Source organism: Scyliorhinus torazame, chromosome 10 (assembly GCF_047496885.1).
Source record: "Scyliorhinus torazame isolate Kashiwa2021f chromosome 10, sScyTor2.1, whole genome shotgun sequence".
In the NCBI taxonomy this organism is placed as follows: Eukaryota; Metazoa; Chordata; class Chondrichthyes; order Carcharhiniformes; family Scyliorhinidae; genus Scyliorhinus; species Scyliorhinus torazame.
This window is the reverse complement of record NC_092716.1, coordinates 234,690,564-234,762,652: the sequence shown is the minus strand read 5'-3', so window position 1 is coordinate 234,762,652 and position 72,089 is coordinate 234,690,564.

Sequence of the window (72,089 nt, the reverse complement as noted above, 5' to 3'; positions counted from 1 at the left end):
TGGCCCTGCTTGACGCCCGGGACGGCCCCAAAGGTGGAAAATCGGGGAAACCCCCGAACGCGGCATAGACAGTGGCCACCGGTGGCAGCTCCTCTCAATGAGGACGACCCACTCACAAATGCCACCGGGAGTCAACTTTGAAATTAAACTTAATGAACATTTAGAACTGCACTTAGGAGGGGTTATTGGGTTACGGGGATAAGGTGGAGGTGAGGGCTGGCTTCAGGGGATGTCCCGGAGGACTGGAGAATAGCCAATGTTGTTCCTCTGTTTAAGAAGGGTAGCAAGGATAATCCCGGGAACTACAGGCCGGTGAGCCTTACTTCAGTGGTAGGGAAATTACTGGAGAGAATTCTTAGAGACAGGATCTACTCCCATTTGGAAGCAAATGGACGTATTAGTGAGAGGCAGCACGGTTTTGTGAAGGGGAGGTCGTGTCTCACTAACTTGATAGAGTTTTTCGAGGAGGTCACTAAGATAATTGATGCAGGTAGGGCAGTAGATGTTGTCTATATGGACTTCAGTAAGGCCTTTGACAAGGTCCCTCATGGTAGACTAGTACAAAAGGTGAAGTCACACGGGATCAGGGGTGAACTGGCAAGGTGGATACAGAACTGGCTAGGACATAGAAGGCAGAGGGTAGCAATGGAGGGATGCTTTTCTAATTGGAGGGCTGTGACCAGTGGTGTTCCACAGGGATCAGTGCTGGGACCTTTGCTCTTTGTAGTATATATAAATGATTTGGAGGAAAATGTAACTGGTCTGATTAGTAAGTTTGCAGATGACACAAAGGTTGGTGGAATTGCGGATAGCGATGAGAACTGTCTGAGGATACAGCAGGATTTAGATTGTCTGGAGACTTGGGCGGAGAGATGGCAGATGGAGTTTAATCCGGACAAATGTGAGGTAATGCATTTTGGAAGGTCTAATGCAGGTAGGGAATATACAGTGAATGGTAGAACCCTCAAGAGTATTGAAAGTCAAAGAGATCTAGGAGTACAGGTCCACAGGTCATTGAAAGGGGCAACACAGGTGGAGAAGGTAGTCAAGAAGGCATACGGCATGCTTGCCTTCATTGGCCGGGGCATTGAGTATAAGAATTGGCAAGTCATGTTGCAGCTGTACAGAACCTTAGTTAGGCCACACTTGGAGTATAGTGTTCAATTCTGGTCGCCACACTACCAGAAGGATGTGGAGGCTTTAGAGAGGGTGCAGAAGAGATTTACCAGAATGTTGCCTGGTATGGAGGGCATAAGCTATGAGGAGCGATTGAATAAACTCGGTTTGTTTTCACTGGAACGAAGGAGGTTGAGGGGTGACCTGATAGAGGTATACAAAATTATGAGGGGCATAGACAGAGTGGATAGTCAGAGGCTTTTCCCCAGGGTAGACGGGTCAATTACTAGGGGGCATAGGTTTAAGGTGAGAGGGGCAAGGTTTAGAGTAGATGTACGAGGCAAGTTTTTTACGCAGAGGGTAGTGGGTACCTGGAACTCGCTACCGGAGGAGGTAGTGGAAGCAGGGACGATAGGGACATTTAAGGGGCATCTTGACAAATATATGAATAGGATGGGAATAGAAGGATACGGACCCAGGAAGTGTAGAAGATTGTAGTTTAGTCGGGCAGTATGGTCGGCACGGGCTTGGAGGGCCGAAGGGCCTGTTCCTGTGCTGTACATTTCTTTGTTCTTTGTTCTTTGAAGTGGGTCGGCGTAGACTCGATGGGCCGAATGGCCTCCTTCTGCACTGTATGTTTTATATTCTATGTTCTTACAGAGTACGCTGTATTAGCATATTCAAATTCTTAAACCTGTTGTTAAAAACCCACCACTATTCTTAGAATTCCCCCTATACCAAAAAGGGCCGACATTCTAAATGGTGAACAGGGATTCTCGCTCCCTGACTCCGATGCAGGCTTCGGTGGGTGCTATTCAGGTCAAACTATATTTTCAAGTTATCCCCCGGTATAACCTATACCTTCACCGAAGATTTCATCTACTTATCACTTAGTAGCATCGATCCTGGGTCCCGCATTGCTAAGTAAGTAAAGTAGAATTTGGAATAACCACTATTTCAGGTTAAATTAAGTTATTTTATTGTTATATTTTTTTCTTTTAAAAGCTGCAATCACTGTCTTTACAGAAAGGTTAAAAGATCTTGCTTCTGGATCCTTCTGGTTGGTTGAAGGGACCTTCAGGTCCAACTTGACAATCAATCTTCTTTAAAGTCTGCTCTTCTTTAGATGTATTCGCTGGTGAGCTCGGTTGCTATGTCCTATCTTTCCCATGTACCGAGCTGTGAAAGCTGGCTTTGCTGGCTGTCTCTGAGCTGACTCTGAGATGACTCTGCCTCCTCTTTAAATTCTGGTCTTCCTTAGATGTATTAGCTGTTTTAGCTCGGCTGCTATGTCCTATCTTTCCCATGACCGAGCTGACTGTAAGCTGACTTGCTTCTCTTGTTCCTTCTCTGTTTCTCTCTCTCTCCCTCTGGTTCTGGTAGTTCCTGCTCTGGTCTCTGGGTTTATATTCTATTTCTAACAGTTATTAACTTTTTATGACTTTATTGTAAAGTAACTTTTATTTCACTTTGATTGTAAAAAGTATCTTTGATCTAAACATTCTAATACAACTAAGTATTCATTTTGACATGACCTCACCTCTCAGGTCTCTGATTGCATTATTTCCTTTGTGATGTTCAAAGTTCCTTTGTGATATTCAAAAATGCTTTGGTTTCAATAGAGGTGTGAATTTTGGTTTATGCTTTGGTTTCAATAGAGGTGTGAATTTTGGTTTGGTTCCTGTCATTTCTATCGTTTTATTTTCTAATTGTGTCCTCAGCTCATAATTTTGACTTTGATTTTAGCTTCAAATTATGTTTCTCGTAGACTGATAGTCTCCAATTTTCTTTAATTTACTTGGTGTTAGCAGAATTTCACACCTAGAATTGTCACCAAATTCAACTGAGCCTCATCCTTTCCTTTAAAGCTGCTTACTAAGGTAGTTAATTTCAATGAAGGTGTGAGCCATTGTTTTTAGCTTCATACAAAAATCCTGTTTGTCTTGTTTGCTAAGCCTGCTTGGCTAAGGCTATCTGCATTTTATAATCCTGCTCTTTGCAGCCGCTGTTAACCCTTCGTGGGATCTTTCCCTGTATCCTCTCATGTTTCTCTCAGACCAGATATTGCCAGACTTCCATGTTTCAAATGACACATCTTTCCATATTATCAATTACAAACCCCAGAAGAGATAGGATTGAGGAAGGCCATTCCAAAATTGCCTATTGGACTGTTTCTCTGGAGGAAGATAATCATGAAGGTTCAGAAACATTGCATGTAATTTAACAATTCTAAACAGCCAGTTTCTGACTTATACACCAAATGATTGACATGTTCTGAGGGTGAGCCTGATTGCATATTTTAGCAAAACTGTATCTGCAGTCTAATATTGTCAGCCTCCTGCTACCTGCCTTCATCAATTTACCACAACGTGCCACTATCATGTCCACAATCCAATAGCAGTTCAGATGATTATTTTCATCCCTATTTCTTCAGTAGATTCATTTTCAGTGATTCATAAAAGCTGTGATTAAAAATCTAATTGAAGGTTTGGATTAGTTTGAAGCGTTAAAATTCCTTTTCAATTCAGCCGCCATTGTCTTCAGTTATGTTGATTATCACCCTCTAAAGGTGCAAAACCTTCCACTTAAGAGACATAAATGATTGACACCGCCTCCCACATTCCCATGTGAACACAACTTCCTGCCTGTGCGCAGCCGAAATCGCTGGAAATACTCAGGAGGTATGACAGCATCTGTGTGAGGAGGATTGATGAACCTTCAGGCTGCAGCCTTCTCCCTCTAACGAGAACAATCCCAACATCTCTATTGTATCCTGATAACTTATGTCCCTCATTCCTGGGACCATTCTTATCAATCCTTTCTGACATCCTTCCTTAAATGTGGTGTCCACAACTGGAAACAGTATTCCACTTGAGCCGAGATGGTGTTCTATGAAATGTCACCATAACTTCCTTAATTTTGTATTTGATACCTCGATACCTCGATATATAAAGCTGAGGGCCTTGTATTTTAATCACCTTCAATGATTTGTGTCATTATACCCCAGCTCTGGCAGCACGGTGGCGCAGTGGCTAGCACTGCTCCCTCACGGCACCGAGGTCCTAGGTTCGATCCTGGCTCTGGGTCACTGTCTGTGTGCTGTTTGCACATTCTCCCTGTGGGTTTCACCCCCACAACCCAAAAGATGTGCAGGGAAGGTGGATTGACCATGCTAAATTGGCCCTTAATTGGGGGAAAAAAATAATTGGGCACTCTAAAAAAAATTTTTTAATTATACCCCAGCTCCCTTGTCTGCACCCCAATTAGAATTGTATCTTTTCTTTCATATTGCCTGCCCTCATTCCTCCGTCCAAAAATGCAGCATTTCACACTTTTCTGCATTCGATTTCATCTGCCATGCTTCCATCCAACCCACCAATGTCTATGTCCTCTTCAAGCCTATCACTATCCTCCTCACAGTTCCCAATGGGTCCCAGTTTTGGGCCATCCAAAGATTTGGAGTTGCATGTAGGCCAGACCGGGTATGGACGGCAGATTTCCTTCCCTGAAGAACATTAGTGAACCAGATGGGCTTTTTACAATAATCAGCAATGCTTTCAAGGTCAATTGTACTCTTAATTCCAGATTTACTTTTTGCGATTTCAAATTTCAGCATCTGCCACAGTGAAATTCAAACCCAGGCCCCCAGAGCATTACCCTGGGTTTCTGATCCAGTGACCATTTCACTCCATCAGCTCCTCTTTATCAATCTTTAGCCCATGCAGAATATCAACAACCTCCACTTTCACTACAACTTCAGCCGCATCTTATTCCTCGGCAAAGGCAGATGCAAAGTTTTTATTTAGTACCTTTGGTGTGACCTCTGTCTCCATGCGTAAATCCCGTTTTTGAACCCTACTCAATCCCACCACTCTTGATGAATTGGATGGAATAGAGGGATACTGGCCCCAGAAATGTAAAAGGTTTGAGATTAGATAGGCAGCATGGTCAGCGCAGGCTTGGAGGGCCTGTTCCTGTGCTGTACTTGTCTTTGTTCTTTGTTGTTTGTTCCTCTAATTCCTCCTTTGCTATTTATCTACTTCTTGAAGACTGTTAGAGTCCTGTTTATGATAGCTGCTAGTCTCTGCTAATTCCCTCTTTGCCTCTTTCATTTCCATACTCACTTCCCTTCGGAAATTTCTTTCATACAGCTCGCTTCTCACTTGCATTATCAACCTGACATCTGGTATGCAACGCTTTTCTGCTTCATCTTATTCTATATCTCTGTCATCGTCATTGGCATGGTGTAGAAATCCAAGGAAATGACAATCTAAGTGGCTAATAGCGTTGCTTACACAGGACCCTTACCGTAGCTCCACAACCGCCCTCACTGATGCTTCACAGCTCCAGGGTTCCGGGTTCGATTCCTGCTTGGATCAATGTCCGTGTGGAGTTTGCACATTCTCCCCGTGTCTGCATGGGTTTCCTCCAGGTGCTCCGGTTTCCTCTCACAAGTCCCGAAAGACGTGCTTGTTAGGTGAATTGGACATTCTGAATTCTCCCTCTGTGTACCCGAACAGGCGCCGGAATGTGGCGACTAGGGAATTTTCACAGTAACTTCATTGCAGTGTTAATATAAACCTACTTGTAACAATAATAATGATTATTATTATTATAGAATTGGCTGAGCAAATAATTATCGTATCTCTGTTTCTCCGTAATGACCAATAGCGATCTGGGCCGGGATTCTGCCCTACCTGGCGGGGCGGGGGGTCCCGGCTGGATGGAGTGGCGCGAACCACTCCGGCGTCGGGCCGCCCCAAAGGTGCGGAGGGGCTAGGCCTGTGCCGGAGTGGTTGGCGGCCGGCGGGAAAGGCCTTTGGCGCCATGCCAGTCGGGGCCGAAGGGACTCCGCCAATTGGCGGAGTCCGCGCATGCGCGGGAGCATCAGCGGCTACTGACGTCATTCCCGCGCATGCGCAGGGGGGGGGTGTCACTTCCACACCGGCCATCGTGGAGGCTATGGCCGAGGCAGAAGGAAAAGAGTGCCCCCACAGCACAGGCTCGCCCGCGGATCGGTGGGCCCCGATCGCGGGCCAGGCCACCGTGAGGGCACCCACCAGGGCCAGATTGCCCCACGCCCCCCCCCCCCAGCTCCCTGGAGCCCGCACGCGCCGCTAGTCCTGCCAGTAAGTTAGGTGGTTTGATTCACGCCGGCGGGACTGGCATGACAGCAGCGGGACTTCGGCCCATCGTGGGCTGGAGAATCACCAGGGGGGGGGGAGCCCGCCAAATGGCGCGGCGCGATTCCTGCCCCCACCAAATTTTCGGTGTCGGAGAACTTGGCGGCCGGTGGGGGCGGGATTCACGCCGCACCCCGGCGATTCTTCGATCCGGCGGGGGCCGGAGAATTCCGCCCCTCATTTTTGTCATATTGAAGTAAGTGTTGCTGCCACTTAGACCACAAAAAGCACAGGAGACTAGGTAGCCATGTGATTCCATATGGCTTTCTATGATGTCTCTTCATCAGACGTGGTGAGCACAAAATCAAACTAAAGACAGTTCCCACATTCAGCTCATAAAGCACTTTCAAATGTTTCTGAGAGAATCCATATTGGGCTAAATGTTTTCTCTTGTCCATATAAATCAACAACCAGAAATGTATTTAAAATCTATGGGAAATAATGTGGGCGAGATTTGAATTATACATCCGAGGATAATGATGAAAGCATACCCTCAATAAAGTGATCCATCTGGAAGAATGAGAAAGTGACGTTATCTGTATGCACAGTTTTGCTTTGTCCAGTTTGGATATCTTTGGAAAATTTAGAATGGTAATTAAACATTCGCTCTGACTGGAGAATTGAAAATGAACTTTTATTGGTGGTTGGGATGTCAACCCTTACAAACAACTGGCCATGTTTCATGGAGATTGATATCGCAGTCAATCAGGAAAGTATTTCTAGTTAAAATCTAAGCCTTGTTAAGCAAGTAGATTTTATTGAACAAGAACCTCGCGTTAAATCAGCGAAAAGGTGGCCCAGTGGATATAACAATTAAAATAGTTTATAACATGAAAGTCAACTTGGTGATACATAAAATATTTACAAGCGGGAGTGATTTCCCTGTTTTCTCTTGAAAATATACATATTTAGTGTGGAGCCAGGTGGGGTATTTTTCAACTACTCCTAAATGCCAATTTCCCAAAAGGATTAATTACGGAATGGGGCCCAGTTGGACCTGCGTGGGACGTCTACTTCTGCCACTTCTGACTTGGAATGATACAGCTATGGACTGTAATCGATTCTCCAGAAAGCTGGGGTGTATTTTTGCGACAGGAAGATTGGGGAGCACACATGTGTAACTTAACGACGGTTGTTGCCAATGTCATTCTTGAAGTGAATTCCAGGTTTAAGTTTCCGAGTTACATAGAAATGTTATGGAACCAAGAGAAATAGCATGGTGCTTCCATGTTAACTCAACTACTCACTGTAAAAGCCAACTGCATCAGTTACGTCACCTCCCCCAATTCTACAAAAGCCCGTCTAGATGGCAACGTTGATGGAGGAGGGCACAGCTTGGAGTCCAAAGGTTGAGTATATATTTGCTGCAGGAATTTAAAATTAATCATTTTCACTGAATCAATTCATCCATATTCCTGCATTCAGTGGACCACCTTTGGGAATGGAAGTCAGATTGATAGATATGTTTCTGTTGGCAAATAGCAAAGACTAGGAAATGAAACAATGCAGATAAAATACATTGAAGATCAGCTTCTACCAACAATATATTTATAGAAAGGACAGGATATTATAGTGTTGAGCATTCCATTTGGCTTCGGAAATTAAAACTTTCATCAGTGGCAAATGAGACGTGTTCGATCGCTTTACTTTCTGCGAGACAACCACAATCTTTGTTTTGTTATTTTCTCATGGACACAATAACTAATAACTTTCTAAATTCAAATCTTCACGACATCCTTTCAATTGCTCCTTGCAAGTTCTGTATTTATTTCATAAATTTGTCAAAACAAAAGAGAAATATTAACTTTCCAAAATTAACCTGTGTTATAAACGCTGGAACTTTTTATTCACATCCGAGATGCGACAGGTCCTGCTGTTCACACACACACACACACACACATTATTGGTCACAATCTTAAATCGGAACATTAAAAATCTACAAGTATAATTGAGAAAATAGAGTGCTTGCAGTGCCCATTTACCATCTTGACTATATTTATAGAAAAATAATAATCTTCACCATATTAAAAGTATTATTACAAAGACTACGGCCACGATTCAGTGGACTGAAGTTAAAGTCTGTTGAACGGCGCGTTAAACAGGGTGTTCCTCAGCGGATGCAGCACCAAGAAACACCCTACAATCCAACGGCACTTTGCCGTTTGTTTTGGCCTCGGGGAGTTTCTCCCTGCCTAGGCCGCACTTAGAGGGATTTCCTGCTGGTGAAGCCCCACCCCCAAAGCTCAACCCCTGGCAGTACCAATCTGGCACCTGGCACCCTGGCGATGGCCCTGGCACCCTGGCACTGTCACTTGGCCACACAGGCAGTGCTCAGGTGGCACTGCCAGGGCTCCTGGGTGGCATTGCCTATGTGCCAAGCTGGCAGTGCCAAGGTGCCCAAGTGCCGGGGGAGTGCCAGGGTGCCACTCTGCCTTGTCCCCGATGCCCAGTGGTCTCCAAAGATGTGGGGGACCCTGCCAGGTGCCGTTACGACTGGTCCACATTCGTGTGGACCAGTACTAAATGACGCAATGGTGAGGTCTCCCAGGTCGGTGAGTCCTGGACGCCGGGTGAATCTGGCAATTTGACTCATTTAAATATCCAGATCGCACTGGGTGGAGCGAGTCAGGTGACGCGCACAAAGTTCCGTGCCTGCCGCATAGCGCGATTTTCAGCTCGCACACGATTTACCCATTGCACCCGGATCCACATCAAGTGCAAAGGGGTCATTGCATCCCGCCCGAGAATAACTTTCACGCTTTTTTCATTTTTATTTTCACAATTTAAGGGCAATTTAGCGTGGCCAATCCAGCTGCTCTGCACATCTTTGCACATTCTCCACGCAGACACGGGGAGAATGTGCCAACTTCACACAGACAGTGACCCAGGGCCGGGATCGAACCCGGATCCTCGGCGCCGCTAACCACTGTGCCGCTGTGCCGCCCCAACTTTCACTCTTATCATCTCTACTGAATATATTTGCTGCTTTCATGGTAGGAATGTTAACCTGTCAGATAGATAGATGGCTGGTTAAAGAACAGAAAGCAGCAGTTGTCTCATTTTAGTGTTGGATCAAATGTAGCCTGTGTCATTGACTGGCTGTCACCATATCTGGGGGTGGGGGGGGCGGTGGGGGGGGAGGGATGAGCAAGTGCATGTAAGGCAGGAAACCTGCCCTTTTTAAAGACAGTCTGTCCCACTTAAAGGGAAACTGCAGTGAATTACAGGTGGCTATTGCTGCATACTATTGCTGCAATACTAAACAAGGAAAGTCAAATACCAGAGCAATGTGGGTTTCCAGGGTTACAGGTCCAGCACTGGTAGCCTTATTGAGCAGGTGGACAGGAGGAAAGACCTAATGGTTCTGCAGGGGTGGGGAAAGATGCTCTCAAGGACTGTACACAACAGGATTCGGAGCAGGGGGCCTTGGAGGTGAATTCCCTGGTGCTTGACATTGAGGACCTGGCAACAAAATGTTTACTGTCCTTATCTGAGTGGTCATGGTGAGTGACTGGATGTTGATATGAGCGGGACTGACTTGGTCAACCATTGAAGCAGCTATATCAATGCACATGTTGCGGTTGGCTACCTCGCCGGTTCATTGGTTTTGGGGGCATGATTCTCTCTTTGGGTGTTTCAGGCCAGGTGCTTGGGTTCAAATCTGGGTGCGACCTTGAAGGTCCTTTCCTATGGTGGGGTGGCACGGTGGTACAGTGGTTAGCACTGCTGCCTCACAGCGCCCAGGCACCCAGGTTTGATTCTGAATTTGGGCGACTCTCTGTATGAAGTTTATCCATTCTCCCCGTCTCTGCGTGGGTTTCCTCCGGATGCCCCAGTTTCCTCCCACTGTCCAAAGATGTGTTACTCTTTTGGAGGGTTGGTGCAGACACGATGGGCCGAATGGCCTCCTTCTGCATTGATGTTATGACCCCATGAACCAAAAATAGAAACAGATCGTCAACCAAGTTCTGAGCCAATTAGAGTGCAATTGTAAGGATTTAGACTTTCGTTACAAATCAACGGTATGGTCAGTGAGGTGGAGAAAATGGACTTTCTTTGAACTAAAAAGTAACTGGATAAATCAAGTGATGGATGAAAAGTAATTCAAATAAGAAGAGAAAATGAAGACGTTGAGGGAATGAATTTAAAGCGATTACAAGGGGCAATAATCATCATTGTGCAGGTATGATAATATTATATCAGAACAATATTATTCCTGTAACTAAAACATTTATTTGTCTCTGTAGATGGAAAAGATAGTAGCCTGCAGTTCAGTTTTGAACTCCCCACAGCATTTCTGTAAATTGAGAAATTCCTCAATGCTTTCTTTGGAAGCTTATTTGCTCAGAAGAGAACCTGGACACAACCACCCAGCAATTTCACCATCATTTCTCATCCTTGCAGTAGCTCAGTTTCTCTGCAATGATTATTTGTGGACGTAGCCTTTAATAATTCAGGGCAGCTCTTCGAAAATGCCATCAACCTGAATACTGGCAATTTTCTCAGCACTTTACATTCCCTCGGAGGAGTCAATGGAACTGTGCTCTGCAAAGGACAACTGGGTTTATGTGTTGCTGCTGTTTATTGCACATGCAGATGGCTCTGTGTTTACTTCACCAGCTGGGCTAGTTTTCCCGCAGCTGTGATCCGTATGATAAAATTGCTGGCCTCGGTCTGGTGGGCTGGTACTAATTTCAAGGCCTGTGCTTCGGCTGCCTCCCAACAAAATGTTTTGTGTTTCAAATGTTCTGTTTCGCTTCTCTGACGGGCTATAGGTTGGCAACACATAACAGGAGGTGATACTCAGGAACATACTTGAAGTGAGTGATTTCGTGTTGGGAAAATGTTAGAGTCCATTATTGAGGATGTAATAGCAGATGTAATAGCAAAGAGCGTACAGATGGATATAGGCAAGTTAAGTAACTGGGCAAAAACTTGGCAGATGGAATACAATGCAAGAACATGGGAAGTTATGCACTTTGGTAGGAAGAATAAATGATCTGAACATGATTTAACTGGAGAAAGAATGCAGAAAGCTGCAGCACAGGAGGATTTGGGGATCATTGTGCATAAATCACAAAAAGCTAGTATGCAAGTTCTGCAAATAGAATGGTGGCCTTTATCTCAAAGGGAATGGAGTATAAAAATAGGGAAATCTTGCTAAGACTGTACAAGGCACTAGTTAGACCACTTCTGTAATACTGTGAACTGCTTTGGGTCATTTTATCAAAGGAAAAATATATTGGCGTTGGAGGCAGTCTAGAGAAGGTTCACCACTCTGATCCCGGGTTTGGGGGATTTTCCTATGAGGAGAGATTGAGTAGGTTGGGCCTGTACTCATTGAAGTTGAGAAGAATGAGAGATGACCTTATTGAGACATCTAGGATTTTCAGGGGACTTGACAGGGTAGATACTGAGAGATTGTTTCCCCTTGTGGGAGAGTCTGGGATCAGAGGGCATATCTCAGAGTAAGGGGTCACTCATTTGAGACAGAGATGAGGAGGAATTTCTCCTCTCAGAGGATGGTGAATCTGTGGAAACCTTTACCACAAAGAGCTGCAGAGGTTGAGTCGTTAAGTGTGTTCAAGGCTGAGAGAGACAGATTTTTAATCAGCAAAGGACTCATGGGTTATGGGGTAATGGCAGGAAAATGGAGTTGAGAATTATCACATCAGATCAGCCATCATCTTATTGAATGGCAGAGCAGACTCGATGGGCCAAATGGCCTACTTCTGCTCCTACATCTTATAGTGATTTTTATAAACCGTATGTGACTCCATTGTCTGAGTCTACGACTGAGTTGGCATTTGATAAGGAGTGGAAATAAATGAGCTGCCGCCGGGTTAAAATCCTGGAACTCCCTTCTTAACAGCACTGTGGGTGTACCTACACCACATGACCACAATGGTTCAAGAAGCCGGCTCATCACCACATTCTCAAGGGCAATTAAGGATGAGTAATAAATGCTGGATTAGCCAGCGAGGCCCACATCCCATGAAAAGGAAATGGCACTTACACACGTCCTCCGTTAACTATTTACAAAAACCCAGTGACCAGATTTGGACCACCCTGACAAACAATTTCTAAAGCTCGTCTTGAAGCACGACCGCATTTCTCTTAATAACTGGGGGTTGGGGGAGGGGTGGGGGGGGGGGGCGGCTTGCTACCAATGGCTCAGAAGGGCAGCAACTTGTCCACCAAGGTTTTGATCCCCCGCCTCCCCTTAATGATGAGACAGAGCAGGAAAGAAGGAACGAAAAGGAAGCAAAGCCTGCACTCCTGACCCCACTACCTCATGGGACCTCATGCCCCATCCGCTCAAAGATCAGTGCATCAAGGATTGGCTTGTTCCGTCACAAGGAGACCCAGGCAGAAACTGCAGCCCCTGCAAACGTCATCCTGAAATCAAAGGACAGCTGACGATGATGTTTATAAATTGTAGCTCCAATAGATATTCATGGAGGCAGGTCCTATCATGTTTATACATACAAATTAATTATGACCGGTTGCTTGGACATTGATAGTTGTGCCATTGGCACCGCCATGTTTCTGGGTTTCTCAGCTACTGTTGGTCACTTCTGTTTGTAATGTGGTGCTCTCTTGAGAACTGGATTGCTGGTCTGTGTGCAATTAAAACATGGACGGCTGACTCATCCCAGTGTAATCTCTAAAACCTAACTGGAATGATCCCATATCACAAAAGCTAACAGCTGTTACCTTCATGTTTATACCAGTGTGCCATTCTGCACAAGTCAATCACAATCTGCCCCTGAATGGAGATCTCCCTGGGCCACTGCCTTTCAGCAGGAGCAAGGCAATTGGTTTTTAGCCAGTAAACTCTGATGGCAAGACATGTCTTCCCAATTGCCATTGTTCTGGTTGTATATCTGTACTTCTGAGAACATATTGATACTGATGTGGCTGAAATCAAACCAAGGGGGTGTTTGGCGTATGTGCTATCTGTGATCAACCCCAGAACTTGTTTTGAAAATGGTAAGATCCTTTCTCTCTCACTGTGTTCCTTAATGATTGATTAGTTTAATTTGTTCTCAACGATTCTGTCAGTAACCATTACCACTGGGTCATTAACAATATGTGAAAAATGCAAAACTGACAGTAAATCTGTCAGTGCAATTTACTGGTACCCAAAGGCATTAAATCGTTCCAAGTACGAATCACATTAAGAATACCTGCCCCTGCCATGGTTAGAACTGCACCTCTCAGCATTAAATATTTAATAGATTACCAGGAGCTCCATAATATCCCTGCTTGGCAGGCTGGGCAGATACTGGCATACCACGCATACCATGTTGCGTTCCCAGAAATTTGGAGCCATCAGGGGAATAACCTTCTGCCTCACTGATTAGTCATTCAGGGCTTTGTCCTGAAAAGTTTAGTCTGTTGTCTTGCATCCCTGTGCTTGGATTTTTAGCTAGTGGAGTCTGCAAAATCTTGAACATCAGAAACTGTTTCCTGGCTTACAGCTTCTGATGGGCAAAATATCCCTGTTTTCGTTGAGCTATTTGACTAGTGTTTTTGTTTAATGCCGTTGGATTTACCAGGAAAGCAATGGCTGGTGGAAAGATTGAAAAATAAAGAGTGTGGAGTTCTACAACCCCCCCCCCTCACGATGGGGTGGGGTGGCGGGTGGGGGTGGCAGGGCTGGGAAAATAGTATGAGCCATTCAAAGGCCCATTAACAGTGGCATGTCCGGAAGATCCTGCCAATGGGAGGAGCTGTGAAATTCCACCCATAGGAATAAGAAAAGGCATGTCTGCTCAGGAATCCTTCAGCGATATCTCCATATGCACCTACCAGACTCTCACTGGATCAAGTTACTGTCATTGTGCCCTCTTGGTGTAGTGTCAAGGGCTGTATTTCAGCAGGACCTCCCCAGTAGACTGAGAACCCCTGCACAGGGTGCTCTGTATATAGCTCATTGGTTAATAAACCCTCTGGTGGTCTCCAATTATTGCACTTCCTACATTGGCGACGAGTAAAAAGACCAGCAACTTAAATTGCACCGGTCAAGTCCAATTGAACCCAGTGTGAAAACTGAGCAAAGTAATCATGCCTTTCTTCAGAAAATTGGAAGCTTTCAACCCTGCGACGGAGGACTGGGTACAGTATGGGCGCGTTTGCAATTTATGTTCCGGGCTAATGAAATAGAGGGGGGAGGATAGGAAAAAGGTTATTTTGCTAACTGCATGTGGGACCCAGACGTGAAATTTGATCTGGAGTTTAACGGCCCCGGATGGTCCTGATACAAAGATATTTCCAGAGCTCATTGAGAGAGCAAAGGGCCATCACCATCCAAAGCCTTCAGTAATATTACAAACGTACAAATGTAACTCCACCGGGAGAAGGCCAGGAGAGACCATTGCGGCACTCATGGCAAGATTAAGAGAAATCTCGGAGCATTGCAATTTTGGGTTAACGGTGAATGATATGTTAAGGGACCAATTGGTATGTGTTGTAAACCATGCAGCTACACAAAACAAATTATTAGCTTAATCAGAGTTAATCTTTAAGAAGGCACCGGAAATGGCGTGAGCGATAGAGAGCGACAAGAAAGACACCCAGGAGCAAAGTGCACAGAGCGATGAGGTCCACTAGTTAGAATGGGAAACTGCGAGCAGCAGTGGCGCCAGGAGTAAAGGCATTGGTTTAAGTACACAGAATAACACAGAAGCTGGGAGAGCCATAAGATATAGAAGATTTAAACAACAGCCTAGTAATAATAGTGTTATCGGTGCAGGGGAAGTCACTACCCAAAGACATGTAGATTTAGAGAAGCAGAGAGTGTCTCCTGTGGGAAAAGAAGGACATGTGAGGCGCTGGTGTAAAAACAAGCATGGCTGCCCAGTACCAGCAGAGTAAACAATCCAGCCCCAGTGCACATTATGGAGGATTTCCCAGTGGATGACTGGAATGTTTATGTCCCTAAGCATTGTGAGAGCGGGAAGGTAGCCCCCACCCCCCATCACAGTGGCATTGTTAGTGAATGGCCAGCCACTGGAGATGGAAGTGGATATAGGGTGTCAGCTACTGTCATTAGTGAACAGACCTACTGGTATATCTAAGAAGGGGTTGGACAGCCCTGCAGCGAGACTGGGCACATATACCAGAGAGGTCATAAAAATAGTCAGGGTGACCATGACTGCAGTGTGCTATAGGCATCACTCTGTATGGTTACCGTTGATAGTGATGTCAGGCCAAGGATAGGGTTTACTGGAGCGTAACAGGCTCCAAGAGATCAAGTTGAATTGGCTGGAAATGTTTGAAATAAAGGAGGGGGGCCTGCACAAATTCATAAAAGAACCAAGATGTGTCTCAGGAGGAATTGGGAAAGATCAGAGGATTGCAAGCAAAAATCCATGTGGACACCAAGATTTTTTAGAGCAAGATCTGTGCCCCACGTATTAGAAGCAAAGGCAGAAAGTGAATTAACTTGAAGATTTTAGGCCTGTACAATTTGCAGAGTGGCAAGCACTCATTGTGCCAGTCGTCACATCAGACAAGACCTTTCGCGTTTGCAAGCTGTCGGGTAAATCAGGCCGCGAATCTAGACAGGTACCCCATCCCCAAAATAGACGGTCTTTACACCAAGTTGGCGAGGGATTTGGACATGTACCATGCTGGACATGAGCCACACTTGGCAACAGTTAGAAGTGGATGAGACATGAAGAGGATTTGTCAGCATAAGTAATTACAATGGGTTATACCAATGTACACGTGTGCCATTTGGAGTTTCATCGGCTCGGACCATCTTCCAGTGAACTATGGAGAGTTTGCTGCAGGGTTTGCCCAGGGTTTTCATTTATTCGGACAATCTTTTAAAAATAGGATCCACTGAAAGGGACATCTGGCCAATTTGGAAACGTTTTAAAGAGAATTCAAGAGCTGGGAATAGCGCTTAAAAAGAGAGAACTGCACCTTCCATGCAAACAAGGTGGCTTATCTTGGTTATCGGGTGGATGCTCAGGGGTTCCGCCCCATAGAGGGCAAAGTGAGAGCAACTAAGGAGGCACCGGCCCCGAAGAACATCTCAGAACTCAGATCTTTCCTGGGAATGGTTAACTATTATAGGTGATTCCTCCTGAATATTTTCTCAAAGTGTCAGTCTCTGACTGAAATCTGGTGTGTAGCTTTCCAGCTGCATAATCCAGTTTCCACCTGCATAGTCCAGTTTTCACACCAAATTATGAGCCTCTCTGAGTAGAAAAATGAATGGACATGGTTTTCGCCGTCATTCTGGCAGGGCAGGGCCTGTTAGAGCCAGCAAGGCCGGTTCCACTGAGATCAGATGGGGTCCTGATCAGAACGAAAGATCAACCCCCACTCCCAACCATGGAGGCATTGCCGGTGTAGCACCACCACCCCCCCCCCCACTCCATCACTGCCCACTCCCCACTCCCTGCCTGCAAGAACCCTCCTCAAGGGTCTTGCCACTCCCCCCCCCCCCCCCCCACCCCCACCACACAGAACGGGAACACCCCCCACCATGTGGCTCGACAGAGTATCTGCCCATGGCACTGCCCCGTCACTGCACTTCGCACAGGTTGGCACTGCCAGATTGGCACAGTGCCAGCCTGTGCCAGAGACAGATGGGAGTGCCAGGGAAGTGCCCTGAGAAGGTCTCTCTCTTCCCCTGGGGGCTATACTTACCTTTGCACCCCCGGGAGAATCCCTCGACTGATTCATGTCTTCAAGTAGCTTTTGTAAACTTTGACGTCACATCGGCAAGATTTGCATATTCTGTGAGGGGCGGGTCATGTGGTGGGAGGCGGTCTGGGTAATTACATTTGGGAAATGCGATCTCTCCGGGCAGAATCGCGTTTCCCGATTCTCTCTAGATGTTCCGTCCGTATCAACGATCCAACGGATCACTGACGCGGCCTCTGAATCGCCCCCCTTATCTTGCCTGATATAGGAGTTTCTGTGAAAAACTACGGATTACCTTCTCTCAACTCAATTCAAACTGCTTTTTATTCTCCTGCGGCCACTCTATTACGAGGCAACAGCCCAGTTTTTAATACCTTGTGTTTACATTCGGGTGGTAAATCTACAATGCAAGCAAAACCTAAAATGAAACAGAAGTTATTAATTCTTTCTCAACACACAGATACAGATGCACAAATTAAGGCTACTTAAAGACATATTTTATTTGGAATATCCACAACAAGATTTATAAATTACTTATTTCCTAACATCATTTATTCTCCGTGTTCTTCACAGTCAGTGTACATCCTTATTGAATGGCAATGTTGGCAAGAGTCGGGGAATCCTGGAGAAAAAACAGATGATGCAAATCATTTGAATGACTCATTGTATTTCTTGCAATAATCTTCAATCTTTAATTTGGAAGCAGTGGAATTTCAGCTTTCAGAAGCTGTGGAAGTTTATACACTCCGCAGTAAGTTAATTTCTTTCACAGAGACACCATCCACTCGGCCCTGGGTGAAGATTAAAGTTATGAATCTCTCAGTCAATCACAAAGTAAGGCCAGAGGTGGAGGATACAGAGGCACTGCAGCAGTTGGTGATCTTCCCCATGAAGATCTGCTGGATCTGAATTAGTTCTTCCTTGAGAGTGATGAAGAAGAATCCCTTGCATTATTGAGTGATCTGCTGGAGATTGACATCCTAGAGAATGATCCGCTTTGCCCATTTTTAGATGCACCTTATAAAGCCTTTGTAAAAGAATCAACCGTGCTTTCAGTGGCTGAGCAACATCCAGATTTTCGTTCCACTGAATCGGCCAATGTACTTTATCTCCTGATGTTCATGAAGAATCTTTCACAGAGAAAGCTTTGCCTGAGTCCAAGTTAAAGTCCATAGATGATCACACTGCTAAAGAGCAGTGGCGGGATTCTCCATCTGGCCAGCCTTGTATTCCTGCACAACGTGCCCTCACCAGCAGTGGGATTCTCCGTCCTCACAGCCAGCCAATGGCGTTTCCCACTGTGGCCATTGAGAAACCGGCGGGTGTGAGTGCGCTGCCGGCGCAGCAGAGGATCCCGCTGACGGAGAATTCCACAGCTGCTATCTTCCCAGGGTGAAAGTCGATTAGCACCCAGACATCAGTCCCAGCTGAATGTCTTCTTCTCCTCCGATCTGGAGGTCAGCACAGAAGCTATAGCAGAACCTTTAGCAGTCCTGAAGCTGCAGAATCCTGTACTGCAATCCTGTCCCCGAGATGGTGGTCTACAGGAAATTCCTCTCATCCTGAGGCTGCTTTGTCTCCATATTCTCAGCAATTCTTCTCATTGCCCTCATTGGAGCAATCTCGCATAGAGAGAAGTGTGGCTCTCTTACCACTGCCTACAGAGAGTAAATCGTCCTCCAGAAAAATCATTGGAAAATCATCTCCTGTTCGCTTTATGAACAACATTGGGCTGGATTGTCCGATTTTGAGGCTATGTCCGGAGGATCCGTGGCACTTTACGTGGGAAAGATCGGCGCAGTCCAAGCACCGATGCTGTGACCAGTGAGGGGCAAGAAGCCACGGCACATAAAGCGCCCGGTCCTCCCTGAAATAAACAGCCGTAGAATTGTCAGGTCTGTTGCCACGCATGCACACGGCGGCGACCTGGGTGACAACATAGCGCCGCCGTGCGCAGACGTGTGCGACCTGCCAGATAGTGCCCCCCCCCGGGCACCCCCTCGCCACCCCTTGGCCACCCCCCACCAATCCCCACCAGCCCATGCCGGAGCACCCCCCACCTCCACCGGCCAGCAGCACAGCTTCCGCCCGACTGTGGTGTCGCTGGAAACAGTCCGCAGCCGTCACACCAAGTTCCCGACCGCTGAGACCACACATCACCCGCGCGGTCGGGAACTCGGTCCATCGGGGGAGGGCCTTCAGGTGACATCCTGAGGCCGTCCCAATGGCGTTGGTCCCATTTTGGAGGGGGTGGAGCATGCGCAACCTGCGTACAACAGGCGCTGCTCCCGATTTGGTCGTAAAAATGGATTCGCCGCCCGATCGCCGATTACGAAATCACCATCGGGAAACAGAGAATCCCGCCCGTAGAATCTCAAATCTTCAATACCTTTTCAATTTTTCATCGAGCAGTGGATGACACAGCTGTTTGAAGATTATTTCTCTTCTCAAGCTCTGTTTTGGATGCATTGAGGGAGCAACGCATTCCTCAGAGTTTCCTGAATTCTTCTCTCCCAAATCCAGAGGGTCCACATCTTCTCTTTTGGCTCAGTCTGTGCAAGAGTGTGTGTGCGTGAGAGGGAGAGAGAGATGTTTTAGCATTGACACTGCTTTTGTTTTGCTCGGCAAGTTTCTTCGATTCTTCATCCCTAAGCCTTCTTTTGAAATTCATTTTTAATGTTGTGCCAAGTGTTATCTTTCTGAAATCATTATTATTATTATCTACTCATCGGCCCCTCGAATGAGAGAAAAATGGAAATGTGGCCCTTCATACAAAAAGGGTGGACAAGCCTGTGTTAGAATCCAGAGTGGGAAAAGTTAGAATTTTGCCAAGGAGCAATGTGCCTATGCTGTAAGCTATTAGATATTGTACTAATAAACAAGTGTCAAGCGGGTGTGCCTGCAGTCTATTTACGAACCAACTCCCACAGCGAGAGCCCAAGACGGAGGACAGACCTCAAGCCCAGAAGTTGTCACCGGGTCAGGGTCCTCTCATTTCACCAAGATCAGTTCCACTCCGCAACAACTCTGCTGCCTCATCAGGAGGATGAGCATTTCTAGGCCAAGAAATGTAAATGCCAGCTGAACACCAGCTTCACACATGTTGCAAGCTTCATGGATTTCCTGCTTATGTTTGAGGGACGATGCTTTTAGACGAGATGGCGTAAGCGTTGTTAGTTACATGTCTGATATCTGATTATTTTTAAATGTGGACCATCAGTTATGAAAACTAATACTGAGCAATTATTATTTTCAGTGATTAAAAAGGAGCCGTAGCTTTCAAGCCTTGGAGAAATTGTTTGCATTTTCAATAGAATAATATAATCTGCTGCAGTATATTGAAACACAAAAAGAGTATCAACACCGTGGTCTGGATTCTCTGATGTTCGCCACCGGCAGCGGCATCCCAGAGGTGGCGGAGAATCAGAGAATCGGGGATCAGCGCTGGGCGTCAATGGGCACCAATCCGAACTTGATGCTCCAACCCCCACTCGTGGCAGGATCAAGGTCGCACCTGCATGCCAGCGGGAGGGTGTAAATGAATTCAAAAGGGTCTTAATGACCCACTTTCATTCACTTATTGGGCCCCGCACTCTATGCTCCGACCGTCAATGATTCTCCTGTCCTCTAAGTTGGGAATCACGTGGGCGGGGATTACTATAGATCTCACCAAACTTGAGCCTGACGTGGTGGTCCTTGCAGGGGACCAAGGGTGTTATTCCTGAAGGGATTTTTCTCCAAAGTCCAGTCTTCTCTACCAGACCCCCTTTCCCCCCTTCCCAGAGACCCCCAAAATGGAAGAATCCCCTCAAAGAAACCCCCTTATAGGGAGACCCCAGAAGGACCTCTCTACAGAGACCCCCTAACCAAAGGGACACATACACCCCCCCCCCCTCCCCCACCCAAGAAAAGAGACTCCTGTTTGGAAGCTATAGCGTATTCCAGACAGGGGCAGTGAAATAAATTACAGCTGTAAAGTTTACCTGGAAGTTCCACCTGCCCATTCCTGGAAGGGGAACATCTGTGACCTGTGTTTAAACCCCTCAGATCCATTAGCTGCAAGCCATTCATTCATTTCTCATTGTGGGCTGTGATTGACAGCTTCCACAAAACAGCCGCAACCTTAATTCACTCATCTCCCTTCATGGATGAGTGCTGAAACCCCAATGTTTACAAACATCAACCACATCAAAGAGAGGTAAGTGCAGTCCAATCACTAAGTGCATTCCAATCACTCTCTGCATACTCTATAGATTGTGCCATTAAGTCTACATTGTCTCCCCCAGTCCCCATTTCCAAACTACATCATCTCATACTTCTCTGTATTAAATACCACCTTCTGCTTGTCTGCTTCGACCAGCATTTGACATTCTGTTAGCCTGTCTAAGTCCTATTGTACACATTTATATCGTCCTTACTCTTGGTCACTCCTGCAAGTTCAGTATCATCTGCAAATTTTAAAATATTACTCCACATTATGAAATACAAGTAATTTATTTATAACAAAAAAGCAGTGGTCCTAAGACTGACCCTTGGGGACACCACTGTCCACCATCATCCCGTCTGATAAACAACCATCCACTACAGCTTCTTTGTCCTTAAGACAATTTTTTATCCAATTACACATTTGCCCTCCTGTTCCACAAGCCTTGATTTTGTTAACCAGCTTTTTGCACAGTACTTTGTCAAATGCTTTCTTAAAATCCATTCAGAAAACATTGATCATATTTCCTTCATCAAGCGTCTCTGTTCCTTCATGAAAATATTCAATTAGATTATTGAAACACAATCAGTCTTTCGCAAATCCGGACTGCCTCTTTTTAATTGGCTTGAACCTCTCCAACTTTTTCCCATGATTGAGGATTCCAAAACCTTACCTACCAGCGATAATAAGGTAACAGTTGCTCAGAATGTCGTTGTACCTATTCCGATCCTTAGGCACCTCCTACTATCTGGGAAAAATTCCAAAGGTTAAAAATGGAAAATGCTGAAAAACTGTGTGTGACAGTTTTTCAGCTTTGAAGAAGAATCATATTGGACCAAAACCATGAACACTGGGCGGGATTCTCCCAGCCCTGGGCCGGGGCGGAGAATCCCCGCGACCGGGCCACGCCTCCCCGACGACGGCACGCAATTCTCCGCAGTGCGGAGAATCGGCGCCTCGCCGCCAGTGTGGTTGGCGCAGCGCCGGTCGCGGGCCGCTCTACGCAGCCCCCTCGCCATTCTCCGGCCCGTCTGGGCCGAGCGGCCGTAGAAAAAGCGGCCGGCGGGACATCGGCGTTGAAGGGTCGGGTGGCGGGCGGCCTGTGAGGGGGAGAGGGGGTCCGACCCCAGGGGGGGCCTCCGATGTGGCCTAGCCCGCTATCGGGGCCCACCGATCGGCGGGCCGGCCTCTCTGGCTAGGGGCCTCCTTTCCTACGCGCCAGCCCCTGCAGCCCTGCGCCACGTTGCGTCGGGGCTGGCGCGTTGAAGGAGGCCACTGCGCATGCACGCATTGGTGCCGTCGCCACTGCCCATCTGCACGTTGGCGCTGGCGCCACTGCGCATGCGCGGATCCCGCGGCGCACAGTTCGCGCCGGGATCGGCAGCTGGAGCAGCGCGAACCGCTCCAGCTCCATGCTGGCTGCCTGTAGGGGCCAGAATTAGTCCTGTCAGCGGCCCATTCACGCCGTCGTAAAACGCGACGGCGACGGCGTGGACACTCTGCCGCGGGATTCGAGAATCCCGCCCACTGTTTCTCTCCCCACAGATGCGGCCAAATCTGTTGAGTTTTTCCAGCACTTTCTGTTCTTATTTCAGATTTTTACCATCCACAGTGTTTTGCTTTTATGAACAATTAACGTAATGATTTCTCCTGTCTCCACCCACAATTCCTTTAGTAACCTGGGCTGTAAGTCATCCAGAGCAAGTGACTTACCCACCCGAAGCATAGTCAGCTTTTCCAATACCTGCCTGTGAGGATATTAGTCTGAGTTCTCTGTAGCTTCAACCCATCCTGTTGGAATAACCTCCTGTCCCAGAAATGGTCTCAATGACCCAAGAGTCTGAAGCCCTCTCTCCTGCACAATGCTTCAAGCCAAACACTGATCCTCCCTATCCTCCTGTTGTGTATGGCACAGGAGGTAATTGAGAGATTACTCGCCTCGAGGTCCTACTTTTTAATCTTCCTCCTTAGCTCCCAAAAATCTGACCAAAGAGCCACACTATCTGCCCTCATTATGTTGTTGGTTCCACAACTTCTGGCTCACTCCCTTGACCCCCTGACCTATGTTCTGTACTCTCGCCATGACGTCTTTTGGTCTGGCACCACAGTGAAACACTATGACAGTTAGAGAAAGTCCTGTCTTTCCCATTAAATATTGAATCTCCTAAATCAACCACATTTCTACTTTTTGCTGTTCTCTTCTATACAGTTCCTTACTCATTGTTGCCATGGTCTGGACTGCACTCCTTCAGAGTGTCAACACTCCCAGCAGTCTCCAACACTGAGAGTGGCACACACCCCAAAGACTCCTGAACTTCCTGCCTCTTCTTGCTCTTCCAGACAGCCACACAACTGCCATCCTGACCTCTCGTTGCCTGTGGGATGACCATCTCCTGGAAAGTACGATTTTGGAAGCTCTCACCCTCCCCGATGCTCAGCGGTGACTCCAAATGCTCCTCAAGCTTGGAGGCCTTGGCATTTCCTGAAGAGAAATCACGTCATGCGATGTAACCATAGGAACACAGTAAGGAACTGAGGTACCCTCAATAATGACGCTTAGAGATTAAACTGTAAAGAAGGCTTTATTAGACTAATAACTATACTACAGCTAGAGACGAGAGCTGACTGTTACACAGACCATGAGGCAGGCCTTTATGTATGGCTCCCAGATGGGTGGAGCCAGAGGCGGAGTCCCCAGGGTTCCAAGCCCGGTCTTAAAGGGGACATCACCTTACATGATGATAAGGCAGTAACCGTTCATCACATTCACCCCCTGTTTAAAAAGAAGTCCGGCTGGGGTGAAGTGCCATCATAGGTCCATCCGTCTCGGTGGCCGGATCGTCCTCCTCGACCTCCTCAATTCGGGCGGTGGTGCGGCGGGCACGGACATCCCGGTTGAGGGCACATCCGGGAGCACAGCGGTCGGAGCTTCGGTCCGGGTCGGGGCAGAGGAACTAGGCAGGGCTGGGGGTAGCGGAGCCAGCGCCGGCGGGGTGTGTAAAAGGGGGGGCGCAAGGGGGGGCACACGGTAGGAGCTCACCAATGGGTGGTAGGGCCGGAAGGGGGTGTGTTGTAGGGGGCGACGGGTCCTGCAGGGGCGCGGTGCGGGAAGGGGCGTCTGTGGTGGAGGATCCAGCGGGTGCCAGATCCCGGAGGGAAACCGTATCTTGCCTGCCATCGGAGTACTTCCAGATTGAGCTTCTCTGGTTTTAGGCCTGCGTCCATCCTGAATCTAGTTTAGTCTAATAAATTAAGGTACCCTCAATAATGACGCTTAGAGATTAAACTGTAAAGAAGGCTTTATTAGACTAATAACTATACTACAGCTAGAGACGAGAGCTGACTGTTACACAGACCATGAGGCAGGCCTTTATGTATGGCTTTCAGATGGGCGGAGCCAGAGGCGGAGTCCCCAGGGTTCCAAGTCCGGTCTTAAAGGGGACATCACCTTACATGATGATAAGGCTGTAACGGTTCATCACAGGAACCTTTACTGCTTCAAGCTGATCAAAGTGCCAATTAAAATGAAAAGGGATTTCTTTCTTCATTCATTCATGGTGATGTGGGTGTTGCTGGTTCGGCAAGCATTTATTGTCCATCATGAATCGCCCTTGAGAAGGTGGTAGTGAGCTGCCTTCTGAAACTGCTGCAGTTCCAGTGGTGTAGGTACCCCCCCCAGTGCTGTTAGGGAAGGAGTTCCAGGATTTTGATGAAGTGACAGGTGAAGGAATGTCGAATTAGTGCCAAGTCAGGATGGTGAGCGATTTGGAGGGGAACTTGCAAGTGGTATTGCTCCCATTAATCTGCTGCCCTTGTGCTTCCAGATGGTAGAGGACACGGTTTGGGATGGTTGTACGGAACCTTGGTTAGTTCTTGCATCTTGTAGATGGTACATACAGCTGCTACAGTGCAGCGATGGTGGAAGGGGCAAATGTTTGTGGATGGATGGCAATCAAGCGGCTTGCTTTGTCCTCGATTATGTCGAGCTTTAGTGTGATTTCTGAAACTGTGTTAATCGAGACAAGCAGGGAGTATTTTATACCACTCCTGACCTGTGCCTTGTACGTGGAGAGGTGAGTTACTGGTCGCAGGATTCCTAGCCTCTGACCTGCCCATCAAGCCATAGGGCGGTATTTTCCGTTCCTGAGACGTGTTGACGCCGGGGCAGGATTCGTGGACTTCCTCAACGTCATGTTCTATAGACTGGCTGAAGTGAATAATGAACTACAGAACATTTAGTTCAAATAATTTATTATGGAACAACTGCGTGATAAGACAACTAAGATAAATAAAATAATAAACTACTAACACTAATTAACTATTGCAGAGCTACTGGTAAAATACGCCTATCCTCCAGCTCGACCTAATCCCAACTCCCCTGCCACAGGGTCACGTGATGGGTTTACACTGCCAACTAGTGTTCGGAGGTCGTGCATAACATTATGCACAAACTTGCTTATGCGTATCACCACATACGACAACAAAACTGGCGGCGAACCAGAACCGATTCAGCGACTGTGGAGGGGCTAGCGTCGGTGCCACGTGGAACACAACCGATTCCAATGAGAAACGGGGCAGGAAACACCGACCCCACAACCCATATCCTGGCCACCCCCCCCCCCCCCCCTCCCGCTACTCGACCCTGGCAGAAGCCCCCCCACCCCCGGCCAGCGGCACAGCTGTCAGCAAACTATGGCAATGTTGGACATATTCAGTGCCCCCTCATCACAACGCCGGTTTCACGATTTTTAAAAGCACAAGTGAACCTCGCCATCGGGAATTCGGCCCATTGGGGGTGGGTAATTACGGAGGCCCCCAGAGAATACCGGGTCGGGCACGTGCATTCTAGAATGCATTGACGCTGCTCTCGAGGCAACGGAGAATTGCGATTTGGCATGAAATCGGCGCTCTCCGCGTATTCGCCATCAGAACCGGTTCTCCACCTAATCGCGTTGTGGCCGCATGGTCCCTTTAAGGGGACGGGCCGAGCAGACCACATGACCAGCTCGGGACCAATCGCGCAGGAGCGTGTGAACACCGGCCAACAGCAAGTTAGTGCGGGACCCTGGGAGCAGGGGCCAGGGCAGTGTGGACCCCAGAGTCTGAGAGACAGGACCCATCCTATTGTGTTCTGTGTCTGTAAAAATACCAACCTTTACCCTTCATTAATAAACCCCATTGCTACTACTGGAAGCCTCCAGAATGTTTCTGAGTCATCACAAGAAGAAAACACGAAGTTCAGTTGAATGAGTTTTTCCTCACTCAAAAGGCTTGGGTCATTGCTTTAGTAACACAAGGGCAAAGCTTCCTCATCCATTTTCTTTGCACTTGAGAAATTATAATAAACATTAAAAGATTTACAAGTCGAAAATTGATCAACCCTATACCCTGTAACAATGGTTACTGCAGATTTAGTGTGATTTTAGCTGAAGTTTATTATAATACATAGTGGGTGTTTCGTGATCGAGCCAGAAGGAGAATTACAGACCACTTTCCAAAATTGATTCCGAGTGTGAAGCAGTTGAGATAAAAGTTAAATTGTATTTTCTGTGTTAATTGATGATCATTAAGATAATGCCAGAGCAGCAATAAGGTGGAAGCTGCCATCATTCAAATGCTGTGCAACACAAACTTTTTTCTTACAGTCAATTCCTATCAAGTAAGTACAGGTTGACTCCACAAAATGTAGTTCGCTAAACTTGATTCCAGAATGCATGTAACCATTCTGCTCATTACAGCTTTGCAAACAGGAGGTATTTCTGAACTTTAGTTGAATCTGCCATGAGCAAGATGCACACAGTCTGCAGCGCTTATATCAAAAGAAAAATCTTGCATTTGTATTCGAGTCCTTATCACCACTGCTGACGGCTCAAAATACTTTACAGCCAGTGAAGTGGTTTCGAAATGTGGTCACTGTTGTAATGTCAAAAATGTGGCGGTTAATTGGAACTCAGCACATTCTCACAAACAGCAACGTGATAATGATCAGATAATCTGTTTTTTGTGACGTTGATTGAAGAATAAATATTTGCCAGGAAGTGGGGCGATAACGCTCGTGCTCTTCTTTGAAATATTGACACACTCACCTGAGCAGGCAGAGTACGTCACTTCCAAAGGGCAACACCTCCGGCAGAACAATGTTCCCTGAACTCTACGCTTTATATTAATTGCAAGGCTTTGCTCAAGGAAAACAGAGGCACTTTTAAGTGCTCTATATTTGTATTGTTAAATATTAGAAATAAGGATCGGAATTCTCCGACCGTTTGGGATTCTCTTTTCCCGGTGGCAGCACGGGTTTCCTGGCAGTGGGAACAGAGAATCCCGCCGCTAGCGAATAGCGTGTCACCTAGAAACACGCGGCTGGCAGCCCAGATTTTCCAGCCCATGATAATAATAATCTATTTTTAAAATTTAGAGTATCCAATTTATTTTTTCCTAATAAGGCACAATTTAGCATGGCCAATCCACCTACCCTGCACATCTTTGGGTTGTGGGGGCGAAACCCACGCCAACACGGGGAGAATGTGCAAACTCCACACGGACAGTGACCCAGAGCCGAGATTTAACTGAGGACCTCAGCGCAGCAAAATAATCTTTTTATTGTCACAAGTAGGCTTACATTAACACTGCAATGTAGTTACTGTGAAAAGCCCCTGGTCACCACACTCCGGCGCCTGTTCGGGTACACAGAGGGAGATTTCAGAATTTCCAATTCACCTAACAGCACGTCTTTCAGGACTTGTGGGAGGAAACCGGAGCATCCGGAGGAAACCCACACAGACACGGGGAGAACGTGCAAATTAATATTATTATGGTTCTATTATATAAATGTCACTACTGTCCCAAAGGGCCATATGCTGCTCTCCCCTTTGAGAGCCAACTGGTCATGATCTAGCCTGAGGTTCACCACACCTCTGGTGGGTCTTATGCTCATTCATAGACAGCAGCAGCAAATTATTAAATATTGTTTAATCCTGAAATAAGACCATTGTCAGTTACATAACTACAAATCATTTGGGGCGGCAGGGTGGTAGAGTGGATAGCACTACTGCCTCCCAGCGCCAGGGACCCGAGTTCGATTCTGACCTTGGGTGACTGTCTGTGTGGAGTTTCCACATGCTCTCCGTGTCTGCATGGGTTTTCTTCCGGGTGCTCCGATTCCGCCCCCGTCCCCACAGTCCAAAGGTGTGAAGATAGGTTGATTGGTCATGCTAAATTGCCCCTTAGTGTCCAAGGATGTACAGGTTAGGTGCGTTGGCCATGCTAAATTGTCCCTTAGTGTCCAAAGGTTAGGTGGGGTTACATAGGAACATAGGAACATAGAAATTAGAACAGAAGCAGGAAAATCAGCCCTTCAAGCTTGCTCTGCCATACAATCAGACCATGGCAGATCTCTTCTTGGTCTCAAATCCAACTCCCCACTTGTTGCCCATATCCATTTAAACCATTTTAAAATTCAGAAATAAATCCTTCTTGAAACCATCTGATGACTCAGATTCCGTCGCTATGGGGCAGCTAGTTCCACAAATACACCACCCTCCTGTGTGAAGTAGTTCCTCCTCATCTCAGTTCTAAATCTACCACCTCCCAAACTATATCCGTGACCTCTCGTTCCAGTTATGGGGATAGGGTGGGGGAGTGAGCCTGGGTGGGCTGCCCTTCCGGTGGGTCGGTGTAGACTAGATGGGCTGAATGGCCTCCTTCTGCGCTGCGGGATTCTATGATTTGGATCAAACAAATCTGAATGATGCAGCTTCGTAATCGTGAGGGTCAAACTCCATTGGCAAGAACTGCTGCAAATCCACAGAAAGAGAAAATGTTTCCACAAAATACCCCAAAGTGTAATGATAATTATTCATTAATGCCCGTAGTTGGGTAGAAATAACAGTAATTAGCAAACATATTAGAAGTCAGGTGACTAACAGTGCTTTGATTCTAAACAAAGTAAAATACCATGGGAGCTTGGATCAAAATTAACTTGGTTACTAAGAATTATGAAACATGTAATAAATACATTTTCAGGGTATTACTTTATATTAATTTAATGTATTCCCATGAATATAAATGTAAAGATATAAAATATTTTTTTGATTGCCTAATCAGATGATACTTACAAAATTACAATATATTTTCCAGAAATGTTTGCAGATGTCTAGCAAAATATGCATTCGGAGATATTTCATGTGAGCAAGGAACAATGTCTTTGTGTGATTCGCTTTCCATTATCCCTGTCAATAGTTCTCTATTTGAGAAAGACTAAACTATTTCACTCCTCGGTAAAATAGGTTTCAGCTGAGCATACTGCACGTCAACTCAACAATAACCTGGTCCTTCCTATTATCCACCAAATTATCTCAGCTCCTGACAACATTTTGTTTTTAATGCAGGGCCTATTTGCCAGCATAAATTACAAACATCCAGTGTTGGGACTAGTTTTGATGGGGGTTTCTCCAATTTTCTGTTCCTTTTTTAGTTACAGAGTTCAATTGTCATTAACAGAACACCTAAATCTGCAGAGGTTTAAACAAAAAATCCTTCCAACCTTGCCATTCCAAAAATAAACATTTTAAATGTTTCTTTTGATTATGTGCAGTTCTGTCAATTGTAAGTTTCTGCTATACTCTCCCTTTAAATCACTGACCATCATCTCTCATGTCAGATTACCTTCACAAATTGAATAGATTAGTAATAAAAATACATCATTGAAGTTGTTCCAATTCAACTTTGCTGTTCGTAGTATATATAAATGATTTGGAGGAAAATGTATCTGGTCTGATTAGTATGTTTGCAGACGACACAAAGGTTGGTGGAATTGCGGATAGCGATGAGGACTGTCAGAGAATACAGCAGGATTTAGATCGTTTGGAGACTTGGGCGGAGAGATAGCAGATGGAGTTTAATCCGGACAAATGTGACGTAATGCATTTTGGAAGGTCTAATGCAGCAGGGAATATACAGTGAATGGTAGAACCCTCAAGAGTATTGACAGTCCGAGAGATCTAGGTGTACAGGTCCACAGGTCACTGAAAGGGGCAACACAGGTGGAGAAGGTAGTCACGAAGGCATATGGCATGCTTGACTTCATTGGCCAGGGCATTGAGTATAAGAATTGGCAAGTCATGTTGCAGCTGTATAGAACCTTAGTTAGGCCACACTTGGAGTATAGTGTTCAATTCTGTTCGCCACACTACCAGAAGGATGTGGAGGCTTTAGAGAGGGTGCAGAAGCGATTTACCAGGATGTTGCCTGGTATGGAGGGCATTAGCTATGAGGAGCAGTTGAATAAACTCGGTTTGTTCTCACTGAAACGACGGAGGTTGAGGGGCGACCTGATGGAGGTCTACAAAATTATGAGGGGCATAGATAGAATGGATAGTCAGAGGCTTTTTCCCAGGGTAGAGGGGTCAATTACTTGGGGGCATAGGTTTAAGGTGCGAGGGGTAAGGTTTAGAGGAGATGTACGAGGCAAGTTTTTTACACAGAGGGTAGTGGGTGCCTGGAACTCGCTGCCCGAGGAGGTGGTGGAAGCAGGGACGATAGTGACATTTAAGGGTCATCTTGACAAATACATGAATAGGATGGGAATAGAGGGATACGGACCCAGGAACTGTAAAAGAATTTAGTTTAGATGGGCAGCATAGTCGGCACAGGCTTGGAGGGCCGAAGGCCTGTTCCTGTGCTGTACTTTTCTTTGTTCTTTGTTCTTTGTAATTCAACTCAAATTAGTTGCGTCCATGTTCAATTGTCCTCTATGTGAATTTCCCCAGTTTGACCTGATGATTGCATTTACCTCCTCTGATATTGTATGCTCAAGGTGACAATGTAACTTACAACAACTGGGACAATGTAAATAAACTTAATTTGTATAGCACCTTTCACAGACTAAGGATACCCTAAAGCGCTTTACAGCCGATTAAGTCCTTTTGAAGTGTAGTCGCTGTTGTAATGTAGGAAACTCAGCAACTAGTTGGCATATGCAGCAAGAGGCAACAAGCAACAATGAAACAAATGACCAAGCCGTCAGATATCCTGTGCTAGTTGTGGGATAATTATTGTCAAGAAGCTGAACAAATTCTGCAGCACTTCTGCAAATAGTGCTGTGGGACTTAGTACGTGCATCTGAGAAGGAAGATGGGACCTGAATTTAGCATTTGACCCAATAGCATGTCTGACATGCATGTCTGACATTGCAGCACACCCTCAGACGACACAAATGTGTCAATGTCAAGTGTGTGCTCCAATCTCCAGTGTAAGACTTGAATCCATGCTCTCCTCACTCAGAAGTGAATGTGTAACGGGTAAACAAAGGCTGAGAACAAGGCTAAGTAAGCTCATGGTAATAATCACGTCATCGGGTGAATCATTGTGAGATTTAAAACATTGTTCATAACTGTCCTCGGGTATTCATGTTTTGATCATCTTAAGTACATGTTTATATTTTGTCGGTTGATTTGTCTATAATTTAGAATTATCCAGGATGTGATGTATGATTATGGCACTGCTTGACTGTCCGTGGTTAGCCAGAGAGCTGGCATAGTTAACAAAATAATGTTAGTATCATTCGGACAATAAAAGGAGCTGATCATTGTTTAGAAATTCATCAGAGAGCATTGGAGAGGCACGTTTGCCTACAAATGTCACAAATTATATGTTATCGTAGGAAGGTAACTTGTCAAGAGGAGGTGGAGAGTCTGCAAAGGGATACAGGCAGGTTAAGTGAGTGGGCAAATATTAGGCAGATGGAGTATAGTGTGGGGAAACGGGCAATGTTCCACTTTGGCAGGAAGGGTAGAAAAGCAGCATATTGTTTAAATGTAGAGAGATTGCAGAGCTCAGTGATAAAGAGGAATCTGGGTGTCCTGTTGCATGAATCATAATTTAGTATGCAGGTACAGCAAGTAATTAGGAAGGCAATTATAGGGCTGGTTTAGCTCAGCAGGCTCGGCATCTGGGGCGGGATTCTCCGACCCCCCGCAGGGTCGGAGAATCTCCGGGGGGCGGCGTGAATCCCGCCCACGCTGGCTGCCGAATTCTCACGCACCGGAGATTTTGCGGGGGCGAGAATCGCACCACGCCGGTCGGTGGCCGGCGGCAGCGCCCCCCCCCCCCCCCCCCCCCCGGCGGTTTTCTGGCCCGCAATGGGCCGAGTGGCCGCCTGTTTTTTTTTTTGCCGGTCCCGCCAGCGTAAATTAGATTTGGTCCTTACTGCCGCAGTCGGCCTCCGGGGTTCTCGGGGGGGGGGGCGCGGGGGGAATCTGACCCTAGGAGTTGCCCCCGCGGTGGCCTGGCCCACCGATCCGCGGGCAGGCCTGTGCTGTGGGGGCACTCTATTCTTCCGCACCGGCGGCTGTAGCGGTCCGCCATTGCCGGTGAGGAAACAAAGCCCTCTGCGCATGCGCTGGGATGACGCCAGCACACGCTGGCGCTCCCGCGCATGCACCAACTTGCGCCGGCCAGCGGAGGCCCTTCGGCACCAGTTGGCATGGCACCGGAGTGGTTCACGCCACTCCTTCCTGCCAGAGTTGCCCACCCCACCGATTACGGCAGAATCCCGCCCCTGGTTTGTGACGCAGAACAAGGCCAGCAGCGTGGGTTCAATTCCCGTACCAGCTGAGAATTCTGAATTCTCCCTCTGTGTACCTGAACAGGCGCCAGAATGTGGCCACTAGGAGCTTTTCACAGTAACTTCAGTGCAGTGTTAATGTAAGCCTATGTGTGACAATAATAAAGATAAAATTAAATGTTGCCGTTTATTGAAAGGGGAATGGAGGCTCAAATCTTTGCGGGACAGAGAGGGTCTCTGGCTTAGTTAAATGGTGGCAGAACCCCAATTCCATATGTCCTTACCCCCCTCCTCCCATGTGATTTGGCACCTGTCACGTTCACTGGGGGAACAAGTCTGAGTTGCAGTTTGAACATCCATGCTCCATGGAGGCAGCACCCATGTTAAAGTGCAGCTGCCTTCAAACAGATCCAATGTTCACAATGGGATGTCCAAAGTACGACTTGTTGGCTTTACAATATTCAGGAGAAGGTCTGAAGCTGCTAAAGTTATTTGGATAAGTAAGGCATCCTTAGGGAGAGGCAAGGGCGTCCATTTGAATAGGCCCAGGGACATCTAAGGGAGAAGTAAAATGCTCTTTATAAATGTTAAATTAGACATGAATGTGCATATAAAATAGATTAACACATTGGAACTGTCACGCTGTTGAGGCATTTAAGTATCCTGCTCTTTTTTTTTAAAGTCTACAGTTTTTTAAATAAAAGCCAATGTTTGCTATTTCACTCTGTCTGTTTACATAGGCTTGTGGGCTTTCATTATAGGATTTGTACTGCATTACTGATTTCACAACCTATCGTTATCACTGTGGAGTGTTTGTTAGTTCAGTATTTGATTGACACATTCAACTGGTTATAAAGGGCGTCATTCTCCGACCCCCCGCCGTTGGCCGCCGTGAATCCCGCCCCCGCCGAAGGCTCCGGTACCGGAGATTGGGCGGGGGTGGGAATCGGGCCGCGCCGGTTGGCAGGACCCCCCGTTCAATTCTCCGGCCCAGATGGGCCGAAATCCCGCCCAGAAATTGCCTGTCCCGCCGGCGTAAATCAAACCTGGTATTTACCGGCGGGACCAGGTGGCGTGGGCGGGCTCCGGGGTCCTGGGGGGGGGCGCGGGGCGATCTGACCCCGGGGGGTGCCCCCACGATGATCTGGCCCGCGATCGGGGCCCACCGATCCGCGGGTGGGCCTGTGCCGTGGGGGCACTCTTTCCCTTCCGCCTCCGCTACGGCCTCCACCATGGCGGAGGCGGAAGAGACTCTCCCCACTGCGCATGCGCGGGAAACTTTCAGCGGCCGCTGACGCTCCCGCGCATGCGCCGGGAAACTGTCAGCGGCTGCTGACGCTCCCGCGCATGCGCCGCATTTCCGCGCCAGCTGGCGGGGAAACAAACGCCATTTCCGCCAGCTGGCGGGGCGGAAATCCCTCCGGCGTCGGCCTAGCCCCTCAATGTTGGGGCTAGGCCGCCAAAGATGCGGAGCATTCCGCACCTTTGGGCCGGCGCGATGCCCGTCTGATTGGCGCCGTCTTTGGCGCCAGTCGGCGGACATCGCGCTGTTGGGGGAGAATTTCGCCCAAAGTCTTTAACTTGGGGCTATGAATACGAAAGCTTGTTTTGTAAGGGATTAAGCACTTGAAGAGAATGTTTATTTTCATCAGGGATACAGTTGTTGAAAACATTTCAATGTAGTGAATGGGCTTTTGTCAACGAGTATGTAAGTGTATTAATAGTGAAGTCATAAATAGACACTGGGAACTTTATTTGGTTGCATCTCTGCTATTGTGCTGAGGTCTACTCTTGGTGGATACTGGGTGAGTTGGCACAGAGGGTGCATGGCCAACGGTTATGTGTGAGTGGCATGGGTTGGTGTTAAGTTGGTATAGTGGCTTCAAAGGATCATGGAATGGGGAGATCATGGAATGGCGTGGAGGTAGTGGCTGGGGACATGAGTTGGCATCGATCGGGCTTCGGAGTGTGTGGGGCACCAGGGTGTTTGAGGGGTGATGGCTACAGGGCTGTTTTTTGTTTGATTATTTTTCTTAAAAGTCCCGGAATACCAAGGCGGGCCTTTCGCACGGTCCCCTTCCTCACTCCACAGACACTGTGGCTGCCACTGCACAGTTTCCAGGGGTGGTGGGCAGACTTCCCAGGACGAAAATTAAAACCTTCTGGGTACTTTTCTCCCAAGTCTGGTTTGCAGAGTCAGGAATTTTCTCAATCTGTGCTCCTGAATTGGCAGTGAAAATCCAGGACAGAATACAAAAGTCAGTGAATCCATAGAATCCCTACAGTGCAGAAGGAGGCCATTCGACTCATCGAGTCTACACCAACCCTCCAAAAGAACACCATATCTAGGGCGACTCCACTGCTTTATTCCTGTAACCCTGTAACTCCACCTAACCTACACATCTTTGGACTGTAGGAGGAAACTGGAGGAAACACAGGCAGATACGGGGAAATGCGAAAACTCCACAGAGTGTCACTCAAGGCCAGAATTGAACCCAGGTCCTTGGCACTGTAAGGACGCAGTGCTAACCACTGCATCGTCGTGCTGCACACAGCTGGAGTACTGTGCAGAGTTTGAGTTCCTTGCTTGAAAAAGGATATAATTGCGTTAGAAGGAATGCACAGAAGGTTCACTCGGCTCATTCCTCGGGTGGAATGCTCATCTTGTGAAGAGCGTTGAACAGGTTGAGCTGATATCCAATGAAGAGTTGAAGAATGGGAGGTGATCTTACGAAAACATATTGAAACAATACTGAGGGGACTGGATAGGGTAGAAACCCAGAATGGTTCCTCTTGTGGGGGATCTAGAACTGGGGCATATAGTTTAAGAACAGGAGGCTTCCCTTTTAAGACAAAGACAAGCGGGATTCTCCCCTACCCGGCGGAGCGGGGTGTTCCGGCGTAATGGAGTGGCGGGAACCACTCCGGCATCGGGCCGCCCCAAAGGTGTGGAATTCTCCGCACCTTTAGGGGCCAAGCCCTCACCTTGAGGGGCTAGACCCACGCCGGAGTGGTTTCCGATCCGCCGGCTGGCGGGATAGGCCTTTGGCGCCACGCCAGCCGGCGCCAAAAGGTCTTCGCCGGGCGACGCATGCGCGGGAGTGTCAGCGGCCGCTCACGGCATCCCCGCGCATGCACAGGGGAGGGGGTCTCTTCCGCCTCCGCCATAGTGTAGACAATGGCAAAGGCGGAAGAAAAAGAGTGCCCCCACGGCACAGGCCCGCCCGCGGATCGGTGGGCCCCGATCGCGGGCCAGGCCACCGTGGGGCATCCCCCGGGGCCAGATCGCCCCGCGCGCCCCCCCCACCAAGGACCCCGGAGCTTGCCCGCGCCGCCTTGTCCCGCCGTGCAAAAGGAGGTTTAATCCACGCCTGCGGGTGAGGATTGACAGCGGCGGAACTTTGGCCCATCGCGGGCCGGAGAATGGGCGGGGTTGGGCCCGCCGACCGGCGCGATTCCCGCCGACCGACGCGGCGCGATTCCTGCCCCCGCCGAATCTCTGGTGGCGGAGAATTCGGGACACGGCGGGGGCGGGATTCACGCCAGCCCCCGGCGATTCTCCGACCCAGTGGGGGCCGGAGAATCGCGCCGAGAGTCATTTCTATTTGAGCCCCTGAGAGAAAACATTTGACATCTTCAGGTACTTTGAACTTTGTGCTTCAGCAGGTGCATTTTTTTAAGGTTGAATCGGTTAACTTTGTAGCAAATTCTTCTTTTCAACTCTGCAGGTTTTCTTCATTCTTTTAAACCCTGTAGATTTCCCTCTTTAATTCTATAGTTTTTCCTTTGCTCTGCCTGTCTTTTTTTGCAGCTTTTCTTTAACTTTCTTTTTTGTTATTCAGCTTCTGCAATCTGCTGAGCCGTTGAGTCCACTAACTATTTTGTGATGTAAGTACAGCTTCTTTATTGCAATTATTGCTTACTATCTCACCTTGTGTCCGGTTTCTTTGACTCTGCGTCACCCAGGGTCTTGAAGTTGTAGTTTTGCTCATCTGTCGTTGTGACCTGCCAGGTTTATTCTTTTTTTCTACACTGCGTCATTCCAAGGGTCTCACAATGGGCTTCCACTCACTCTGGTGGATTCCTCGACTTTGAAGTCTGTAACATAGCTTCTTCAATTTTTCTTCTTCAGCAAATGTCTCTCCAGTCCAGCTGCAACTGATTTAAATTTTTCGTAACTTGCATTTGTAGGAGCGTTTTCAAGACCTGAGCATTGAGCCAGCCTTAACGTGGGGTTCACCCTTTATTGTTAGGCCTTAGCTTAATAAACAGAGCAAACACACAACCTGGTTAAGATGGCTATTTATTAACCCAAGTTTGGTTACGTGTACACGGAGATGAGATCTGGATCATGCCAAGATCGATCTATCATAATAATAATAATAATCACTTATTGTCACAAGTAGGCTTCAATGAAGTTACTGTGAAAAGCCCCTCGTCGCCACATTCCGGCACCTGTTCGGGGAGGCTGTTACCAGAATAGAACCCGCCCTGCTGGCATTGTTCTGTATTACAAACCAGCTGTTTCGCTCACTGTGCTAAACCATCCCCTGATAAAACACTGATAAAAACACATCAATTATACAATTTCTAAAAATCAGTTGGACTCGATCCAATCCCTGAAACTGTCATATTTAAACTTTATCCAATAAAATTGCGATCAGCCCATGATTGAGCCTCATCCTGTTAGCTGTGTTTACAAAAGGCTTGACATCAATTTTAGCATCCTGCGCACCGCACCCATTGTTTGTGAGGGACAGGATGGCAGAATTGGCATCCTCTTTACTCCATGGATTGTTTCAGAAGGACAGGATATCAAAAGTGGCTTCCTTTTTGCTTCCAGAGGGTATCGGGGGCCACTGATAAAAGCTTGCTTACAATGTAATTTGCTGGTCACACATCCCCTGTGCCTCAAAAACATGGTCAAGTTAGCTAGCCTAAATCCCATTATGCATTGTAGCCACTGCTTGTAGCCAGATGATCACTCCTAAAATACAGGTTTAATGGTTAATAATGATTACCCAGTACACTTTCTATAATTAATCTCAATCCTTAATAAACTAACTTGTGTAAAATTACTCTGGTGGCATCCTAGCTATTCCGTGTAAAGAGGTCTCACTACTGGACCCTCTCCCCCCCCTTCAGCATTCATCATTTAAAATTGCATCCTTCTTCATCATGTTGTGTTCAGGTGTCGGAACCGCCACTGACAACCATGTTGCAATATGAGGTTTCTTTAGATTTCTTGTGACTTGTATATTTAAACATTAACCATTTATTAGTAATCTTTAACTATTTACAGATCCCAGGTTACTCTTATGCTTCTCCATGCAGATAGGCTTCCAGAGTGTTTCTTTCTGAGTCTATTACCATGTGACTCTGTACGTCATGCATTTCTCCAGTCCCACATTAATCTTTGCTCGGCTGAGCACCTTTACATTACAATGGCATGTACACAATATCACTACAGTAGCAATGTGAACATTAAATGAAAATGGCATTTAGGGCTTGGACAGTGCAATTTGACCTCAAATTGCAAATGTTCATGAGCATCCCCTCTCGGTACACTTCTGTTTCCCTCAAGAGCTCTGTCCACCGAAATCAAGATCAATCCAAAAATTGAAATAGGTAGGAAACCAGTAATAATTCAGTAACCCTGGGCTGGATTGTCCGATTTGGAGACTATGTCCCCATGCCAGCGTGGGGACAGTGTTGGAAAGCTGGCGCAAAACGGCAACCGATTCCCCATTTTGTTGGGGGCTAGCAGGCCGGCAGCGTAGAGCATCCGGCTCTAGCTGCCGATACGGCCTGGTGAATTGCCGGGTCTGTGGCCGCGCATGCATCCATGGACCCGGCCCGCGAAATAGTCCCCCTCTTCGGCTGGCTCACGTGCCCCGGACCACCCCACCACAGTGCCCCCAGCCCCGAATAATGTGCCCCCTACCCACGGATTGGCCCTCCCCCGACTGTGGCAGCACTGGACTGAGACCACAGCCGCCACGCTGAGTTCCCGACGCTTGATACCCCACGCGACGCACGCCGTCAGGAACTCGGCCGGTCGGGGGCGGAGCATTGGGAGGGTCAGGTCTCAAGCAATGGCCTGAGGCCGTAGATACATGGCGGCCGTGCTCCTAGAGTATGCTGCTTTGGAGGGGGCAGAGCATCGGGGAAGAGGCACCACCACGTTCCTGTCGGGAATTTGGATTATCCGGAATCCAGCCCCCTGTGTCCCATGTAAAATTCGATGCACAAATGGGGTGGATTTACCAGAAACATCGTTCTTTTGAATGTTCCAATCGTGCATTGAGTAGAAAAATTCCTCCATTTTTGGCTAGGTTCTATAATTGAAATATTTCAGGTAAATTATATCATTCTGTGAATTACAAAGTTAATGAATAATAAAAGAATACATGGAGGTTGTTTGGTGTAGTCGGTAGTGTCTCTGCCTCTGAGCCAGTAGCTCTAGGTTTGACCTCCACCCCAGGACCTAATGGCCGAGGAAGGTGTATTCATAATGAGCTCAAACAGGTTGAGGTCAACTTGCAAATCCTTCCAAACACACCAATGGCTGGCGGTAAGAGCGGAATGGGCTCCTGGTCAGCCACGCTTGATGTGGAGTGGTGCCCCTCAAGCCCCTGGTGACAGACTAGCAAACTGTTCCAGGGATTACTCGCTACGGAAACAGATGGAGTTCCACCTTAGTGCATGACTAGGTGCGGGAAGGGAATTGGAATTGGAAAGAGAATGCAATGGATGTAATCTCTGGTTTATATAATCTGGCTATGTCTAAAATCTTATTTTGTATTTGGCAGTCACAAATCTATGCTGGTGGACAGTAGCCTTCTGCAGCTCGCATTGTATGCTCTTATCAATTTAACATCACTCAGACATTTTCCAATGTAAAAATATTTAAGGTGCAAGACAACAATATCTATACTTGACAGCTTGTAATGCATATGTAAAAAGCCAACTCTGTTTTTCAGTATGGATTACTGTGCATTTGTAAAATTGTGAATATCAGCCGATCAGTATCCAAGATGACACCTTCTGAACATTAAAACTTATAAATGCAGCATGGCTTTTGTGGTAGTCACCACTGATGTATTATACTGTATATATGGGTTTTATGGTAAAGCCCCTGTACTACAGGTACGGGGGTAGATCCCTGCCTTCTGGCTCCGCCCAGTAGGCGGAGAATAAATATGTGTGCTCTCCGAACAGCAGCCATTTTGTCAGCTGCTGTAGGAGGCCACACATCTCTGTGTAATAAAGCCTCGATTACATTCTACTATCGTCCCGTCGTAATTGATAGCGCATCAATTTATTACACAGAGATTTTTCAGAGATGGACCTCCACATCAAGTCGGATCGCCTGCAGCTGCATCCTCAAGCAGACAACGCCAAAAAAGACTTCCAACATTGGCTAGCCTGTTTTGAAGCTTACATCGGGTCTGCGCCAGACCCAATCTCAGAAGCACAGAAGCTCCGGATTCTGTACACACGGCTGAGCTCCAACGTTTTTCTCCTCATCCAGGACGTGCCGACCTACGCAGAAGCCATGGTGCTACTGAAGGAAAATTACGCTCAGCAGACCAACAAAATCTACGCCAGGCATCTCCTATCCACGCGGCACCAACTTCCCGGTGAGTCTGTAGAAGATTTTTGGCGTGCCCTGCTCGCCCTAGTGAGAGACTGTGACTGCCAGGCCGTTTCGGCAACTGAACACTCAAACCTACTGATGAGAGACGCATTCGTTACGGGTATAGGGTCTGACTACATTCGCCAGCGCCTCTTAGAAGGGGCCACGCTTGACCTCATGGCGACCAAAAAACTAGCGCTCTCGCTTACGGTCGCATCATTCAACGTTCAGGCCTATGCCCCCCACCGTGCGACCCACCCCCTCTGTGCATCGTGAACCCCGCCGACGGCCACCCCATCATGGATCCCATCAGCGACAGCCCCCAGCCAACCCCACGCCTGCAACGCACGGCAGCCAACCAACCCCGGGGGACACAAATGCTACTTCTGTGGACAGTCAAAACACCCCGGGCAGCGCTGCCCGGCGCGGAGCGCCCTCTGCAAGGCCTGTGGCAAGAAGGGACATTTCGCTGCAGTGTACCAGGCCCGTTCAATCGCTGCTATTGTCCCGGCACACCCCACGTGCGGCCAGTGGGCGCCGCCATCTTCCCCTCCTCGGACCACGTGCGGCCTGTGGGTGCCGCCATCTTGCCCTAATCACAACACGTGCGGCCCGTGGGCACCGCCATCTTGCCTCCCTCAGAACCAATGGGTGCCGCCATCTTGCCTCCCCCAGGACACGTGCAGCCCATGGGCGCTGCCATCTTACCCGCCTCAGGACCCCTGCCCATCGGGCACCTCATCAGGCCGCTCATCGCCTGCAACCGACGACCAACCGCGTCTCGCCTCGGTCACGATTGACCAGTCTCGACCGCACAACCTCGCGACCGCTTCGACAAAGGTAAAGCTTGACGGGCGCGAGATCTCCTGCCTTCTGGACTCCGGGAGCACTGAGAGCTTCATCCACCCTCCGTGGCGATCCGGGGGTACTGCATCATCACCCTCACCATCCAGGGCGTGGAGTTCAGCGGATTCCGCCTCTACATCCTCCCCAAACTCTGTGCTGCCTTGCTACTCGGCCTGGACTTCCAGTGAACCTCCAGAGCCTAACACTGAAATTTGGCGGGCCCTTACCACCTCTTACCATTTGCGGCTTCGCGACCCTTAAGTTCGACCCGCCTTCCCTTTTTGCAAACCTAACCCCGGATTGCAAACCAGTCGCCACCAGGAGCAGACGGTACTGCGCCCAGGATAGGACCTTCATCAGGTCTGAGGTCCAGCGGCTGCTGCGGGAAGGTATCATCAAGGCCAGCAACAGCCCCTGGAGAACCCAAGTGGTAGTGGAGAAAACCGGGGAGAAAAACAGGATGGTCGTTGACTACAGTCAGACCATTAACCGATACACGCAGCTCGATGCGTACCCCCTCCCACGCATATCTGATATGGTCAATCAGATTGCACAATACCGGGTCTTCTCGACAGTGGAGCTGAAATCTGCCTACCACCAGCTCCCCATCAATAAGGTGGACCGCCCATACACTGCGTTCAAAGCAGACGGCCGCCTTTACCACTTTCTTACGGTTCCCTTCGGTGTCACCAACGGGGTCTCAGTCTTCCAACGGGAGATGGACCGAATGGTTGATCGGTACGGTCTGCGGGCCACCTTCCCGTACCTGGACAACGTCACCATCTCCGGCCACGACCAGCAGGGCCACTATGCTAACCTTTCCAAATTTCTCCACACCGCCACACTCCTCAACCTCACGTATAACAGGGAGAAGTGCGTGTTCAGCACGAACCGATTAGCCATCCTCGACTATCTGGTCCAGAACGGAGTTCTCGGGCCCGCCCCCTCATGGAGCTCCCCATCCCCCACTGCCCCAAGGCCCTCAAACGATGCCTGGGTTCTTTTCGTATTACGCCCAGTGGGTCCCAAACTATGCAGAGAAGGCCCGCCCACTTATTCAATCCACTGTTTTCAAACTGTCGGCCGAGGCTCACCAGGCCTTCGGCCGTATCAAGGCCGCCATCGCCAAGGCCGCGATGTACGCGGTCGATCAGATGCTCCCCTTCCAAGTTGAGAGCGATGCATCAGACGTCGCTCTGGCCACCACCCTCAACCAGGCAGGCAGGCCCGTGGCATTCTTTTCCCGCACCCTCCAGGCCTCCGAAATTCGGCACACCTCCGTCGAAAAGGAGGCCCAAGTCATCGTTGAAGCTGTGCGGCATTGGAGACATTACCTGGCCGGCAGGAGATTCACTCTCCTCACTGACCAACGGTCGGATGCCTTCATGTTCAATAACACACAGCGGGGCAAGATCAAAAACGATAAAATCTTGAGGTGGAGGATCGAGCTCTCCACCTACAACTACAAGATTTTGTATCGCCCCTCAACGAGCCCACCGATGCCCTATCCCGAGGTACATGTGCCAGCGCACAAGTGGACAGACTCTGGACGACGATCTCTGTCACCCAGGAGTCACCCGTTTTTACCACTTCATCAAGGCCCGCAACCTGCCCTACTCCGAGGAAGTCAGGGCGATCACCAGAGACTGCCAGGTCTGCACGGAGTGTAAACCGCACTTCTACCGGCCAGACCGTGCACGCCTGGTGAAGGCCTCCCACCCCTTTAAACGCCTCAGCGTGGACTTCAAAGGGCCCCTTCCCTCCACCGACCGCAACACATACTTCCTCAGTGTGGTCGACGATTCCCCTTTGCCGTCCCATGCCCTGATATGACGTCTGCCACCGTCATCAAAGCCCTCAACACCAGCTTCCACATATATACAGTATAATACATCAGTGGTGTTTACCACATTCACCCCCTGTTAAAAATGGTTTCCCTGCTTACGTCCACAGCGACCGGGGATCTTCATTTATGAGCGATGAGCTGCGCCAGTTCCTGCTCAACAGGGGCATTGCCTCGAGCAGGACGACCAGCTACAACCCCAGGGGAAACGGGCAGGTGGAGCGGGAGAATGTGACTGTCTGGAGGGCGTTCAGCTGGCCCTACGGTCCAGATATCTCCCGGCCTCCCGCTGGCAGGAGGTCCTCCCAAATGCACTCCACTCGATTCATTCGCTCCTGTGCACCGCGACCAACGAAACCCCTCATGAACGTCTCTTTGCCTTCCCCAGGAAGTCCACCTCCGGGGTTTCGCTCCCAACATAGCTGGCAGCTCCAGGACCCATTCTCCTCCGTAGACACGTGCGACTCCACAAGGCGGACCCGTTGGTTCAGAGGGTACAGCTACTCCACGTCAACCTGCAATACGCTTACGTAGCGTACCCCGACGGCCGCCAAGACACAGTCTCCCTCAGGGACCTGACACCAGCTGGTTCCACACACACACACACCCTGCCCCAGCGCCACCCTCCCTTCCCCCGGCGCACCCCACCGCAGCACCAGCTCCAGGACAATCCGTTCTCCCCTTGCTCCCACCCGGGGATGAAGAAGATTTTGACACGCTCCCGGAGTCACTGAAGACCAAGACCAAGCCGACGCCTGAGTCACCACCAGCACTGCGGAGCTCCCGATGACAGATCAAGGCACTGGACCTCCTAAATTTGTAATATTCTCTTCGATTTTTAAAAGCAACTTGTCTGTATATGGTTCTCCACCACCCCCGCTGGACTCATTTTTAACAGGGGGTGAATGTGGTAGACACCACTGATGTATTATACTGTATATATATGGATTTTACGGGAAGGCCCCTGTACTACAAGTACAGGGGTAAATCCCTGCCTGCTGGCTCCGCCCAGTAGGCGGAGTGTAAATATGTGTGCTCTCCGAACAGCAGCCATTTCGTCAGCGGCTGTAGGAGGCCACACATCTCTGTGTAATAAAGCCTCGATTACATTCTACTCTCGCCTCGTCGTAATTGATAGCACATCAGCTTTCACCCCATAATCTCACATAAACTAATATATTCTATTTTAAAGGGATTTAACTATAAATGCCGCAATTAGAAGGGAACTAAATTTTATTTCTGAAACAATGATCTATATGCTTGACTCTGCCTAGTTTGACATTGAAGAGATTGCTACGCCTCCAATATAGAGGGCAGGAAATCACACTCATTTCAAGCCAGAAGTGTGTGACCCGCCATTTTGGATTCTGGGCCTCTTTAGTTAACCGAAACACACACCAGAACTATTTGAACTAATGAGTAACATTTTCAAATTAGAGTTCTGTGTTTCTTGGAGAACTCTTTCCGAACTTTGGTTTTAGTCCCTAAGACCATAAGACCTTAAGACATAGGAGCGGAAGTAAGGCCATTCGGCCCATCGAGTCCACTCCACCATTCAATCATGGCTGATTTCAACTCCATTTACCCGCTCTCGCTCCATAGCCCTTAATTCCTTGAGAAATCAAGAATTTATCAACTTCTGTCTTAAAGACACTCAACATCCCGGCCTCCACCGCCCTCTGTGGCAATGAATTCCACAGACCCACCACTCTCTGGCTGAAGAAATTTCTCCTCATCTCTGTTCTAAAGTGACTCCCTTTTATTCTAAGGCTCCCTTTTATTCCAGGGTCCTAGTCTCCCCTGCTAATGGAAACAACTTCCCTACGTCCACCCTATCTAAGCCATTCATTATCTTGTAAGTTTCTATTAGATCTCCCCTCAATCTCCGAAACTCCAATGAATATAATCCCAGGATCCTCAGACGTTCATCGTATGTTAGGCCTACCATTCCTGGGATCATCCGTGTGAATCTCTGCTGGTCCCGCTCCAGTGCCAGTTTGCCCTTCCTGAGGTGTGGGGCCCTAAATTGCTCACAGTATTCTAAATGGGGCCTAACTAATGCTTTATAAAGCTTCAGAAGTACATCCCTGCTTTTATAATCCAAGCCTCTTGATATAAATGACAACATTGCATTTGCTTTCTTAATTACGGACTCAACCTGCAAGTTTACCTTCAGAGAATCCTGGACTAGGACTCCCACGTCCCTTTGCACTTCAGCATTATGAATTCTGTCACTGTTTAGAAAATAGCCCATGCCTCTATTCTTTTTTCCAAAGTGCAAGACCTCGCACTTGCCCACGTTGAATTTCATCAGCCATTTCTTGGACCACTCTCCTAAACTGTCTAAATCTTTCTGCAGCCTCCCCACCTCCTCCTTACAACCTGCCCCTCCACCTATCTTTGTATCATCGGCAAACTTAGCCAGAATGCCCCCAGTCCCGTCATCTAGATCGTTAATATATAAAGAGAACAGCTGTGGCCCCAACACTGAACCCTTCGGGACACCACTCGTCACCGGTTGCCATTCCGAAAAAGAACCTTTTATCCCAACTCTCTGCCTTCTGCCTGACAGCCAATCGTCAATCCATGTTAGTACCTTGCCTCGAATACCATGGGCCCTTATTTTACGCAGCAGTCTCCCGTGAGGCACCTTATCAAAGGCCTTTTGGAAGTCAAGATAGATAACATCCATTGGCACTCCTTGGTCTAACCTATTTGTTATCTCTTCAAAGAACTCTAACAGGTTTGTCAAGCACGACCTCCCCTTACTAAATCCATGTTGACTTGTCCTAATCCAACCCTGCACTTCCAAGAATTTAGAAATCTCATCCTTAACAATGGATTCTAGAATCTTGCCAACAACCGAGGTTAGGCTAATTGGCCTATAATTTTCCATCTTTTTCCTTGTTCCCTTCTTGAACAGGGGGGTTACAACAGCGATTTTCCAATCCTCTGGGACTTTCCCTGACTCCAGTGACTTTTGAAAGATCATAACTAAAGCCTCCACTATTTCTTCAGCTAGCTCCTTTAGAACTCTAGGATGTAGCCCATCTGGGCCAGGAGATTTATCAATTTTTAGACCTCTTAGTTTCTCTCGCACTTTCTCCTTTGTGATGGCTACCATATTCAACTCTGCCCCCTGACTCTCCTGAATTGTTGGGATATTACTCATGTCTTCTACTGTGAAGACTGACGCAAAGTACTTATTTAGTTCCTCAGCTATTTCCTTGTCTCCCATCACTAGATTACCAGCATCATTTTGGAGCGGCCCAATGTCTACTTTTGACTCCCGTTTGTTTTTAATGTATTTAAAGAAACGTTTACTATCATTCCTAATGTTATTGGCTAGCCTACCTTCATAATTGATCCTCTCTTTCCTTATTTCTCTCTTTGTTATCCTCTGTTTGTTTTTGTAGCCTTCCCAATCTTCGGACTTCCCACTACTCTTTGCCAAATTATAGACTTTCTCTTTTGCTTTGATGCATTCCCTAACTTCCTTTGTCAGCCATGGCTGCCTAATCCCCCCTCTGATAACCTACCACTAATGCCAGTGTCCCATGAAAAGGAACCCCTCTTTCCCACACCACTCTTTCAGCCACGTGTTAACTTCCCTTATTCTTCCCTCCCTATGCCAATTTGCACGTGGCTCAGGCAGTAATCCGGAGATTATGACCCTTGAGGACCTGTTTTTTAATTTGAATCCTAGCTCTTTATAATCTCGAAACAGGTCCTCTTTTCTAGACTTGCCTATGTTGTTGGTACCGACATGAACCACAACAACTGGATCCTCCCCCTCCCTCTCCAGTATCCTTTCAAGCCGGTCAGAGATGTCCCACACCCTAGCACCGGGCAGGCAACATACCATGCGGGACTCTTTATCCTGCTCACAAAGGATACTATCTATCCCCCTGATAATAGAATCCCCTACAACTACAACTTACCTATTTACTCCCTCCCCTTGAATGGCCTGCTGAACCATGGTGCCTTGGTCCAACCAAGTCATCAAGTTACAGCTACCGGGCAACCTGAATACCCCTTCTGGTGTTAGGAATGGCTTAACAGACCTTCCAATTAAAAACTAATTTGATGTCAATTATCCAATAGAAGTCACTGATATTGAAGGGGTGACAGGTGACACTATTCGTTGGTGGAGATCTGTGTGTGAAGTTGGATCAAAGAACTACAGGGGCAGGATTCTCTGCAATCGGCGTGACGTCTGCCGACCGGCGCCCAAAACAGCGCAAATCAGTCCGACATCGCGCCGCCCCAAAGGAGCGGAATCCTCCGCATCTTGGGGGGCTGAGCCCTCACCTTGAGGGGCTAGGCCCGCGCCGGACTGATTTCCGCCCCGCCAGCTGGCGGGAAAGGCCTTTGGTGCCCCGCCAGCTGGCGCGAAACTGGTTTTGCTGGGCGGCGCATGCGCTGGAGCGTCAGCGGCCGCTCACGGCATCCCCGCGCATGCACAGTGGAGGGGGGGTCTCTTCCGCCTCCGCCATAGTGGAGACCATGGCGAAGGCGGAAGGAAAAGAGTGCCCCCCACGGCACAGGCCCGCCCGCAGATCGGTTGGCACCGATCGCGGGCCAGGCCACCGTGGGGGCACCCCCCCGGGGCCAGATCGCCCCACGCCCCCCCCAGGACCCCGGAGCCCACCCCCGCCGCCTTGTCCCGCCAGTAAGAGAGGTGGTTTGATTCTCGCCGGCGGGACAGGCATTCCAGCAACGGGACTTCGGCCCATCGCGGGCCGGAGAATCGCCGGGGGCTGGCGCGATTCCCACCCCCGCAGAATATCCGGTGCCGGAGAATTCGGCAACCGGCGGGGGCAGGATTCATGCCAGCCCCCGGCAATTCTCCGACCCAGCGGGGGGGGGGGGTCGGAGAATCCCGCCCCTGGTGTTTGATGGAGAAGTGTAACTCTTAACTCCTTTACTTTACAGCAAACCAGAAGCTTAAACACCTGGGACTCCGGTACAGCTACTGAGCTGTCTTATGCATGAACATACTAAAATAAGGATGGGGATGATAAGAGGGAGAAGCACAGTGCTGATATCGACCTCTGGCAGCCCGAGTTCTCACTGAGGCGTTCATTCAAGAGCCTATTATCTGACCATTCCTCCCATCCCCAGTACGCCAACAGTCCCACAATGTTTATCATCACAGTCCATCCATCATCCATCACCACAGTCTTCCATCAGTCCAGCTTTGTGAATCTTGCCCTCGCTTTACTACAAATATAACAACAACTTGCATTTATATCGCTCTTTTATCATAGCAGAACAACACCAAGGGATGACACTGGAGATTTCAAATAATATTCAACATCAACTCACATAAGAATATATAGGTTGCGTGGTCTTACAGAACATGAATTTAAGAGACAGGTTGCTGAAGTTATTTGGCTTACACGGATCAGAACAAATATTTGGGGTTGGATTCTCTAATAATGAGGCTATGTCCACACACCGGCGTGAAAACCGGCGGCAACGACTCCAACATCAACAGCCCCCGAAAGTGAGGAATCCTCCCCTTTCTAGGGTGCTAGGTTGGCGCCGCAGTGGTCCCCGCAGCTCCAGCTGGCGCGGAATGGTCCGTGTGAGTTCGTGAATGCGCAGAACGGCCGACGTATTTTCACGCATGCGCGGAACGGCCGGCGTGATTCGGTGCATGTGCGGGGATTCTCTTCTCCGCACTGGCCCCCGGGCAATATGGCGGAGCCCTACAGGGGCACGGCGCAGAGTATAGTCGGCCCCCACGGAACCAGCCCGCCGGCCGATCGGTAGGTCCCGATCGCCGGCCAGGCTACCGTGTGGGATCCCCCTGGGATCAGATCCCCCCGCACCCCCTCCAGGACGGCCCCCGCACACTCACCTTCCAGGTCCCGCCGTGTGGAAGGTGAGTAATCCATGCCGGCGGGACTTGGCCAAACGTGTCGGCCATCCGGCCCATCGAGGCCGGGATAATCGCCCGGGGGGGGGCGCTGTCAATGGCCCCCTGACCGGCATGGTGGCAATCCCGCCAGCGCCCGACAATCGGCGCCAGAAAATGGGGAATCCGGCGTCAGAGCAGCGGGCGCGATTCCCGAGCCCCCCCCCCCCCCGGGGATTCTCCGACCCTCCGCCGGGTCGGAGAATCCCAGCCAAGAATTCTAAATTTTAAATCTTCACAGTAATTTATACTACAGGAGAAAAGGGTGCTGACTGGTTTTCAACTCAACTTTGTTGGCTGAGGTGTTGCCATGGAGAAAGCAACAGGGAACTCCCAGGTAGTGCAAAAAAAGTTGTAAGGCTTGAGCATATTCCTTTTTTTTCAGCGAATGGATCCCTGGGTATAAATGTATATTGTTTCTAGCCACATTATGAGCTTGATTAATTATACTAATTTGATTGTTAATTTAGCTATTAGTGCATTCAGGATTGAATAGGAAGTGCTTCGCAATTACAGAATCACATCTAACATTAGGCAAACAACGGTCAGATTCTCCGTCCCGCCGCACCCGCTTTTTGGTACGGCGCGACCCCGCCAGCAGCAGGACTCTCCGTCCTGCCAGCCGGCCACTGGGGTTTCCCATTGTGGACACCCCCGCAATGTCGGGAACTCCACGGACGTGAGTGTGTTGCCAGAGAAACGGAGAATCCCGCCCAACGTATTTATTTGGTTGCTCTTCCCAGCAGAATATAGATTGTACTTAACCAGCCACCGTACTCAGCCGACCCACACCTGCAAAATCAAAAACAGTCAAGAGGATGAAGTGGAGTGTCCCTGTCATGTTGATGGAATTGACCACTTGGCATTGACACAAGTTTGAGCTGGACAATTACATGCTCTGTGGCATTATGCAGAGTTTATGTCAATATAATTTATATTTGTACGACATCATTATTGGATAGAGTATTTTTAGGATGACCAATATATGTTGAATGTGCAGGAAACTTTGATGTTCCTTGTCTTGTTTTTTTCAAGTTCATGCCTCACTAGTATGTGCACTGCAGCAGATTTCAGCTGTAGTCTTGATGCAAAGTTTAAATCTGAGGGATAGGAACCTTTCCATTAACAGGCAGCCAAGTTTGTTAAAGAAGCTGCTATATTAGCTATTCTTCCATCGCTATCACGAAAGCCATTTATTTTATCTTCAAGTGCAACATTTAACCATATTATTGTTAGGATACGCCAGTAATATACAGCCATCCTGATTATAGTCATCATGTTGAGCTTCTTAGTTTATATCCCCCAGCAGCTCACCATCATCCACTCCTCAAGGGCAATTAGGGATGGGTGATAAATACTGGCGCAACCAGCAACGCCCACACCCCATGTATAAATTTAAAAATACACAAATTGAAAACTCTGCAGGTGCATATATCGAACCAAGCATTCGTTGAAAAGAAATAATAGGCACTTACCTTGGCCGGGATTCTCCCCTACCCAGCAGGGCGGGGGGTCCTGGCGGGATGGAGTGGCGGGAACCACTCCGGCATCGGGCCGCCCTAAAGGTGCGGATTTCTCAGCACCTTTAGGGGCCAAGCCCTCACCTTGAGGGGCTAGGTCCGCGCCGGAGTGGTTGGCGCGCCGCCGGCCGGCGGGAAAGGACTTTGGCGCCATGCCAGTCGGGGCCGAAGGGACTCCGCCAGTCGACAGAAGTCCGCGCATGCGCGGGAGCGTCAGCGGCTGCTGACATCATCCCCACGCATGCGCAGGTGGGGGTCACTTCCGCATCGGCCATCGCGGAGGCTGTGGCCGAGGCGGAAGGAAAAGAGTGCCCCCACGGCACAGGCCCGCCCGCGGATCGGTGGGCCCCGATCGCGGGCCAAGCCACCCCCCGGGGCCAGATCACCCCCCCCAGGACCCCGGAGCCTGCCCACGCCACCAGTCCTGCCGGTAAGGTAGGTGGTTTTATTCACGTCGGCGGGACTGGCATGACAGCAGTGGGACTTCAACCCATCGAGGGCCGGAGAATCGCCGGGAGGGGGCCCACCGACTGGCGCGGCACGATTCCCGCCCCCGCCAAATTTTCGTTGCCGGAGAATTCGGCGGCCGGCGGGGACGGGATTCACGCCGCCCCCCCGGCGATTCTCCGACCCGGCGGTTGTTCTCGGTTACTAAAGGTTCCTTATCCTCACGCAAGGGTTACGCAAAATTTTTAAATGCCTGAACATTTGAGTTATTCAGACTGGTGTGTCCTGAAGAGGGTTGGTAATATTCCAGAATGTTGTACCATTTGAAATATCTGCAAAAGAATATTTCAAACTTCCTGTGGTTTTCCTTGTCATTCATATTTAAACCTGAACAATTGTTTCTAATTTTTTTTTGAAAGGATGGTATGTTTTCCAGACCATAAGAAAACTATTTTGAAATAGACAATAAGACTGTTTTCCATTGGTGTCTCTCGTGATCTAACATATGCTGCTTTCCTTGATTTGGGCAATTTATTAACAGTAGTTATTTAGGTGAAAGAGAGTTTTAACAAAAGGAATCAATGTTAAGCTTTAATTTGTGTTATTTCAAAATGGATAAGAGGCAAAATCAGCACATCAGGACCAATAAGCACAATTCTCTATAAAGTTCGCTTAAAGACTGAAAAGCGCTGTTACTTGTTCATGTTGCTTGTCAAGTTTAAGATAGGCTTCTGTTATTTGTAATAATTTAATCAAATGTATGACATTGTTTTTTGTCTTTGGAAAGGATTAGTGTCAAGCAAACTATCAATCAAAGGCTATCATTTGCCAAGTAATCAAGTCAACTAGCAATCAAACAAAGCCTGCCTTATTCCTCTCCATTTTTCTCCAGTAATTGCTGAAACTATTGATGCATGTTCACTGTTTGACATTATAAAGCTATTCAAAATATTTAATAGTTGTACTGTATTTCAAGAATACAATAATGTTTGATGATTGTGTATATTCCTGTCTCTTCTAAACCACTGAAGAATATCTAAAATAATTTAAATCATTGTATTGAAAAAACTATTGATTGCTTTAATAAGTCGATCACTCGTGACTATATAAAATACATTAAGAATATAACAATCATATTTGCTTTCTGTCAATAGTGGTTAGCAAGTGCAAATTGAATTCATTTTAGAATAACTATTGAAACTACACGGGATACAATTCAAACAATTAATCTGATTAAATAGATTCCGTCACGTACATGAATACTCGCTGTGTTCTTCAGTCCAGGTTATTCAACACCAACTTCAATATTCACCTTTTTCACCTTAGTAGTTTTAATCTTCAGGATCTTCAATATATCAAAATCTGTAGTTTCACATCTATAGTTCGACAAGGTCCCACATGGGAGACTGATCAAGAAGGTATTGCCCATTTCAGTCCCAACAGCTTCGCCAATACTGTTGCTAATATTAATGATGTTGGTGAACCACAAGCCTTCCCTTAAATCGATCAAATGACCACACAACCAGTTAATTAGTTCAAAAGCTGGTTTATTTACATACACAAGAGTTACCTCGACATGCAAACACAATATCTACTACGAGTTTAACTACACCTATCAGCTACAATAACCTATACTTAACTTCAGGGCGACTGGCACTGTGCAAATGGATAAGGCCTTTATCTGGATTTCACTTGGCTGGTTCGAAGAAAGCGGCTCTGTCTCTGCTGGGCTCATCCGTCAGGTAGCGATCGTTGGTCTTGAACTTGGCTGGCTGTTTCTGCTACAAATGGTTTGGCACAGGCCGGATCCAAAAGAGACAGAACACATGGCTGTGCTCTCTTTTATCCCTCTGGACTTCGCGCTCTTTGGGGCAGTCCTTAACCTTGGACCCAATAGTTCGACAGGGCTCTGATCACTGTCTTCGACTTCGGCCAATAAAGGGACGGGTGCCTTGGTAGCTGGGTGGGTCCTTAGCGGTCATTGACCTTGGCAGTTGGGCTTTCTGAGTAAGGGGAGTGGCGCCGATCAATCTGTGGCTGTACCGGTTGCTTGATTGGAGTTCTATAGTCCTGGGAAAATGGGCCATTAAAATGCAAACGAGCGGGGGTTTTGATCAGGTCTGGTTTCCTGTGTTTCAGATACATATAGGCTCTGTATCTGGCTGAGTCATGGGTTGGCCATAATTCCCATGATCCTTTGCAGGTGGCCATCTTAGATGGCTGCAAAGGTAACAGCCCATGGGATCCAGGGCAATTTGGAAAATTAGCTTATTGGGAGGAGGGAGAGGTTGAAGGTCATTTTGTGAGTGGAAGCCATTGTCCAGTGGTGTGCCGCAGGGATTGGTGCTGGATGCCTTGCTGTTTGTAGTTACATTAATGATCTCGATGTGAAAGTAGGAGGTATGATCAGTAGATTTGTAGATGACCCAAAAATTGATGGTATGGTAAATAGTGAGGAGGAAAGCATTGGATTACAGGACAACACAGGTGGGTTGGTTAGATGGGGCAGAAAACAGTGGCAAATGGAATTCCACCCTGACAAGTGTGAGGGATGCATTTTGGGAGGACTAACCAATGCAAAGTAATACACAATGGATGGTAGGATGCAAGGAAGTAGAGAGGACCAGAGGGAACGTAGGTTGCATGACCAAAGATCTCTGAAGGCAGCAGATAGGTAGATAAAGTGGTTAAGAAGGCATATGGGATACTTGCCTTTCTTAGCTGAAGCATGAATCTAAGAGCAGGAGGTTATAATAGAGGAGTATCAAATACCCATTAGGCTCCAGCCAGGGTACTGTGTGTAATTTTATTCGCTAATCTGTAGGAAGGATGTGTTTGCACTAGGGAGGGTGCAGAGGAGATTCACTGGATGTTGCTTGGGCTGGAGCGTTTCAACTATGAAGAGACGCTGGTTAGGTTGGGGTTATTTTCCTTAGAGCAGAAAAGGCTGAGGGGGGGGGCGGGACCTGATTAAGGTGTAAAAAAATTATGAGGAACGTAGATGGGGTAGATAGGAATGAGCTTTTCTCCTTATTAAAGGGATCAATAGCCAGGGGCTTAGATTAAAGGTAAGGGGTAGGAGATGTAGAGGCGATTTGAAGAAAAGCTTTTTCACCCAGAGGGTGGTGGGAATCTGGAACTCACTGCCTGAAAGAATGGTAGAGGTGGGAACCCTCACAACGATTAAGAAGCATTTAGATGCGCACTTGAAATGCCATGGCAGACAAGACTTCGGACCTTGTGCTGGGTAATGGGATTAGCATAGAGAGGTGCTTGATGGCTGGCACAGACACAATAGGCCTCCTTCTGTGCTGTAAAACTCTATGACTCCATAACACATAAATTGTTCAGTTTAGAAGCATTGAGTTGGTCAATATTCACCAATATCGCTCCAATCTTCCCTGAACAAATAATATACAGAGTTAACAGCTGACGAAATGACTAATGATTTGGCTATGCTTCATTTCATTTACAATAGTTTCTGGCTGCACATCAGATCAGGAAGCATCGAAAGAGAAACAGGTACATACAGTGAGACTATAGGCTGGATTGTGACAGTGGGTTCAGGGCCGACTGCAGTCAGAAATTCCTAATCACTGTCTCAGAGGTTGTCTTGGGATTCTGACATCCCTGGGTCAGAACAGATTAGAATTTTCAAAGAGTGGTGAGGGGGAATGAGGAACTTGCTTGCCCCCAATGGTGGCCCTTTGAGCTTCTTAAGGAGCTTGTTAAGAGGCCTGCCCATTCGCCACTGCAATTTCCAATGCGTTTTCGGGTGCAAAAAATCTTGTGCACGTTTCTGCATAGTTTTGGGGTTCGCTGTGGGGCCCAAGTGAGTTTATCTGTTATTGATATTTATTCAAATGTGTGGGGCAACTCTTGCTAACGCAGACGCTGCTCCTGACCTAGTTGCCCATGATTGCCTTCCGTCATCTTCAACCATCTGGCCACCTGCTCTAATCGGCATGTCAATGGCAACCCCTAACTTGCCACTGCTGCCAGGCAGTGAGACTCTTGTCTCGTGGAGGTGCTCAGCGCCTCCGACTGGGGACTGAGCTCACCTCCTGGGCCAATTAAGCCATTCAAATTTGACAAGAGAGTAACACGACTGAGGCACGGGGTTGGGATGTGAAACTAATCTGGGTGTCAGGTTCCCGACCCCAATTTAAAGATCCAGCCTCACCATACCTGGCCAGAATGAAGATGACTGGGAAATTCCTCCGTCAATCACGCCCAAAGACTGCACTGTTGTCAGTGATCAGTATTAATCTTATACATTACAGCTGGTACTATCGTCTGCTCACTGCTTTTTGTTGGGGGAGTCACTGCATTTATTGGGAGAGGTTTGTGTTGTTTCAGTCATGGGTTCTGTTTCCCCGAGTTCACAAAGACTCATTTTAAATGGGATCTATAGACGTGATGCTGTAGGCTGTTGTTTAAATAGACTCTAGTTCCTGAGTAAATAGACTTTGTCCACTGTGAAATTGACTGTTTGCTATGTTGTAAGTCCCACCCGGCCACCAATCCCTTGGCTTAAACAATGTAACTCACTGGTTGGGTCAATAGACATTCTGAAGAAAATTGTAGTTGAATAATTTGGGTGTGACCTGCATTTTAGAAGCTATGATTTGCCTACAAATTGTCAAAAAAAATAGTTTTCATGAAGTAACATTAGATTAGACAAGTCAGGCAGTTATTCTCCAGCATTTATTTTAGAAATGTGAATATTTCAGCTGACTGAGAGAATTATGTGTGAAATTCTAACCAATCTTTTCTCCCTTGAAATGCCTTTTAACTGCTGAGGAGTTCCAACATGATCTCCTTTCATTTCAGATTTCCAGCATTTGCAGCATTCTACTTTTTGACGTTATAAATCTCTATTGAGTTAGAGGGTGAACACTGTACCAAATTTCACACCAACTAAAGATCAAGAGGGAGACTCGAGGGCAGGTAGGAGTCGAAAGAAGGGGAACCGTGACGTCACAGCCTGCAGGCAAGTGATTGGCTGGTAACTGGTAAGTAGTTTTTCTTTTCCCTGAGGTGTTATCGTGCGTGGCGCAGTGGTTACTGAGCGAGTGCTTGCTGAGAAGGGGAGTAAATGTTTTTAAAATACTGTTGGGAGTTCCCAGCTGAATCCAGTCGGAGTGAGCTTAGAGTGACTGCTCGGTAAGTAGTAAGCGCAGGCCCATAACATCTGATTGCTGTTCTCGTGTGGGGCGCAGTGGTTGCTGGTTAAGTGTTTTATTTTTACCTATATTTAAGTTGGGCAGTTTCTAAACCCTGGACACTACACTTGTAGTGTCCCCCTACCCTTCCACCTCCTTTAACCTAAGGGGTAGAGTGAATAACAGGTAAGCTTTTTCTTTCTTTTTCTTTTTTTTATCTAGAGGGGATGGCAGGGAAGGCAGTGCAATGTTCCTCCTGCAGAATGTTTAAGGTGAGGGACGCCATCAGTGTCCCTGCTGATTTCATCTGTGGGAAGTGCACCCATCTCCAGCTCCTCAGAAACCGCGTTAGGGAACTGAAGTTGGAGCTGGATGAACTTCGGATCATTCGGGCGCAGAGGTGGTCATGGATAGTAGCTTCAGGGATGTAGTTACTCCGAAGAATCAAGATAGATCGGTGACAGCGAGAGGGGCTGGGAGGAAGCAGTCAGTGCAGGGATCTTCTGTGGTCGTTCCCCTCAGTAACATGTATACCGTTTTGGATACTGTTGAGGGGGATGACCTACCATGGGTAATCCATGGTAAATGGATCTCCAGCACTGAGTCCGTCCCTGTGGCTCAGAAGGGAAGGAGAGAGAGCAGGAGAGCAATAGTTATTGGGGACTCGATAGTTAGAGGGACAGATAGACGGTTCTGTGGCAGCGAAAGAGACTCACGGATGGTATGTTGCCTCCCGGGTGCCAGGGTCCATGACATCTCGGACCGTATTTTCAGAATCCTTAAAGGGGAGGGGGAGAAGTCACAAGTCGTGGTACATATTGGTACCAATGACATAGGTAAGAGAAGGGACGGGGATTTAAAACAGGAATTTAGGGAGCTAGGGTGGAAGCTGAGAGCCAGGACAAACCATGTTGTCATCTCTGGTTTGTTGCCGGTGCCATGTGCTAGTGAGGTGAGGAACAGGGATTGAGTGCAGATAAACACATGGCTGCAGGAATGGTGTCGGAGGGAGGGTTTCAGGTACGTGGATAATTTGAGCACATTCTGGGGAAGGTGGGACCTGTACAGACAGGACGGTTTACACCTGAACCAGAGGGGCACCAATATCCTGGGAGGGAAATTTGCTATGGCTCTTCGGGGGGGGGGGGGTTTAAACTTATTTGTCAGGGGGTTTGGAAAATGATCTGTAATCCAGAAGCCAGTGTCGAGAGTAGTGAGGTACTGAGGAGGGTATCAAGGTCGCAGGAGTGTACCAGCAGACAGAAAGGTGGGTTGAAGTGTGTCTACTTCAATGCAAGGAGCATCCGGAATAAGGTAGGTGAACTTGGAGCGTGGATTGGCACTTGGGACTACGATGTTGTGGCCATTACGGAGACGTGGTTAGAACAGGGACACGAATGGTTGTTGGAAGCTCCGGGCTTTAGATGTTTCAGTAAGAGTAGGGAAGGTGGTAAAATAGGTGGAGGAGTAGCATTGTTAATCAAGGATAGTTTAACGGCTGCAGAAAGGCAGTTTGAAGGGGATCTGCCGACTGAGGTAATATGGGCCGAAGTTAGAAATAGGAAAGGAGCGGCCACATTGTTAGGAGTTTTCTATGGGCCCCCAAATAGTAATAGAGATGTGGAGGAAGAAATTGCAAAACAGATTATGGATAGGTGTGTAGGTCTCAGGGTAGTTGTCATGGGTGACTTTAACTTTCCAAATATTGATTGGAACCTCTATAGTTGGGGCAGTTTTTGTACAGGAGGGTTTCCTGACACAATATGTGGATAGGCCGACAAGAGGGGGGCCACATTGGATTTGGTACTGGGTAATGAACCGGGCCAAGTGTTAGATTTGTTTGTGGGAGAACACTTTGGAGATAGTGACCACAATTCGGTGTCTTTCACTATTGCAATGGAGAGGGATAGGGCCATATGGCAGGGCAAGGTTTATAATTGGGGGAGGGGTAATTATGATGCGATTAGGCAAGAATTAGGGAGCATAAGATGGTTTAGCACATGGCTAAATCGCTGGCTTCTAAAGTAGACCAAGGCATGCCAGCAGCACGGTTCAATTCCCGTACCAGCCTCCCCGGACAGGCGCCAGAAAGTGGCGACTAGGGGCTTTTCACAGTAATTTCATTTGACGCCTACTTGTGACAATAAGCGATTTTCATTTCATCAAGAAAGTAAGGAGGTGTGGAATAGAGGGAGATTTGGCCAATTGGATAAGTAACTGGCTATCACATAGAAGACAGGGAGGTGGTGGATGGAAAATTTTCAGACTGGAGACCAGTTACCAGCGGTGTACCACAGGGATCAGTGCTGGGTCCTCTGCTATTTGTGATTTTTATTAATGACTTGGAGGAGGGGGCTGAAGGATGAATCAGTAAATTTGCTGATGACACCAAGATTGGTGGAGTAGTGGATGAGGTGGAGGGCTGTTGTAGGCTGCAAAGAGACATTGATAGGATGCAGAGCTGGGCTGAAAAATGGCAGATGGAGTTTAACCCAGATAAGTGCGAGGTGATTCATTTTGGTAGAAAAAATTTGAATGCGGATTACAGGGTCAATGGCAGGGTTCTGAGGAATGTGGAGGAACAGAGAGATCTTGGGGTTCATGTCCACAAATCTCTAAAGGTTGCCACTCAAGAGGATAGAGCTGTGAAGAAGGCTTATAGTGTGTTAGCGTTTATTAACTGGGGGCTTGAGTTTAAGAGCCGCGGGGTTATGCTGCAACTATACATGACCCTGGTGAGACCACATTTGGAGTATTGTGTGCAGTTCTGGCCAACCTCATTATAGGAAGGATGTGGAAGCATTGGACAGGGTGCAAAGGAGATTGACCAGGATGCTGCCTGGTTTTCAGGATAGGTCTTATGAGGAAAGGTTGAGGGAGCTAGGGATTTGCTCTTTGGAGCGGAGGAGGATGAGAGGCGACTTAATAGAGGTTTATAAGATAATGAGGGGGATAGATAGAGTGGACTATTTCCTCGGGTGGATGTAGCTGTTACAAGGGGGCATAACTATAAGATTCAGGGTGGGAGATATAGGAGGGATGTCCGAGGTAGGTTCTTTACTCAGAGAGTGGTTAGGGTGTGGAATGGACTGCCTGCTGTGATAGTGGAGTCGGACACTTTAGGAACTTTCAAGCGGTTATTGGATAGGCACATGGAGCACACCAGAATGACAGGGAGTGGGATAGCTTGATCTTGGTTTCGGACAATGCTCGGCACAACATCGAGGGCCAAAGGGCCTGTTCTGTGCTGTACTGTTCTATGTTCTAACTGAAACAACTGGGCTATAATTGCGATGCTGTTCAGTTTTCCTAAAGTCCTAAAAATAAATTGACAATTTTTAAATTTGATCTACCAGCCCACATTTATTATTTGCTTCCTCAGACCATTTTTCTTCTCACAAAATGCATGGAGGCCGATACATAGAATTTACAGTGCAGAAGGAGGCCATTCAGCCCATCGAGTCTGCGCCGCCTCTTTGAAAGAGCACCCTACCCAAGCCCAATCCTCCACCCTAACCCCATAACCCAGTAACCCCACCCAAAACTAAGGGCAATTTTGGACACTAAGGGCAATTTATCACGGCCAATCCACCTAACCTGCGCATCTTTGGACTGTGGGAGGAAACCGGAGCACCCGGAGGAAACCCACGCACACACGGGGAGAATGTGCAGACTCCGCACAGACAGTGACCCAAGCCGGGAATCGAACCTGGGACCCTGGAGCTGTGAAGCAATTGTGCTAACCACCATGCTACCGTGCTGCCTTGAACATCCCCAACAATAAAGGGGCCAGCTGGTCTACAATAGTTTTTATCGAGTTCGACTGGGAACCCATCGGGCCCGGTGTCTTCCCCGACTGCATCAATTTCAGTGCCTCTTTGATCTCTTCCAACTTCAACAGAGCTGATAGTTCTTCCCATAACTCCTCCTCCACCTTGGCAAAGTCCAACTCCCCCAGGAACTCCACCATATCGCTCCCATCCCAAGGCTGTTCGGACCTGTATAACTTTTCGTTAAAGACCCTAAATATCTCACTCACCTTCTCCTGAGCCGAGACCAGCGCCCCCCCCCCCCCCCCCCCCCCACCCTAGTATGGACAATCTGCCTCTCTGCCTCCCGTTTCCTCAGTTTATATACCAGGAGCCGACTTCCTTCTCACCATACTCGTAGATTGCCCCTTTAGCTCACCTCAACTGTCGCAGTGCCCCACCCTGGAGAACAAATCGAACTGCGTTTGTAGTTTTTTTCACTCCACAAATAGTTCTGGGGATGGATTGTTCGCATACCTGCGATCAACCTCTATAGTGTTGTCTACCAGTGTTTCCCGTTCCATCCATGCCTCTGCATCTACATGTGCCTTGAAAGATATAATTTCTCCCCTAACTTTCACCGTCAGCGCCTTCCATAATATTGAGGGTGAGACATTCCCATTGTCATTGTTCGAAATGTAATCTTGGATAACTCCTGAGATCCTTGCACAGAACCCCAGGTCCGCCAACGGACCTACATCTAACCGCCACCCCGGCCTTCCTCCAACTAGGAAGGCCGGGGTGGCGGTTAGCTGTAGGTCCGTTGGCGGACCTGGGGTTCTGTGCAAGGATCTCAGGAGTTATCCAAGATTACATTTCGAACAATGACAATGGGCATTCAGGAACTATCAATGACACAACACTGGAAGTATTGCCTCTAACTTTGATAACTGAATCTGTGAAGCAGGTCAGGGAGCAGAACGGAAGATGAAGGAATGAAAATTTGTTTCAGATGGTGACACAAAATGGGTAGCATTGGATTGGTCACTGTTTTACACAGCATCCAATATTTTCCCCACAGCTACAAGACTCCTCAACGACTCCCACTCGGGCTGATCTGTTCCCTGTAAGACATTATTCACGACGCCCTATGCTGTTCTTGCTCATGTATTTGCTTTGTTTGGCCCCTTGTTCCACACTGTAACCAATCACTGTTTAGTCGATGCACCATTTGTCAATGTTCTCTGTTGATTAATCTTTTTGTCTCTTATCTACGTACTGTGTCCGTTCCCTCGGCCGCAGAAAAATACTTTACACTGTACTTAGGTACATGTGACAATAAATCAAATCAATCAATCAAATCAAATCAATATTCAGTTCCATTGCAGTCAATGGAATTAAACAACTGGGGCTGCTGCTGAACAGATTGCCAAAGCTCAACAATTTTTACCCAACAATCTTAAACCCCTGAACCAGTATCACCAAGTTTTCTCGTCAAAGAATTCTCCACAAAACACCATTTAATTGGCGAACAAAATAACATGGGGGACACACGAGGAGCTCTATCATGACGGAACTGTATTATACAAACACTCCACTCTTTAATAAAGGTTGCCATATTTAATAATATTTCACAGCACTAACATCTAATCTTCTCATAGAAATGATCCAGTTCTCTGTTGATCAGATAGCTGTAGATAATATATTATGGAATTCCTACAGTGCCATTCGGCCCATCCAGATTGCACTGACCCTCTGAAAGAGCACCCCATCTAGACACTCGCCAGCAACCCCCCCCCCCCCCCCCCACCCCCCACCCAATCCCTGTCATCCAGTAACCCCACCTACCCTTTTGGACACCAAGGGGCAATTTTATCATGGCCAATCCTCCTAACCTGTACATTTGTGGACTATGGGAGGAAACCGGAGCACTGGGAAGAAATCCACGCAGACACTAGGAGAAAGTACAAACTTAGTCACCCAAGGCCGGAAGTGAACGCGGGTCCCTGGCGCTGTGAGACAGCAGTGCTAACCACTGTGCCACCCCGCTTGTTTTATATCAACCTGTGGTGTGTCAGAGAACCTTGTAAAAGAACATCTATTGTATTCTGAAAGCTGCAGTAGAAATCTAAGAACTACCTTTCAGCAATTGTCCTTCTCACAATCCAAATTACATTTACATCATCACCAACTGCAAGTAACGGATGACTTTTTCCAGCGGCCATGTGACAAATACAATGCAAATGCAATGATGCAGAAGAAATTATTTGAGTGTCAAATTTGTTTTACCAATTTAAAGTTATATACACAACTTGCTTTTTATATTTTCTTCACTACATGTTAATAGTGCTCAAGTTCTGTTATCTGCCCAACAAAGGTAAATCTTCCTTTGAACTTATTGTTAGATTAAAACCTCAGCTAAATAAAATTCTGTATTATCATAAGAGCTTAATCAGCTGTGCTGGCTAGTGATTTGGTTTCTAATATAAAAGAAAGTTTGTTGCTTTTAGAAGAACATACTATTGCCTATTATATTTGAGAGGTTATTTTTCTGAGTGTTCTTGAAAAGCAAATGAGCATTTAGCAGGTGCAGGTGTCATCAGTTTCAAGCTGTTTTATACCCAATTCTTTTTTTCCAATTAAGAGGCAATTTAGCGTGGTCAATTCACCTACCCTGCCCGTCTTTTGGGGTTGTGGGTTTAAGACCCACGCAGACACGGGGAGAATGTGCAACTCCACACGGACAGTGAACCGGCGCCGGGCTCGAACCCGGGTCCTCGGCAACGTGAGGCAGCAGTGCTAACCACTGGGCCACCGTGCCACCCCATTTCAAGGTTTTTTGTCTGGGAAGTAGCGCGGTGTCTGTAAAAGAAATATGTATTCCTCACAAAAGAGTTTTAGCTGGGTTTTCATAGAATCATAGAATTGACAGTGCGGCCCATCAAGTCTGCACCAGCCCTTACAAAGAGCACCCTACTCAAGCCCACGTATCTACTCCATCCCCGTAACCAGTAACACCCACTTAACCTTTTTTTTGGACACTAAGGGCAATTTAGCACGGCCAATCCACCTAACATCTTTGGACTGTGGGAGGAAACCAAAGCACCCGGAGGAAACCCACACAGACACGGGGAGAACTTGCAGACTCCGCACAGACAGTGACCCAGGAGGGAATCGAACCTGGGACCCTGGAGCTGTGAAGCGACTGTGCTAGCCACTGTGCTACCGTGCTGCCCTATTTGAGTTAATTTTTTAACCTTTTCATACTCTGAGTCAATTCCTTAACAGTAGAAATCTGAGATTTAAAATTGGATGAATATTATATGTATTTCCCAAAACAATTCACTGCCATGTTACTGAGATCATGAAATGCGTTTCGTATTGGTATTAACACAAAACAGGCAAACAATTAGAGAGAGTGTATTTCAACTATGTTCCGGGAGGAGTCAGACTGCTGAAATGTGTTCTCAAAATGGCTCTGTTCCCAGACTAAATGTCTAAAGAGGAAGAGGCTGATCTCAGTTAAGACACAAAGTTTATACAAACAAAACATTCCAGATTGAAGTGTTGGGTACTCTGAGACACAGACGAACCAACACGGTTGCGAATGATACAACGCAGTTTTATTTCATTTAACTATTGACATAGTAAACTCTGGTACTCAGCACATGGTGACTGTCTGAGTGGCTGGCAATGAGGTCTGTGCCCTGAGCCGTCTCCTGATGGACTGCCCAGGAAGTGTTGTGTTCCTTGTTTGGTACTGTGTATGCTCTTGTCTGTGATTGGCTGTCGTGTTGTGTGTGCTAATTGGTCCGTTGATCTGTCCATCATTATGTATGTGTGTATGTGCTGTTATGTTCACTTGAATATTATGACACAGATGAGAGAGGGAATTCACATCATCTGGAGCACAGGGACGGAGGCAATTCATTCGAGCAACATTGATGTCCTTATCTGAATCTGTGTGAAACCAAAGATTTGAGAGGCTAGGAAGTGAATGAATGACCTCAATGTCTCTGGATTGATCCTTCATCAAGGGAGTCAACAGGTCTAAGTGAGGAGTTCAATGTCAAAAGGGTTCACCTCGACTAACATGTCACAACAAGACCCCAAGCAGATTGCACTTCTTGCTCACTCACCAGAATGCATAACCACAATGAAAAAATGAAATGAAAATTGCTTTTTGTCACAAGTACGCTTCAAATGAAGTTACTGTGAAAAGCCCCTAGTCGCCACATTCCGGCGCCTGTCTGGGGAGGCTGATATGAGAATTAAACCGCGCTGCTGGCCTGCCTTGGTCTGCTTTATAAGCCAGCTATTTAGCCCTGTGCTAAACCAGCCCCTGGTTAGTGGTAACCCCCCTATTTAGCATAATCCATATTCACTCACCAGGCTACAGCACTGCAACAAGATGTGTATGGATGCGGGTAAGGCCCTGCCATAAGGCTACCTTCCAGACATCAAGGCCCAGAAAGGCTGGCCCAAGTTCAGGAGCCAACTGCTTGCCTGTTGCTGTGCCATCCCAAAGTTCCGAGCAACATAAGCTGGAACTCTCCAGTTGTGCTGAGGCCCAAGCCAGAACCTGAACCCAATCCACTAAAGAGGTCCAAGTCGCTTTAAACCCCCCACTCTACTGACCCTTAGACTAGCCACAGTCCTTGGATCTGACCAGTTGGGATACAATTAATATCAGTTGGTCTTTCGGAGAAATCCCAAAATGCCTTCAGTCATGAATGATCATAGAATCTCTACAGTGCAGAAGCAGGCCATTCGGCCCATCGGGTTTGCAAGATCACCCTACCCGACTCCCACCCTATCACCTGCAACCCCGTAACTCCACTTAACCTGCACATCCCTGGAATCTATGGGGCAATGGTGCCAGGAATGGTGGTGGACAATTAAACAACTCACTGGAGGAGGTGCCTCCACAAATATTCACATCCTCAATGATGGAGGAGCCCAGCATATATGCGCAAAAGGCAAGGCTGAGGCATTCGCAACAGTCTTCAGCCATAAGTGCCGAGTGGATGACTCATCTCGGCCTCCTCCGGCGGTACCCAGCATCACAGATATCAGTCTTCAGCCAATAGCATTCCCTCCACGTGATATCAAGAAATAGCTAAAGGCACTGATACTCCAAAGGTCCTGATAATATTCCAGCAATAGTCCTGAAGACTTGTGCTCCAGAACTTGCTTGCACCCCTAGCCTGTACAACTGTTCCAGTACAGCTACAACACTGAAATCTACCCGACAAGGTGGAAAATTCCAAGGTGCATCCTATACATAAGAAACAGGACAAATCCTACCCAGCCAATTACCGCCCTATTAGTGTACTCTCCATCATCAGCAAAGAGATGGAAGGAGTCATCAACAGTGCTATCAAGCGGCAGTTACTCAGCAATAACCTGCTCATGGACGCTCAGTGTGGGTTCCGTCAGGGTCACTCAGCTCCTGACCTCATTACAGCCTTGGTCCAAACATGGACAAAAGAGCAGAATGCCAGAGGTGAGGTGAAAGTGACTGCCCTTGACATCAAGGCAGCATTTGACCGAGTTTGGCATCAAGGCGCCCCAGCTAAACTGGAGTCAATGGGAATCAGGGGGGAAACTCTCCGCTGGTTGGAATCATACCTGGCACAAAGGAAGATGGTTGAGGTGGTCAATCATCTCAGCTCCAGGACATCACTGCAGAAGTTCCTCAGGGAATCACCGCCTCTTGACATTCAATTGCATTACCATTGCTGAATCCCCCACAATCAACATTCTGGGGGTTACCATTGATCAGAAGCTGAACTGGACAAGCCACATTAATACAGTGGCTACCTGGGCAGGTCAAAGATTAGAAATCTTACGGGGAGTAACTCACCTCCCGTCCCCCCAAAGCCTGTCCACCATCTACAAGGCACAAGTCAGGAGTGCAATGGAATACTCTCCACTTGCCTGGGTGAGTGCAACTCCAACAACACTCAAAAAGCTCAACACCATCCAGGACAAAGCAGCCCGCTTGATTGCTTCCCCTCCCACAAACATTCAAACCCTCCACCACCGACGAGCAGTGGCTGCAGTGTGTCCCATCTATAAGCTGAACTGCAGTAACTCACCAAGGTTCCTTCGACAACACCTTCCAAACCCACGACCACTGCCATCTAGAAGGACAAGAACAGCAGATATCTGGGAACCCCACCACCTGGAGGTTCCCCTCCAAGTTACTCACCACCCTGACTTGGAAATATATCGGGGCTCCTTCACTGTCGCTGGGGCAACATCCTGGAACTCCCACCCCAAGAGCACAGTGGGTGCACTTGCACCTCAAAGACTGCAGCGGTTAAAAAAGAATGGGCAATAAAAGCTGGCCTGACCAGCGACACCCACATCCTGTAAATGAATTTTTTAAAAGTCCGTTATTAAACCAGGTAGCCCTGGCAGGTACTGGCAGGCACTGAGCCCATTTCAATTTTGAAATGAGGCACTTGCACCCATCTTAGACCCGGACTTTAGAAATATATTTAGAAGTTGCCCAGTTTGGAACGCTAACTCATTTATGACCATGTTTTATTTTTCTGCTGTAACAAATAAGGAGGCATTCATATTGTTGGTGATATTTTATTTCCTAATCCAGCTCTTCATCTTCAATCTTCTACGAGCGCAAGATAAAAACGATTTTGAAATTATTCCTTTATTAAATTTAAAAACATTAAGAAACGGTCAGACTGTTGCTTGTTATATCAAAAGATCAGCGTGGAGCATGTTGAACCAGAAAACTGAAGAAATTTAGTACAAATATTTTATCATCAAGTGTACATCCTGGAGACCAACAAGCAGTAACCTTTTTGCATAAGAAACCTATCTCATTGCAACCAATTCCAAATAAGAGCACACTTGTATCTATACTGGCACTAATGAAAATTATGTCCCTAGGGGCTCTATCAATTTATTACTGTTAAGAGGTAACAAACTATGTATAGATATTCTACAGCAGTGAATATTGACTGCAGACATAACCCATCTGTTCACTTATTCAATATTTGTGCCAAAACATGTTTTTTATAAATCACAAGACAAGGCATAACAGCTGTAGTTCTCTTGCATTCTTACTACATACTGGGCACCCCCACCCCTACACTCATCATGTGGTTTGACATTACCACCATGCTAAATGGAATAGATTCAAAGCAGATCTAGCAGCTCAGGATATGAGGCACTATGGGCCATCAGCAGCAGCAAAAGTGTGTTCGACGACACTCTGCAACCTCAGCTACATATCCCTCACTTTAGGAGCGGCACGGTGGCACAGTGGTTAGCACCTCTGCCTCGCAGCGACAGGGATCCGGGTTCTAATCCGGCCTCAGGTGAATGTCTGTGTGGAGTTTGCATGTTCTCCCCGTGTCTGCAAGGGTTTCCTCCAGGTGCTCCGGTTTCCTTCCACAGTCCAAAGATGTGCGGGACCATGCTAAATATTGCCCCTTAGTGTCCAAAGGTTAGGTGGGGTTATGGGGATAGGGATTGGGCCTACATAGGGTGCTCTTTAGGAGGGTTGGTGGAGAATCGACGGGATGAATGGCTTCCTTCTGCACTGTAGGGATTCTATGATTCTCTCCTTATTATGATTTACCCTTATCATCAGGGCAGGGACCAATACTGGTTCATTGAGGCAGGTAACAGTGCATGCCAGGGGAAGTACAAGTCTATCTAAAGATGAAGTACCCGCCTGCTGAAGCTTCAATACCTATTCCAAGTAAGCAAAGTCGCCATAGTCCCAGATGGCCATAGGTTACTTTTCTATTTAAGGGCGAGAACTGACTGGTGGTGATTTAACCTGAGGGTCACTACACCTCAGGTGAGGGACAAGGTTGAGAAGGTGGGACCTTCATGAATAACCTCTGTCAGTATGGGAATTGAACCCATGCTGTTGGCCTCGCTCTGCATCACAGACCAGCTGTCCAGTCAACTGAGCTAATAGAAGCAGCATTTTGGAACAAAGAGATCCCCCAACCAACAGATCAGATCATGAAATGTGAACATTCACTAAATTATAGAAGAAACGGCTCCATGAACATGCCCCTTGTCAGTGGTGGTGGCGCCTAGCGCATCTTCAGCCAGTGTGCTGCATGGTGATCCACCTCAGCTTCCTTCTGACATCCCAACCATCACAGAAGGCAGTCTAATTCAATTCAACCACAGGATATCAAGAAAAGGCTGAGTGCACTGCTTAGAATAAAGGCTGAGTCCCAAAAACGTCCCTCTGCAATACTGAAACGTTATGCTCCAGAACGAACTGTGCCTCGAGCCAAGATATTCCAGTATCGCTACAACACTGGCATCTACTCGGCAAAGTGGAAATTATGCAGGCTAAGCGGGCCCTCTCTTCAATGCACTGTAAAGGACTTTGTCAGAGCTCAAGGAGAATTGAAATAATGTAGGTGAACTACATTACAGTGTAATGTTGGTGAACTACAGAGCCCTGTAAAGACTCTGCCTGCCGGAAGTCCGGTGGCGGCTATGAAGGAGTAGGTCGCACATTTGGTGGCTCCCGCTCGGGTCAGAACTTTGGACCTTTTTCCCTGATTTTTTTGTCGGATCTGAAGTGGAAAATTGATGTTGGACGCAATTGTGAAGAGGAATCCTACATGAGTGCATGGAGAAGCGGACCAGGAGAGCTTGCAAAGGAAGAAATAGACAAACAGAGAAAGCTTGGGCTGAGGCTGCAATGGGAGAAAGCATGGTGGAGTACTGGAGTTCTGCATTGACGACCCAGCGTTTGACGGAGCAGTTGGTGCAGTTTATACAGGAGGGCTTCGCCAAGCAGAAACAGGAATGCTTGGACCCGGTTAAGGAGTCGATTGCGCAGCTGGAACTCAGACTGGATGCTCAAGATCGGGCGATCAAGAAGGAGAAGGCACTAACTGAGCAGGAGGAGCACCAAGCTGCAGTGGAGTTGGAGGTGGGAATGTTGAGAGACCAACAGAAAAGGCTCCAGGAGAAGGTGGAGGATCTAGAGAACAGAACCTGCGAATCGTGGGTCTCCCGGAAGGATCCAAGGGAACAGACGCTGGGGCATACACAGCGGGCATGTTCGCGAAGCTACTGGGGGAGGGGACGTTCTCCCGATCCTTGGAGGTGGACAGAGCGCACAGAGCGCTCGTGAGGAAGCCGCCTGTGGGGGACCTCCCCAAGGGCAATGGTGGTGAGATTCCACAGGTACCTAGACAAGGAGTGCATTCTACGGTGGGCCAGGCAGACGCGGAGCTGCAAATGGAGAATGGTGTCCTGCGTATATATCAGGATCTGAGTATGGACGTGGCCAGGAGAAGAGCAGGGTTCAACCAGATAAAAGCTATCCTTTTTAAGAAGAAGGTAAAGTTTGGACTACTGTGCCCGGCCCGTCTTTGGGTTACGCATAAAGAGCAACTTTTCTATTTTGAGTCGCCCGAGGGAGCAATGGACTTTGCAAGAAGGAAAGGGCTGGTATCAGACTGAGGTGTTTGGACTGTACTTTGCTGTAGTGCTCATGTGGTTTTTTTTTGTTCTCTTCTCTTCTGTTATTTTTTTTTTTGAAGAAAGGTTTTTGTCTTTGGATGTTACTTGTAATGTCTTTTGTATTGAGCTGGGGTCTGCGGACGAGCTGCTTGAGTCAACAATAGGTGGGAAAATGTCTGGCGCCATGTGCGGGGGCCACCAAGCTAGCTGGGCGGGCTAGCTCACGGAAGCGTAGTGGGGGGTGAGCAGATTGTATGCTTGTTGGAGGGGGCTGTGTGTATAGTGCTGTTACTAGGGGGGAGGGAATGTTCTGCTGATGGGGGAGGGACTTTAGCTGTGGGACAATAGGGAGGTCAGGGACGGAGGTTGCCTGGGGGCAGGCCTGCGGATGCGTGGGGCGCGGGCTGGAGACTGGCCCAAGAAAGGGGATGGCTGATCGGCAGGGCGGGGTGGGGAGGTCGAGAAGCCCTCCCACCAGGCTGATCACATGGAACGTAAGAGGGCTAAATGGGCCGGTTAAGAGGGCACACGTGTTCGCGCATTTGAGGGGCTGAAGGCGGATGTGGCAATGTTGCAGGACACGCACCTCAGAGTAACTGATCAGATTAGATTAAGGAAGGGATGGGGCGGACAGGTTTTTCACTCGGGGCTGGACTCTAAGACTCGAGGGGTCGCGATCCTGATTAACAAGCGAGTGTCATTTGAAGCGGGAAGAATAGTTACGGACGTGTGGGGTCAGTACATAATGGTCAGTGGAAAGCTGGAGGGGCTGCCGGTGGTACTCATGAATGTGTACGCGCCAAATTGGGATGATGTGGAGTTCATAAGGAGTGTGTTGGGGAAGATCCCAGACCTGGATTCGCATAAGCTGGTTATGGGGTCATTAACCCAGGGCTAGACCGATCTAGCTCAAGGACAGGTAGGTTGCCAGCAATGGCAAAGGAGCTAAAGGGGTCTATGGAGCAGATGGGGTGGTGGACCCATGGAGATTTGGGAGGCCAAGAGTGAAGGAATTCTCCTTCTACTCACATGTGCATAAAGTGTACTCCCGGATTGACTTTTTTATCCTGAACAGGGCTTTATCGACGGGGGTAGTGGACACTGAGTATTCAGCGATCACGATCTTGGATCATGTCCCACACTTGGTTGACCTACAGGTGAGCAAGGAGAATAGCCAGCGCCCGCACTGGAGGCTGGATGTGGGACTTTTAGCTGATGAGGAGGTGTGTGGGCGGCTGAGGAAATGTATTCAGAACTATCTGGTAGTCAACGACATGGGGGAAGTTTCGGCTGCGGTGGTCTGGGAGGCGCTGAAGGCGGTGGTTAGAGGGGAGCTGATCTCAATACGGGCCCACAGGGAGAAGACAGACAAAGCAGAGACGGACCGACTGATAAAGGAGATATTGCAGGTCGACAGGAGGTATGCGGAGACCCCAGAGGCAGAGCTTCTAAGGGAATGACGGAGGCTACAGGCGGAGTTTGGCTTGTTAACTACAGGGAAGGCGGTGGAGCAGCTGAGGAAGGCGAGGGGGGCGATCTATGAATATGGGGAGAAGGCCAGTAGAATGCTTGCGCAGCAGCTTAGAAGGCGGGAGGCGGCCAGGAAGATTGGGAAAGTAAGGGACAGAGATGGGAATCGTGTCGGAGATTCAGCAGGGGTCAATGAGGCGTTCGAGGAATTCTACAGCAGGCTGTATGAGGCGGAACCCTCAGCTGGGCCGGAGGGGATGAGGCAATTCTCAGGGGGGCTGAGGTTTCCGAAGGTAGATGAAGGGTTGGTGGAAGGGCTGGGGCCTCCATTGGGTTGGAAGAGATAGCGGATGGGCTGAAGGCCATGCAGTCGGGTAAAGCCTCGGGACCGGACGGGTACCCCGTGGAGTTTTACAAAAAGTTATCTGGGATGCGGAGGCCACTGCTGATGAGGACGTTGAATGAGGCTAGGGAGAGAGGGAGGCTTCCTCCGACGATGTCACAGGCCACGATCTCACTGATCTTGAAACGGGATTAGGAACGGAGTTATGCGAGCCCTACAGACCGATCTCCCTACTAAATGTAGACGCCAAATTGTTGGCTAAGATCTTGTCCTCAAGGATTGAGGACTGCGTCCCGGACGTGATTGGGGAGGACAAGACGGGATTTGTTAAGGGGAGGCAGTTGGCGGCCAACATAAGAAGGCTGTTGAATGTTATCGTACATAGAACACACAATGCAGAAGAAGGCCATTCGGCCCATCGAGCCTGCACCGACCCACTTAAGCCTTCACTTCCACCCTATCCCCGTAACCCACTAACCCCTCCTAACCATTTTTTTTGGACACTAGGGGCAATTTAGCATGGCCAATCCACCTAACCTGCACATCTTTGGACTGTGGGAGGAAACCGGAGCACCCGAAGGAAACCCACGCAGACATGGGGAGAACGTGCAAACTCCACACAGACAGTTTCCATGATGCCCCCAGAGGGTAGGGACGTAGAGGTAGTGGTCGCAATGGACACAGAGAAGGCATTTGACTGGGTGGAATGGGATTATCTGTGGGAGGTATTGGGGCAGTTTGGATTTGGACAGGCCTTCATTGACAGGGTCAGGCTGCTGTATCAGGCTCCCGTGACGAGTGTACAGACAAACAGGCTGACATCGGGATATTTCAGGCTGCACCGGGGGACAAGGCAGAGATTCCCCTCTCCCCACTGCTGTTTGCGCTGGCCATAGAGCCGCTGGTAATTGGCGTTGAGAGCCTCAAGGGGCTGGA